General features: G+C 45.2%; 1 protein-coding gene across 1 annotated transcript; it reads left to right on the top strand.

Moving 5' to 3' along the window:
* Window positions 1–549: 549 nt before the first annotated feature.
* Window positions 550–19324, top strand: ENDOU (endonuclease, poly(U) specific). Its single transcript, XM_061621702.1, has 9 exons — window positions 550–677; window positions 6685–6819; window positions 7525–7563; window positions 8852–9017; window positions 10056–10258; window positions 11727–11840; window positions 12542–12648; window positions 16223–16365; window positions 18076–19324. The coding sequence occupies exons 1-9, from the start codon at window positions 620–622 to the stop codon at window positions 18188–18190; spliced, it is 1080 nt and encodes a 359-aa protein (XP_061477686.1). The 5' UTR covers window positions 550–619; the 3' UTR covers window positions 18191–19324.
* The last annotated feature ends 52765 nt before the right edge of the window (window positions 19325–72089 follow it).

Raw genomic sequence — 72089 nt, forward strand, 5'->3', positions numbered from 1 at the left:
TTGGAGCTTGTGTTCTTACAGCAATCCTGTAAGGTAGTCAATATTATTTTCACCCCCATATTGTAGACTGAGAGGGCTGCGGGTGAGAGAGAGAGCGTGACTTGTCAAAAGCCACTTTGTGGCTGAGAAGTGAGAGTTGAACCAAGGGGTTCCTGGATCATAACTCAGTTTCCTAACCACTAAAGTTTCAGAATCTCTGTTCTAAAGCAACTGTTGGAGCCTATGCTTGTAAAGTTTCCCAAAATAAACTCACTACAAATAACTATATCATGAAACATCTCTGCCTTAGAGCCAGATACACATTACCACAGAGGCTACAAACGGGAATTTCCTGCCTGATGCCTGTGTTAATTTGATTGATACTGCAATGCAATGCACAAGACTCATACCAACGGCAGAGGCATCTTTGGCTGACACCTGCACACACGCCTCTTCCCACCCTGTGTCATACCACGCAATTGCTCTCCAACCCCTAGAGCTCCTCCTCATTTGCTTCACAAGAACCACCCATATTTATATATATATATATAAAATCATGTAGTGATGAAAGCCAGCTTCAGTTAGTTGATTCTGTTCCCTGTGCCTCTTTGAGACTCATATCAGCTGTGCCACTGGGATCATGAAGACCTGGGCATTTCTCTTCTTGGCAGGAGTTGTCTGCAGCCTGGCCTCCGGATGTAAGTTTTTACAGATTTAAATGTTTAGAAGATCTGTATCCAGAGAAAGAACTACTTTATAGTTTGATACTGCAAGGCGCTAAGGAAGAACTGCTTATAGCAGGTGTGGGGAATCCTTTGGCCTTCCAGATGTTGCTGTTACACCTCCCCCCCATCAGCCCCAGCAAGCATGAGCAATAGCCTAGGATTATGGGAGCTGTAGTTCAGTAACATCTGGAGGGCAAAAGGGTCTCTGCACCTAGCTTATGGAATTATAATTAGGAACATAGGAAGTCGCCTTTTATTGAGTCAGATCAGTGATCCACCTAGCTCTGCATTGTTGTACTGTCCATCTCCAGATGTTGTTGGAATCCAACTCCCATCAGGTCCAGGGATTTTAGGATTTGTTGCCCAGCAGTTCACATATTCCCCCACCAGTGGTCTGCACTGATTGGCAGTGGTTTCAGACAGGGCTCTTTCCCAGCCCTACCTGGGGATGCTGGGGATTAAACCTGGGACCGTCTACATGCTGCTCTCAGCTCCCTTGGAAGCAAGGGCAGGATATAAATTGTAATAATAATGTTACAAAAGGAGCCAGGCCTGAATGGAGGCCAGACTGATAGGAACTCTATATACCCTGAGATGCCAATAAGGAATAGAGACGAGACCAGAGTACCGCTGTTTCATTTAGCATTGTTTGATATTATTTCAATACAACATTTTAATTTTAACTCATTGCAACAATAATAATACTGAAAAGCATGTGTCCGGCCACTGGTTTATGGTTCTTCCCCTTATGATTCTGCTTAGAAGTCATTTTGGCAAGTAAATGGTATATAAATAAATAAATAATTCTAGGGTACTTCCTAGGAAGTCCTAAATTGAGAGGCTGCAATCCTGAACACATTGGGTTGGATTCAGCTAATTCCTACTTAGAGTAGACCCACTGAAACCAACAAATCTAAATTAGTCACATCTATTAACTTTAATGGGTCTGTTCTGAGAAGGACTAGCAAGGAATACTATCCACTTACTACCAAACAAGCCCCACTGAACACAGTGGGACTTACCGACAAAGAAATATGCCTCAGGTTGCAGTGTTAAGAGCTGGTTCTCACATGCATGGCCATCACTTGATTATTCTGCATTTGATTGTTGTATACTGGATAACTTGCAGCTGGATTGGAGACTGATTATATCGTGAAGCGCTGCACTTCAGATCATGGCAGGTGACAGGAATGTTCTATCTGTAGGGTTCAATGAGTGGTGCATGAATCATAGAATCATAGAACAGTAGAGCTGGAAGGGGCCATCAAGTCCAACTCCCTGCTCAATGCAAGAATCCAAATTCATGCAAGCAACTCATCACTTCATATTGCAGTCATCAAAGGAATGAAGATATAGGTGTGAACTATTTTTCAGGGTTGAGTCACATGTGCTTGTAATACATCAAAGCCTGCTGTTTTGCTGTTCTCCCCCCCCCCCCCCGCTCCAAGGCATTCTGTCTCCACCCACAGACACACTCATACACGAGTGTTTCATTTTTAGTCATTTCCAGCCAGGTTAGATGGATACTGCCGGGGTTTTTTTTTTGCAGGTGGGGAGTGTTGCCGTCTGTGGGCTCCCCTTTCTGAGCGTGTTCACCTCCTTCAATCCCTACAACTGTTTTGCCTTCTCCCTCTTAAGTGCTTTTCCCTGGCTGGAATGTGCTCTTGATCTGTGATAATGTCTCTTGCTTGCCTGGATGTGTGCAGAAAGCTCTGACTTTTGCATTCCTGGACCTAGCCTGCTGTACAAAGACAAAAGTTACATCCATTGCTCTGCCTGCTTTTGCCTCTGGCTCTGCCCATTACACTGGAATTGGCCCCAGAAGGTAAAGCGGCCCTCAGGCCGAGTAAAGTTCCCCACCCCTGCTGTAGATCACAGTTTAACTCATGTCCTCCTTGTGGACAACAAACCATAACTTTGCAAAAGTTATTTCTAATTACAGAGCTGCAAGTTGGTGTCTCAAGGTTTGGGCCACTGAGCTTTCAAGCAGCTGTCTTAAACAGTGCAATGTGAATAGTAGAAAACAATATAAAAAAGAGATGTGCCTGTTACATTATTTGGCAAACACTGCTGTTATTGTGCACAGACCCTGTTGATCTTAGAGAAAGGATGACATAAAAAAATATCCTTTGTCATGCTTTGAATAAGTGCACTTCCACGTGTCTCTAACTGATGGGATCAGAACAGCTATTTTAGTCCCTGCAGTCCAGATCCAAAGGGTGCTTCAGCCTGCATCGTTCCCTGTTATTCCGCATAGTCAAAAAAGACCTGTGCACGTGCAATGCAGGCTGAGCAGGCTTGCAACGTTGCTGCCATAATTAGGGGGAAGATGGATGGATCAAATGTTGAAGTAGAGTCACTTCTAAAACTTCTGCTAGCTGTTCCAAAATCTGGCATGTAATTGCATCACCTTATAGTAAGATACATTTACACAATGCGGACAGGCCTTCCCTTAAGGGAAGGGCCATAGCTCAGCGGTGGAGCATTTGCTTTAGATGCAAAAAAACCACAGGCTCAGGTTTAATCCCTGGCATCTCTGGGTAGGGCTGGAAAACTCTGCCTGAAAGAGCTGCTGCCAGTCAGTACAGAGTAGACAATAATGAGCTAAGTGGACCAATGATCAGACGTGGTGTTAGGCAGCCTCCTGTGTTCCTTATTCTCATAATATCCACAGTTCCAGAATAGTTCCTTCTTTTTGTGGCAAGCTGTCTTGGGCCAAAGAACTCCTTTATGCTCATGAGAAAAACATGCCTGCATGAGAATAGTTTATGCAGCCTTGAGTCTATAAAATCCATGATGCAGGCCTGACACTATCTGAGCCTTTGACTGAAGGGACAGATTTACCAAGAACAGCAGCACAGACAGAACTGCCCTAAATTTGACAACCCAGGTGCATTTTCTGATTTCTCCCTGCCCTCAAATGCTGCTCCAAGCAAGAAAACAGAACTAAAAACAGATTTTTGCATGTCGGTTTCGCGTATGCTTAATGCTTGATTTCATTGATTGCAAGGGTGTCCTAACCTTCCTGCATTCATGTTTCTGGTGGTACACTAGAGAACTCATCCAGCTCTATGGCTATTTGTTGGATGTGTCCATACATTCAGAACCAGGAGAAGGAGGTTTTGCCAAAGATTGCACATTCACAGAAATAATGTGAATCATGAGCTGAGACTATGTGATATCAACAACTTACCTGTTCAGAAAAAAGTCCTCTTAGGTCTGTAACATTTCAGAATGCTGCTGGGAGGGAGGGATTGCTTGTGAATGCTCTTTTTTAAAAGAAACACAGACAATTTTGCTTGTGGAAAGTCAGCATGTCATAGGTTATATATCTTACCCCTCTCCCTTACTTGCTAGGTTTCTACTTTCACTGAGGTTCTTTTCATGTGATGGAGCATTCGAATATGAGATTTTCCCTGTTTGAAATCAGAAGTGGTACGAGACTCAGCAGAGCTTTGCCAAGCTCTGCCAGGACTGTACTACTTTCTCTGAATGCAAAGATCAGGCCTACCATTTACTATGGAACACAGGTCACAGACTTGACCTTATCATTGCTGGGCTGTCGCCTGAGGCATCACTTTTCCTGAAGTCACATTGCACTCTGTGAATGAGAACCACAAGGAGCAAAGGGAAGGAGGAAGCCTGATGTTAGATAAGCAAGGCATTGGTGTGGGTTTGTGGCAGAAATAAGAATGAGTCAGGCATTCAATGGACCTAGAACAAGTTTTGAGTCATAGATGGGTGAGCAGCAGGAGCCTATCAGGACACAGGGATGCTGAAAGATTTGGAGAGGAAGAGCTGAGCTAAAAAAAATGGTAGAAAATGACTGGGGCCATGGGATTCACCAAGTTGCTGCATCATTTGCATTCATATCATGTCTTAAGGTTCTATCCTATTGGTGAGATAGTGTGTTGTCCTCCAGATGTTGTGGACTACAAGTCCCATCATCCATGTGACTATTGCCCATGCTGGCTGGGGCTGATGGGAGTTGTAGTCCAAAACATCTGGAGGACACCAAGTTCACCACCTCTAGTTGTAATATAGCTCCCTGCATAGAAGATTTATAATCTGCCTTAGGTGGACACAGAAATGGAACAAAGGAGGGGGAAAGTGGGAGGAGGGCTGCCAACTTTGGTTTTTTACTTCTTTTTTTCACTCCTCTGCCTTTATATGCTGAAAGAAATGTGCATGCTGTTAAGACAGAGGGCCAGTAACAAAAGGAGCCATCTTTGCTAGAGATTGACTGGCAGAGGATAGGAGCCAGTCATTGTGTTGTAGGAAAACAAGTAATGTAAGGCTGATTCATTTCAAGGAAGATGTTGCTGTGTGTGTGTGTTGTTTTTTTAAGGTGCAAGCTGTTCCAGCTTTGTGTTTCAGGAAATGTACTTGGCACTTTACCATGAATGGAAGCATTGCACTGAATGCATTAGTATCAGAGTCAGGCACCAGACCTTTGCTCTAGTTTTGTATGTTATTAATGGGGGGGATGCTGTTTTTGTTTTTTAAAAAAACTCATATGGTTACTTCTCGGTTTTGACCTTTCCTCCTGTAATTGTGTTCACTTAGCACAGGGAGTTGCCAGCATGGCATCAGTGAGCACAGTGGTTCCCCTGATATCTTCCCCTGGTGTCCATGGAGGTTCGTTCAGAGTCCCCTCTTGCCCGTTTGGTCATAAGGTGTGAGTGTTTACCCTTTTCTCCCTTGGAAAGTACACAGAGCTGAAGGAGGAAGTTGGAAGAGTGATGCTCTTTCCTACTTCCTCTTTCAGCTCTATGGGTTTTTCAAGGCTCAGATTAATCCTACTGGATCCAACTTCTACCCAGATCGCTTGGAAAAGCTGAGTGTGCATGCACGTACATTCTTTTTTTCTATCTCTGTGAACTGGGAGATGATCCCAGGTAGAAGGGAGGGACATGTCCAGAAGGGATGGAGCCCACCGCATTCTCTCAAAAATCCAAACCTGACCACATACCTAAAAAAGTTGGTGACCTTCCTTCTCCCAACTTTGACCACATACCTTCTTGAAAGGAATAGAAATGAAACTGTGTTATTAGGAAAAGTGCCTCTAAGTATGTACAGGGTGCCTTCCCCCCCCCCCCGGCCACTGAGTGACTATAACCAATTCCCACAGAATTAAGGAGCTGAGAAGGGAGGATAGCTCAGTGTTGGAGCTCATGCTTTGTATACAGAAGGTCCTAGGTTCAATCCCTGGCATCTCCAAGTTAAAAAGACGAGGCTGCAGGTGATGGGAAACACCCACACCCACAGATACCTGAGACACTGGAGAGCAGTCACAGCAGGCAATGGATAGATTATCTAACGTGATACAAGGATTGTATGGATTAGGCCAGCCATCAGCACCCCCTGTACTACTACTTCTACTACTACTTATTATTATTATATTACTATTATTTTATTTATTGAATTTATATGTCACCCTTCCTCCCAAAAGAGCCCAAGGTGGCAAAAATTTCAGCAAAACAACGGAACAACAGCAAAGAAGAAAAGCATTTTAAAAACATTCTAAAACACACTCGCAGTTAAAAAAAATTCATTGTTGATCTTCAGGTTGCCAGGAGCAGTTCCCTTCGGCCATCAAATACCTGGGTAAACAGGAATGTTTTCAAATTCCTCCTGATAGTCAATAGTGATAGAGATAGATGCACCTCACTGGGGAGAGCATTCCACAAAATGGTGAGCCACCACTGGAAAGGCCCTGTCACAGGTTAGCGCCAACCAGGCAGCCCCCGGTGGCAGCATTACCAATTCTAAGAGGTTCCATCACCTTTGATAGCATTCTGAGAATGCTAACCACAAAAGTTTCTGAAACATGTTAGGGTTATAGCTTAGGATGATACCCCACTAGCACTCCCAAACTTTATGTTTGTACTGCATACCTCTCTGTACATGCACACATTCACTCCTGATTGTAATCAGCTACTAATCAACAGATTTGCCCCCACTCCATCCTTTATTTCAGCTTTGTATGGCCCTCCTGATTCCTGCAAAGGGCGATGTAATGAGAAATACAACCCAAGAGATGTTTGCCACTGTAATGGTAAATGTGAAAAATACCAGAACTGTTGTGAAGACTATCGCATTCATTGCAGACAAAGTGAGTGAAAACCCTGAACATTAATATGTTCAAAGTGTTATTGTAATCTCCCTGCTTATGTGATCTCTTGCTATAGGCATCTAGTTGGCTACTTGGAGGAACAGAATGCTGACCTAGGCCTTTGGTCTGATCCAGCAGGGCTCCTACATTCTTCATGTGTGTGTGAGTGTGTGGTGTGTGTGTGTGTGTGTGTGTGTGTGTGTGTGAGAGAGAGAGAGAGAGAGAGAGAGAGAATGAAATGCAATAGCCAGATTTGATCTTGAGAACTGGGAAAGATTTGGAATAGTACATCTGATGAGCAACAAGGATGTAAGGAAGTTGAGCATATCTTCTCCCTGTGAAGCACTTGTAATCCAAGTAAGCGCAACAAGGATGCAAAACAAAAATCTGGAAGGTGTGGAAATCTTTCCCGTTGTGAAAACCATCTACCTTCTTTTTCTGAATCAATGCTCCCAATATGTGATGAAAGTGCCCAGTAAGACAGAAAGGTCCATAGCGATAGACGGAAAATGTTTTTGATCTCCTTGAGCCTGGGCAATTCATGCTTGATTAATGGGTTTTGGATCTTGATGCTATCAGACATGCTCCTCTCAGCATCACTATGCTCTCAACAGTGAAGAAACTTCTCAAAAACAGATTTTCATTGTATTAGTCTAAGGGGCCTTGGTATGGTTTATATACAATCATTTCTCATTTCTTTTTCAGCGAATACAGATGGCAAAGAAACAGGCACAGCATCTGATGGTGAGTATTTGCATTGCTTTTTAGATGAAGTCTGTAACATGTGCAATAACTGAAACCAACAGTGGGGGCTGAGTTGATTCAATGGTGGGAGTTGTTGGCTGCTGTTGTGGAATAACTGACCTGAGAGGGGAAATCATGTCTTCACTCAAAATCATTAGACGGTGGCAAAAACGGATGTGCTTTCAGCACTTGGAAGTGCGTAGTTGCTGACTGGCTATTAGCTCCCAATATGTTGCAGGGCAGCAGCCACTATTTTCTGTTTCTGGAGATGGGAGCATCAGACATAGTTATGCTTCTTGTTCCCACCAGGCCATGGTGCTCCTAAAGAGTCTTATTTGATTGTCTGTTACCTCTTCCCACTTTCCATAGCTGTATACACACTCTTGTTTACTCTGCATCCAGTACACTCCCACTGTTTGTTTGGGAACAGTGTACACACAGTATTAGCCACAATCTACATCTATCCTGTAGTTTCTTGAGAAATGCTGTGTTTTGATGGGTGCCCCCCTCCAAAAAACAGCTTCGATCCAATTTGAAAATGTAAGTTATCTGTGCCCCTTCTCTGCCCACTGGTATGGACAGACAGTGGGCAACCTGGAAACACATCCAACTATACTGATGTGTATAACATGCAGATGCGATTTGAAACCTTGCTGCTTTTTAAGCCAGTAACATGTACTCAGTCCATGTGACAAGATGAAGATTCCATGGTATCCTCATCAGCCAACTTCCCCCCTCCCCCGTTAAACATGTAGTCCAGCCTCTTCTCCAACTGGGTGTTCTCCAGATATCTTGGATTACAATTCCCATCAACCCCAGCCAGCATGGCCAATGGTCAGGGGTTACAGGAATTGTAGTCCAACACATCTGGAGGGCACTAGGTTGGGGACAGCTAATCTAACCTGATGAAGAGTTCTGGAGAACTCAAAAACGTGCACACTGTCTTGTAATGTTTTGGTTCGCTTAATGACGGTATTGCCCTAATATGGATTCTGGATTTTTTTTTCTGTTAGAGGGTTACTAGAGGAATTAGCGGGGGGGGGAGAGAACCATGTGTACTATCCTGAGCTCCTTGGAGGAAGGGCCAATAGCCCTTGAAATATTTATTCTCCACATATTTGCTGAGACCTTATGTGTTTTACGTGATCACTTGCAGCCTATTTTCTGTTGTTTGTGAAAAGGGTTCCCATCTTGTGTTCAGGAATGTATGGAATTTAGCCCATTACAGGCATCTTACAGATTTGTTGCATAGTGTCCTTATGCAGAAATAATTGCCTCTCTCACACAGGGGGATTCTCCAGTAGTGATGATGCCATCGCCAATGAAGAACTGCAACAAGCATCTGAGAAGCTTTACCAAAGCGACAGCAACAGAGCCGAGGAGTCTGACATCATCCTTAGCAAGCAACACTTCACTTCGAAGACTAAGGAGGATAAGGACCAATCTCCAGAACCGTGAGTTTCATGCTAACGTGACATATCTTTAGCCTTCCTGTACTACAACGCTGGAACACTACAAAGTCAATGTAGATGGTAGTGAAGCGGCTGCATATCAGCTCCAGGAAATAGAAGTTTTAAAGGAAGCTGGGGGGACTATTTAGCATTCTAGTGTTTTTGAAAAACTGAAGGTGGAAATTCTCATTGAGATTCTCAGCTTTCAAATTTCATGTGAATATTGCAAGGGGATATTTGATTTATAATTTTTACGGGGGAGACTATTTCCTTTGCTAGGCTTCTGTTTCTTACTACCTCTGTATGGATGAGGCCAACCGTCATGATATAGTTCTTTCTGGACTGTACTATTTCAAGCTGAATAGAGTAAAACATATTTGAAGAGCCCTCTCCCCCTATCCTGTTTTGTTATTAATTAAGGAGGGGGGAACCCTGGTCCTCCAGGGATTGTTGGACTCCACCTCCCATCAGCCCCCAGCTGTGGTGGCTGATGGGGGAGAGCCAATCCATCGCTCCTGATGCTGCACCCACTCCAAGCTTCCCACTCCTTTGCTCCTTCCCTCTCTCCCTTTTTGTAACCAGCAGCAACATACAGTGTTTGGAAGCCAGGAGAGCAATGCAGCCTCATCTGTGCAGTGCTGCCGGCCGGTACTGGCCCCCAGCCAGCATGGCCAATGGTCACGGGTATTGTTCAGCAAAATCTTGGGGCCACAGACTCCCCATACTTGTTATGAATAGAAAGGCTGCATGTTATGGAGAAGGTTGGCTAAAATCCTTCCTCCAGTCCCAGACATACTAGATTTTCACACGTGAATAGTTTTTTTACTTGTTTGTTTTTAAAACAGGTGAGCATTCAAATGTGTGTTCCCTCATATGCAGCCAGAAGTAGTACAGTCCAGACAGGTGGTTTTTTTGTTTTTTGTTTTAAATAGGAAACATTCTATTTGTGACTGTTTTAGCACAATCTCAGCAGATTATTTAGCCTGGGACCCCAGGAAAACAAAAAGATCATCTTATAGCAGGAATTGTTTTACTGTGCAGACTCTTCAGCTATGTCAATCAAGAGAAGCTGTTCTCCAAGCCTACTTATGCCAGTTTCATTAAGCTGTTGGATAATTATCATAAAAAAGTAGGGACGGGGGAAGACTTCACTGGCGAGCAACTGAAGGAGCAGGATAACTTCCTCAAGGAGGTCATGAACACAGAAGTCATGAAAGAGCTTTATAGATTCCTTCATAACAAAAGTAAGTCTCTGTTCATATTGACGTCTATGGCAGGGGTAGCCAATGCGGTGTCCTGTAGGTGTTATTGACTACAGCTCCCACAGTACCTGACTATTGCCCACTCTGACTTGTGTTTATGGATATTATAGTCCAAACATATGGAGAATACTTAGTTGGCAACCCCTGGTCTATACAATGGAATGTAATTGTAAGGGCCTTTTCTGTGGTAGCACCTGGGTTCATAGAATAGTAGAGTTGGAAGGGGTCTATGAGGCCATTGGATCTCACCCTCTGCTAAATGCAGGAATCCAACTTAAATGCCCTCTCAGAGAGGCTCTAAAGGTGATCCTTTCAGTGCCAGATGAAAACCTTTTAACTTTCCAGGCCTTTAAAAAAGATATTTTAGAGGTATTTTAAAGATATTTTAAACCTGCTGGTTTATCTTTACTATTTTGTTGCAATTGCTTGTTTGATTTTTTGCTTGTTTTTTTAGTTCCTTTTTATTGGTTGTAAAACAGTGCTTTTGTTATTGGGTGTCAATAATAAATAATAAATCATAAAATTTGTAGAGAAGATGATCAGCAGGCAGTAGCTTTAGAACCGACAAAAGGAATAACTTTTTCATACAACACCTAACTTATGGACTTCTATTAGAAGATGTGGTGGCAGCCACTCATTTAGATTTTTTTTTAAAAAAGCAATTAGATAATTTCATGGATTTGGTCTGTCAACAGCTATAAGTCAAGGCAGCTCAATGGAACTTCTATTTACATAGTCAATGTACTTCTCTGACTATCAGATACTCAGACCCATAGCAGATGGCTGTTGCCTTCATGCTGCTAGTAACTATCCAGAGGCATCTGGCTGGCTCCTGCTGCGAACAGAATGCCAGTCTAGGTGGGCAAGGTACTTATGTTTTTATCAAAAAAGTCTCTGGTCTGGGGGCTGGGGCCAACCAGCCCCAGGGCATTTTCTGTCTCCCGGTCTTTCCTGATGCTCTTGCTGTCCTGAAATGACTATTGAGTGGTATCTGGAACAATTGAGAGATACCCCTAAAGAAGGGCTTCCATTGTGGAGGGGAATCACAATAAACCTTTTAGCAAGAGCTACATGATTGGTGCCCCGCAACTAGGCCCAACTATTGCAAGTCCAGTAATGTGGGGGAACTGATTATGCCTGTTTTGTGGGTGCCTGTTGGATGATGAGTGCAGCATCATTGCACAAAACCTTCCCATACCTATTCTCTCCATTTTGTAGCCCCCTCTTTTGTTGATTTATTTTTGTAAATTTTTAAAATCTTCTCTCTTGTTTCAAAGAACACAGGGTGTCACATCCCTATAAAACACAGTTGGTATCCCTTGCTTCATAACACCCATGCTATGCAGAACACTATGGGGGAGATACAGGAGTTCTTTGGGATACCTGATTCCAGTTCTTTTGGATGAGGAATTAATGGCTTTTTGTCCTCCCTTCCCCATCTCTTTCTCAGACCGTTATGACACAGAAACAGAGTTTGTTGCTGACCTTAAGAAGATGTGGTTTGGCCTTTATTCCAGGGGCAATGATGACGGTGACTCCAGTGGCTTTGAGCATGTGTTTATAGGTATACTCATACAAACAAACTGCTGCCTTCCACTGTTTCATGCATTCCTCTGTTGCGCTTATTCACAGCCATTGTTTGCCCCTTCTACTGTTGCTTTGACTCCATTTTCAAAAACCTGAAAAGGTTTCTTTGTTGAACTATTCCGAACAATCAGGAAGCACACAATATTATTACAGCATTGTGTAGCTAATTGGATCTAGCTCCATGAAGACATCAGTAGCCTGAACCTATTAGTACTTCTCTCCTGTGCACAAGTGGTGTGGTTCTGGCTACACGTATGTATGCATGGGAAGACTCAAATCAGCATTAATATGTACAGTAGTCATAGTGGATGGTGTGGTGGGGCTGCGTTGCTCACCTGCCCTCCCTCTGGCTGCATTGCTGCTGCACACCAGGATGGAGAGGGAGAAAGGGCAGTGAGGTTAGCATGGTGCAAACACATTGGCTCCGCCAGCACATTTGCACAGCACTGTCCTCACTGCAGCTTCACCCTCCCCCACTCCATCCCAGTATGCAGCCACCTCGCAGTCAGAGGGAGGTCAGGTGAGTGGTACAGCTCCACCACACTATCCACCACTGTGGAGATAGATTAATAAATATTTTTCTTTTGTTGGAAGCAGCCTTAAAATGCACACACTTAGTGATGGCATGATTTACTGTATATACAAGAGCCATAACAGTGCCCATTCTTTACTCTTTAGGAGAAGTCAAGAAAGGAAAAGTATCTGGATTCCACAACTGGATTCGTTTTTATCTGCTGGAGAAACAGGAAATAATTAACTATTTCAGCTACAACTATGACGGCCCGGTGAGTACCAAGCTGAACGGCTACAGTCTTCCAGACAGCACTGGGGAATGATTAAAGGCAAAAAATAAAATATTCTAAAAAATAAATATTCCAGAAGTTTTGGATAATAGCTAAAATGAGATCACACAGCCACCCAACCCTCCCCACACATCAGAGGTGCTGCCTATTATTGTACACCTTTCTAGATTGTTTGTATGAAAGGTGGTTTAGAAAGATTTTAAATAAATGATGGATGATAGATCTTGTAAGTTCAGATCTGTGGCCTCCTTTATGGAATCAATCCATCTCTTGTTTGGCCTTCCTCTTTTTCTACTCCCTGCTGTTTTTCTCAGCATTATTGTCTTTTCTAGGGAATCATGTCTTCTCATCATGTGTCCAAAGTATGATGACCTCAGTTTCATCGTTTTAGCTTCTAGTGACAATTCTGGTTTAATTTGTTCTAACACCCAATTATTTGTCTTTTTCGCAGTCCATGGTATGCTTCCAACACCACGTTTCAAATGAGTTGATTTTTTTCTTATCTGTTTTTTCCACTGTCCAACTTACACATCCATACATAGAGATCGGGAATACCATGGTCTGAATGATCCTGACTTTACTGTTCAGTGATACATCTTTGCATTTGGGGACCTTTTGATATGATAAATAGATAGAATTCCAGAATCCTTATAATTTAGTAGCAGTTCCTCCAGTCTGCCATGGCAATTACCTGGGGATATAGGTATAGTGTGGAGGAGGGGAACCTTTTTCACCCCAAGGGCTGCGTTCCCTTCTGGGCAGCCTTCCTTGGGCCACATACCAGGCATGGATGAGGCCAGAGGCAAAAGTGGGTGGGGCTATAAATGTAAATTTTACCTTCCTAGAGGAGGCTACACCCGCACACGCTCACTTGCCCCTCTCTCCCCTCCATCCAGACAAGCATGAAGCATTATTAGAGTTCAAGGACACATTCTAGCCAAGCAAAAGCATTCAAGGAGGGTTTGAAGCAGGGCCAAGGGTGTGTGGCCTGGAGAGTCCCGAGGGCCAGATAGAGAGGCTTGGAGGGCCACATTTGGCCTCCAGGCCTGAGGTTCCCCACCCATGCTATAGTGTAAGAGAGTGTGTGTATGCATGTATCCTTATTAGGGTTGCCAAATTTTCGTGTTCATTTTAAGACAAAGGCAGGGAGCCTTTTTGGTTTGGCAGGTCAGATCGTTATCTGTCCCCACTCCTGAGGGTGAACTTTGATAGGTGGGCAGCTAACCCACTTGCCATTCACTTGGTTTCATTATGTCATCAGATGACTGACAGGCAATTGTTCCACCTACCTGTCAAAGTCTCTTGTGCAGTGTTTCTCAAGTGCCTGACAGCCAAATGATTGTCGGGTACTTGGGAATTACAGTGCAAGAGGCTTTGCCAGCCCTGTGCACGGAGATGGCAAAGCTGCTTTCTGGAGCAATCAGCCAATGGGTACTGACTTCAGCTCTGTTTCCTTCTGGGATTGGTTATGTGATTGAGTTCCTCACGACAAAATCGGTCACACAGCCAGTCCAACCGTGTCCTGATGTCCCGCACCTGATGTCACTTATGATGTCAGATGTAGGGCAGGTGGGTGTAGCTTGGGGAAAATGGTTTGGTGGGGCAAATTGGGACCCACGCCAGGCCAAATTTGGCCCATGGGCCAGAGGTTCCCCACTCTTGCTTGAAGAGCAGCATAACACACCAGCATTAAGCAGGTGAGCCCTCTCCTGACTTGGAGGTAACAATAGGGAAAGTTTAATTTCCCCATGCAAGGCAGGGGAGCAGGGCCAGTAGAAAACATTGGCAACTATATTACTGGCAGAAAGGAAGATTTCATAAAAGAAAGTTTCCAAAACTGATTGAGTTGTAAGAACTTGTGTTAGGAGGGCAGGAGAGATACGTAGATTAGATGAGTACAACCTTTTACTTTTAGCTATTCCTCTTCCTTCAACTTTTAATTACTGCAAGCATTTTTGAAAACCTGTTTAAGTGCTGTGGTTACTTTTCTCAGCTAATTAAGCATCCCGAACTAGATTGGCAGGTTCCTTCTCAGAGTGGGGATGGAGGTACTCTAGGGCAAGAGTAGTCAAGGGGCCCTCCAGATATTGTTGGACCGCAAGTTTCATCATCCAATTGTCAGGGATGATGGGAGTTGTGGTCCAGCAACATCTGGAGTGCCCCATGTTAGCTACCCCTGCTTTAGGGTGGGTTTCTGCCTCTTACTGTCTCAGTGACAGCCAGTATGCGCCATAGTCTGGTTTTGATGTATATATGGTAGCAGATATAACTACAGACACTGGTTTTAGTGTAGTGATGGGGAACCTATGGCCCTCCAGATGTTGTTAGACTACAACTCTCATCATCCCTGCTGACCATTGGCCATGCTGGCTGGTGGGAATTGTAGTCCAATAGCATCTGGAGGGCCACAGATTCCCCTCCATGTTTTTGTGGCAGAGGGGTCACACTTCTTGCTGTTGCTCCTTGCACCATCTCTCAAGCCCTGAGTTCCGCAGACAACATAGCTGTTCATCTATTCATATTATCCTGGACTCCACATTTTCCTAATGGCTGAAATCCCGTAGTATTCCTAGTCTCCCCATTGCATCACCAGGCCTTTTGTTTCATGCCATGTGCCCTGATGCGCAGGAATAACTAAAGACAAATTGCTTCCATCAGAGACTCCTCTCTACAAAATACTACCCTAGCCTGCCACCTAAAGTTGCCCATTGGGAAGGCATGGCTGGGTTACAACATTAGATTATCAGTGGAGCATTTTTCCCCAAGGGGGGTGAAAATGCTAGGCATTAGGATACCAGTCACATGTTATACTCTAGTCTATCTGCTCTTTATGGCAAAGTTCAAACCAGTTTATTAAGCAAACTGCATGCTGCCATTTAAGTGGATTTTCTTAAGTTGCGGTGCCCAGTGTGGCAACTGTGAGCACCATGATGTCCCCAAATTCTAGTGCGAGTCAAGGTCCTACCCTTTTTTGTTAAATTGATTTTTTAAAACAAAAAAAAGTCAGGTGGGGTTGTTTGATGGAGGATTGTCTACTATTTTTATCTGTATTTTACTTTATTTGGGGGCGGGTCTTAGGTGCTTTGCCTGTATTTGGTAGTGGTGGTGTTCTGAGCATTGCCAGTTTTCTCCTGTGAAATGGGTATTTTGTGATGCCCATGATAGTTTCTTAGATTTCCAAATGTGTCCCTGAGCCCCAAAAGGTTGGGGTGGGGACCAAGTATTTTCCAAATGAACTTTAAAGGCAGCCCCCCATGCCTCATGTAGAGCACATTACAATAGTCTAACCCTATTTACCATAAGTTGAAACCCTTCACTTATCACATAACAAGCACACCTGTATTCTTCTGCCAAACATTTGAGATGGGCATACTATGCCACCTGTGTACCACCATCATAGCAAATGCTCATATCTTCAGAACCATGATGTAAATCATTCAATGTTTTCATAGCCTAACATTGGAAGAATCTGCTCTGCTTTGCTATATTTCATTTCTGTAAAGATCCCACACTTAACCTCCTGAATAATTTCTGGAGTTTTCCTTTTCCTTTTCAGTGGACCTCATACCCAGATGTGTTGGGAATGCAGTTCAATTGGGATGGATTTTACAAAGAGGTTGGGACAGCCTTCATTGGAAGCAGCCCTGAATTCGAATTTGGCCTCTATTCACTGTGTTTCATTGCAAGGCCTGGGAAAATGTGAGTATAATACCAGAAGCAAGAGTCTTTCCATGGCATTTACAAGAGAAAGGTGCAGTGTCAGGAACTGGTTGAGGCCCACAGACAATTTAGAATTTCCTGCTGCCTATCAGTAGTCAAAAGTATCACATTATGAATGAAAGAATAATAGCTTGCCTGCTGAGTCAAAGCAAAGGTTCATCTAGTCAAGGACTGTGACTTAGTGGTAGACCATCTGCTTTGCATGCAGAAGGTCCCAGGTTCAATCCCTGGCACCTCCAGGTAGGGCTGAGAGTCTCCCCTGCCTGAAATCCTGGAGAGCCACTGCCAGTCAGTGGAGACAACACTGAGTTAGATGGACCAGTGGTCTGACTCAGTAGAGGGCAGCTTCCTGTGTTCTTAAGTGTATTGTTTCCAACAGCTGCTAGCCAGATACTTCCAGAGAACTCCAAAGTAGGACAGGAAACCAGACATCCATCCATGTGGTTTGCCCCCAGTATCTGATATAGCGCCTCTAAATATGGAGGCTCCATTTACCTTTCATGACTAATAACTGTTAGTAGATCATGAAGGGTTAGCTGGCACAGTTTAGGTCACTTTCGGGGTCCTTTTAGACAGGCCAAGAGACCATGAAGATTTCTTACTTGACCCAAAGAAAGAGAGTCTCAGAATATCTTTTTAGCGCTTTATTAATACACACTTCTAAAATAATACAGTGCCTGCAAGTATAGGGTCATGTGTCACAAAAGCTAGCAATATAACATAGACAGACAATCTAAGCTTGTCTAAAAAGGTAAAGGTGTCCCCGCACTTGTAGTGCAAGTCGTTTCCGACTCTTAGGGTGACGTCTTGCGACGTTTACTAAGCAGACCATATATATGGGGTGGGATTGCCAGTTCCTTCCCCGGCCTTTCTTTACCCCCCAGCGTATGCCGGGTACTCATTTTACCGACCATGGATAGATGGAAGGCTGAGTGGACCTTGACCCCTTTTACCGGAGATTCGACTTCCTCTTTCCGTTGGAATCGAACTCCGGCCGTGAGCAGAGCTTTGGCTGCGTTACCGCCGCTTACCACTCTGCGCCACGGAGGATCTTGTCTAACTGAACCTAAAACACATTAGTGGGGTTCTTTTAGGCAGCCTCAAAGTGTGCTAAATTGATAACTGAATCTTTTTTAAGCCCTTTAAAACATCCATGCAAAGTTGTCACCATTTTGCCACATCTTGAGAGAGTAATGATACCTGTGTATCTAGTTCCTGTTGTTCAAGGTGCAATTCAAGCACTGAGTTTGTCTGCTCCTTTTGGAATGGAGAGCCAAATACCCTTTTTTGTTTGGATGACATATGATCATATGGCGTAAGACTGGTGGCTCAGGAACAGTATGGAATAATAGGTTCACCCAAACACATCTATACAAGTTGATTTTCTGTTTGTACGTGTTGCAAGTATTTTATGAATGGTTCTGCTCATGTTCAAGCCACAGCCCAGGATGATCCACATTATAAAGGCATTTTTAGTTGTGATTTGGATGTTGTTTCTAGGTCTGATGATGCCTCACCAATCTGTCAAAAAAGGAAATAAGTATGTTGATAGCAATGCAAAGGTTGCAGCAGTTGGCTTGATTAAGAACTAATTTTTTCAACTTTTGATTGGAACTGTGCTCTGATTTTAAATAATGGGTAGAAGGTTCATTTAGCAAGGTTATTAAATGTCCATCTTTTGTTCTTCAGATGTCGCCTGAAAATTGGGGGCCACAACCTGGGGATCCAGACATATACTTGGGATAAATCCACCTATGACAATGGCAAAAAGTACTTAGCCACAGCTTATGTGGTGTCCCCGTGAGGTTCCAAGATCTGGAGTGTGAAAACATCCTGAATGGCCAGATGCAATCCACATGAGGCAAACTGTGTTCATCCGGGAGCCACTGTACACTGGACCTATTGTTTCATCTTTCAGTTCTGATTTTTGTTGTTGGTTTGTTTGCCTAAGTCATGTGGAATATGTGACTGGAACTCCATCTGGCAGCTATGGCAGAGAGCGCCATTCATGCACTGAATAATTCCCTGGCAGAGGTGACTCCAAAATTTGCTTAAAACACAATCTAATGTGAATTCAGGAAAAATACCTGGGGAATTACAATGGAAAGTGAAACAATTTTAGTAATAATAATAATTTTTTTAAAAACTGGAAAAAATACAAGGAGCTTCTGAACTTTCCTAGGCTCTCACTAACATAATAACATAAGACAATCTCTGCTGGACCAGACCAAAGGCCCATCTAGTCCAGCATCCTGTTTTCACAGTAGCCAACCAGGTGCCTCGGGGAAGGCCAGAAGCAGGGCCTGAGCCCTCTCCCCATTTGTGATCCCCAGCAATAGGTATTCACAGGCATAGCACCTCCGACACTGTTGGGAGTACACACCCATCCTGCCTAGTAGCCACTGATAACCTTATCCTTCCATCTAAAGCAAAATCTGAGGTAAAATGGAGGTTTCAATGTGGGCAAAGCCTGTAAGAAATTTCACAGGCAGCCAAAATTAGTTTGAGAAGACTAGCATTTCTCAGTAAGGGTGGCTCCAGGGTTGAGAGAGTCCTGGCAAAATGCCCGCTCCCCAATCTCTTTTTGGGTCCTGGCAGGCTTACCTAGCTGTGGTGGCACCCCTTCAAGCAACACTAAGCAGCTTGGGATGGCCATGTGTCCTACTTTAAAAGCAGTCCTCTATTTCTGAAGGGCTTGTCGGAAGATAGTCATCTGTTTGAAAGGGGGCTGTCTGGTCCAAGTGCAGTAGATAAAGAACCCTAAGAATGGAGATCAGGGGCCTTGAAGTTGCCAATCAACAGTTGCTATCTGGACAGCGAACTGAGCAGGCAGGCGCACAGGTCTCCTGGTCACAGTCTTCTTCATTATGATCAGATGAACTGATTTTTCTATTTAAATGTTAGTAATTGTTTCTAAATTTGAACCTCTATGTAAAAATAAGCTTATGCAAATTTTATGCCCGTCTATGTTCTCTTTTTTCCTTTGGTTAAGCATTTCTTCTTTCGTGGTGATGGTAAATGGGTGCCCTAGGGCAGCTGGGTGTAACCAACCACTTAATTTTCCACAATGGTCCAGGGAAAGGTGAGGAACCTCTGGCTCACAGGCCTAATTAGGCGCACCAGGCCTCTGCATTTGGCCCATGAGGCTGTTTTGGCAAATCACGCCCAGCGACCTGACACTGCCACGGATTTCAGAGTGGGGATAATACGCACCCTGATGCAGGCTATGTGGGCTTAAATAGGCGAGCTCTCCCCACGTACCTCCTGCATCAGTGTGCTGCGTGCACATGCCTGCCTGAGGTGGAGATGGAGGCAGCCCAAAGGGGTTGATGCCCTGCTGCCATCTTGGGTGACGACAGACTTGCAGGCACAATGTGCTAGTCCACTAACACAATGCAGAGATGTGGGAAGAGGGGTGGGTGGGTCTATTTATGCCCGTGCCACCTGCATCGGGACGGGTGTTGGGGAACATGATAACCAGGGCAGTCTGTGATGCCACACACAGAGAACTATGCATGCGCTGGCAATCAGCTCCACCCATCCCAACTCAGTGTCTAATTGTTTTCTCCTTTGGCTGCTGCCACCAAAATTGAGTTGGTTTGGGGAGGCATAAACATTGGCTTGGGGATGTCAAACTGGGGGTTAGCCACCATCCTCAGCCTAAGGAGTCAAGTACCTCCTGCTCTATCTTGCCAGCTTTAAAGTATTCACATTTTAAAATTTAAAAATATGAATTCACATTTTTAAAACACATTTTTAAGTCATAATTGACATTCAAAATGTGAGTGCTTTAAAAATGTTGCAATTGCTTGTTTGTTTTGACTTTGGTTTGCATTGAATCTGAGATCTCACTCTCTCAGAATGTATGTCAATACATGTTAACTGTCAAATACTCACATCGTAAATGGAAAAATCCAGTTGCAATGTCAATATCAAACACTCGAATTACATATCCTCAATGCTAAATAGACAGCCAATATTTGCAGTATTCCACATCAACATTGCAGATCACTTTGAATTAGAGCTGTTTTTTGGTAGTCCTAATGACTGCAGGTTGACCTGCAGCCACAAGGGAGTGCTCAAGGCACACTGTCTCCTGCTATGGAACCTGGCTGAATGACTCTACATTCATGGGGTTCTGTTTCTAGGAGCAAAGTGTGTGTCAAGTTTGATGGGTACAGGAGGGCAAAGGTGTGGAAAGTTCCTTTCTCTTAGTTATCACTACCACCCTGGTCCTTTATTTCTGAGCCTTTGCTCTCCACTCTCCTTGCCATCACTGAGGCAATTGCCATAGGCCAGGGATGCGGAACCTGTGGCCCTCCAGATGTTGTTGGTCTGCAACTCCCAACATTCCTGACCATTGGCCAAGCTGGCTGGGGCTGATGGGAGTTGGGGTCTAGCAACATCTGGAGAGCTGCAGGCTGCCCATCCCTGCCTGCTCCACGAGCTAGAGGGAGCCCCAGCTGACGAAGCGTCAAGGCAAGTTAAGCAGCAGAGCGAGTTTGGCAGCAGGGCGAGGAGGCCAGGGCCCCCCACTCTGCCCGTCTGTTCCCTGACCTCAACTAAACCGCAGTCTCCAACCCATTGACGTAATAAACCTTAAACAAAACTATGCAGGTAAGAAGCCAGCAGGGGTGTGGGGGCTTTCCAGTGTTTTGCACCGCCTGCAGCATGTACGACTATCTGCCTGTTGGACAGAAGTCGTGGGTATGCTCTCGGTGCAATGAGCTCCTAGCTCTCCGGGAACGACTTCATTTCCTTGAGGCCAAGGTGGCGGGCCTGGAAAAGCTGAGAGAGGCAGAGAGGTGTGTGGAGGAGGCCTTCAGGGACGTTATAGCTGTGTCCCACTCCAGCGATGATAACTCTCCTGCTATCATGGAGAACGATGGTCTCGGGGAAGGAGAGCATCCAGCTGAGGAAGAGGGAAACGATCCCTTAGAAGGGACCCATTCCTTGGGGGATGAGCAGCTATCCTCTCGTGCCGAGGATATATCTCCAGGGGCTGGAGGGATCCTTGTAGTGGGTGATTCGATCATTAGGAACATAGACAGTGGGGTGTGTGATGGGCGTGTAGACCGCAAGGTGTTTTGCCTGCCTGGTGCGAAGGTTGCGGATATCGCCCGTCGTTTAGATAGTTTGGTAGACAGTGCTGGGAAGGAGTCAGTGGTCATGGTGCACGTTGGCACCAACGACATGGGGAAATGCAGCCGTGAGGTCCTGGAAGCAAAATTTAGGTTGCTAGGTAGGATGCTGAAAGCCAGGACCTCCAAGGTGGCTTTCTCTGAAATGCTACCGGTTCCACGCGCAGGACCAGCCAGACAGGCCCAGCTTCGCAGTCTCAATGCGTGGATGAGACGATGGTGTCGAGTGGAAGGGTTTGGATTTGTTAGGCACTGGGGAACATTTTGGGACAAGCCGGGCCTGTACAAAAGGGACGGGCTCCACTTGAACCAGAATGGAACCAGACTGCTAGCACTTAAAATTAAAAAGGTGGCAGAGCAGCTTTTAAACTGACTGAGGGGGGAAACCCGACAGGAGCTGAGAAAGGTCCGGTTCGGAATAAACCTCCCCCCTGGGATAAAAACCAAAGAAATGATGAAATTTTAAAAGGGGTAGGCCTAGAAGTAGGCATTGTGAGAGCAGGGGCACCGGATATAAATTCAGAAGAGCAAAATTACCACAGGCCTAACCACAAGTGCAAAGACACTTGAAGAGAGACACTGCTTACAAGTGCCTGTACGCTAATGCTAGGAGCCTGCGAACCAAGATGGGAGAACTGGAGTGCTTGGTCTTAGAGGAGAGCATTGATATAGTGAGCATAACGGAGACCTGGTGGAATGGAGAAAACCAGTGGTATACGGTTATCCCTGGATATAAACTATATCGGAAGGACAGGGAAGGACGTATTGGTGGCGGAGTCGCTCTATACGTTAAAGAAGGCATTGAATCCAGCAAGCTCGAAACCCCAAAAGAGGCAGACTCCTCCACAGAATCGTTGTGGGTGGTGATACCATGCCCCAGGAGGGACTTAATACTAGGAACGATCTATCGTCCCCCTGATCAAAATGCTCAGGGAGACCTTGAGATGAGATATGAAATTGAGGAAGCATCCAAACTAGGAAATGTGGTAGTAATGGGTGACTTCAACTACCCGGACATAGACTGGCTGCATATGTGTTCCAGTCATGACAAAGAAGCAAAGTTTCTAGATATTCTAAATGACTATTCCCTAGACCAGTTGGTCATGGAACCGACCAGAGGGATGGCAACCCTGGACTTAATCCTCAGTGGGGACCGGGACCTGGTGCAAGATGTAAGTGTTGTTGAACCGATTGGGAGCAGTGACCACAGTGCTATTAAATTAAACATACATGTAACTGGCCAATTGCCAAGAAAATCCAACACGGTCACATTTGACTTCAAAAGAGGAAACTTCACAAAAATGAGGGGATTGGTAAAAAGAAAGCTGAAAAACAAAGTCCAGAGGGTCACATCACTCGAAAATGCTTGGAAGTTGTTTAAAAACACTATATTAGAAGCTCAACTGGAGTGCATACCGCAGATCAGAAAAGGTACCGCCAGGGCCAAGAAGATGCCAGCATGGTTAACGAGCAAAGTCAAGGAAGCTCTTAGAGGCAAAACGTCTTCCTTCAAAAAATGGAAGTCTTGTCCAAATGAAGAAAATAAAAAAGAACACAAACTCTGGCAAAAGAAATGCAAGAAGACAATAAGGGATGCTAAAAAAGAATTTGAGGAGCACATTGCTAAGAACATAAAAACCAACAACAAAAAATTCTATAAATACATTCAAAGCAGGAGACCATCTAGGGAGACAATTGGACCCTTGGATGATAAGGGAGTCAAAGGTGTACTAAAGAACGATAAGGAGATTGCAGAGAAGCTAAATGAATTCTTTGCATCTGTCTTCACAGTGGAAGATATAGGGCAGATCCCTGAACCTGAACTAACATTTGCAGGAAGGGATTCTGAGGAACTGAGACAAATAGTGGTAACGACACAGGAAGTTCTAAGCTTAATGGACAATATAAAAACTGACAAATCACTGGGCCCGGATGGCATCCACCCGAGAGTTCTCAAAGAACTCAAAGGTGAAATTGCTGATCTGCTAACTAAAATATGTAACTTGTCCCTTGGGTCCTCCTCCGTGCCTGAGAACTGGAAAGTGGCAAATGTAACGCCAATCTTCAAAAAGGGATCCAGAGGGGATCCCGGAAATTACAGGCCAGTTAGCTTAACTTCTGTCCCTGGAAAACTGGTAGAAAGTATTATTAAAGCTAGATTAACTAAGCACATAGAAGAACAAGCCTTGCTGAAGCAGAGCCAGCATGGCTTCTGCAAGGGAAAGTCCTGTCTCAGTAACCTATTAGAATTCTTTGAGAGTGTCAACAAGCATATAGATAGAGGTGATCCAGTGGACATAGTGTACTTAGACTTTCAAAAAGCGTTTGACAAGGTACCTCACCAAAGGCTTCTGAGGAAGCTTAGCAGTCATGGAATAAGAGGAGAGGTCCTCTTGTGGATAAGAAATTGGTTAAGAAGCAGAAAGCAGAGAGTAGGAATAAACGGACAGTTCTCCCAATGGAGGGCTGTAGAAAGTGGAGTCCCTCAAGGATCGGTATTGGGACCTGTACTTTTCAACTTGTTCATTAATGACCTAGAATTAGGAGTGAGCAGTGAAGTGGCCAAGTTTGCTGATGACACTAAATTGTTCAGGGTTGTTAAAACAAAAAGGGATTGCGAAGAGCTCCAAAAAGACCTCTCCAAACTGAGTGAATGGGCAGAAAAATGGCAAATGCAATTCAATATAAACAAGTGTAAAATTATGCATATTGGAGCAAAACATCTGAATTTCACATATACGCTCATGGGGTCTGAACTGGCGGTGACCGACCAGGAGAGAGACCTCGGGGTTGTAGTGGACAGCACGATGAAAATGTCGACCCAGTGTGCGGCAGCTGTGAAAAAGGCAAATTCCATGCTAGCAATAATTAGGAAAGGTATTGAAAATAAAACAGCCAATATCATAATGCCATTGTATAAATCTATGGTGCGGCCGCATTTGGAATACTGTGTACAGTTCTGGTCGCCTCATCTCAAAAAGGATATTATTGAGTTGGAAAAGGTTCAGAAGAGGGCAACCAGAATGATCAAGGGGATGGAGCGACTCCCTTACGAGGAAAGGTTGCAGCATTTGGGGCTTTTTAGTTTAGAGAAAAGGCGGGTCAGAGGAGACATGATAGAAGTGTATAAAATTATGCATGGCATTGAGAAAGTGGATAGAGAAAAGTTCTTCTCCCTCTCTCATAATACTAGAACTCATGGACATTCAAAGAAGCTGAATGTTGGAAGATTCAGGACAGACAAAAGGAAGTACTTCTTTACTCAGCGCATAGTTAAACTATGGAATTTGCTCCCACAAGATGCAGTAATGGCCACCAGCTTGGACGGCTTTAAAAGAAGATTAGACCAATTCATGGAGGACAGGGCTATCAATGGCTACTAGCTCTGCCACCCTAGTCAGAGGCAGTATGTTTCTGAAAACCAGTTGCCGGAAGCCTCAGGAGGGGAGAGTGTTCTTGCACTCGGGTCCTGCTTGCGGGCTTCCCCCAGGCACCTGGTTGGCCACTGTGAGAACAGGATGCTGGACTAGATGGGCCACTGGGCTGATCCAGCAGGCTCTTCTTATGTTCTTATGTCATAAATGGACCAAGTGGCAAGTGACAGGCCTACTTTTCCAAACATGGCCCTGTCTGCTGTCTTCCCAAATTTGAACATAGCCTCCAGGCCCTGAGAGGTAAAGAACTCCCCCAACCTCCCCAAAACAGAAGGTGTGCTCCCTCCCCCTGATCCTGAACTTGACTCCTTTTTTTACCACTCCCCAACCATGGAAGTGGCCATGCATATAACATTACAGAGGACAGCCCTCTGTCGGAAGGCACCCTCTGTTTCAGAGATGGGCAACCTTTGGCCCACCAGAGATTGTTGGACTCCCGCTCCCATCAGCCCCAGCTAGCATCACCAATGGTCAGGGATGATGGGAGCTGGAGTCTAACAACATCAAGGCAGCTGCAGGTTCCCCATCTCTGCTCAACTTGAATTGCTGTCTGGTCCAAGTCAGGTGTAAAGATTTGAAAACAACAACAACAAAGGAACAGGGAGCAGGAAAGGCCTTGAAGATGCATGTCAATATTTGGAATGCAGACAGCAGACTGAGCAGGCACACAAATCACCTGGTGTCTTCCCCACTATGCTGAAATGTGTTATTTTAAAAAAATTATAGTAAATTTCTACATTTGCATAAAAAGAAATATGCATACATTTATATACATATAAATTAGGGCATGCAAAGTTTATGCAACCTAGTGTCCTATTTTTATTCCTTTTTTCTTGTTTAGTAATGCATAACTGACCTCACTACCCACTCCATTGACCAATGGGGGCAATGGAAAACTAAGCTGTCGCCTATGTGCACTGCTGAGTCTTGGGTTCCGCTTCCTGGTCATCCTCTATCAAGGCTAAGCCAGAGGCGGCAGTAGTTGAATCACTTAGAATTGAGGGAACCCACACCAGAGCCAGCAAGACTGGTCTTGCTGAGATGTGGTTTCTCAGCATGAGCAAGGAAGCATTCTATAGCCTTTCCTGCCCAGGAAGGGCCAATGGCCAGCTTGTATGGGTGGAGCCAGTTCAACACCTGTGAGTACTTCTCTGTGAGTAAGATGTCCCAACCAAGTTGCTCATCCAGAGGGCAGCTTCACACAGAGCCAAAGGTTCCTTCCTGATTCCACCCTGGAAGTTCTTGCCATATTAAGGGTATGACAGAACCATGGGGAATGCCTTTTCTATATCTACTTCTATAACAGTACAAACGGGAAGAGGGAGTGTGTGTGTGTGATATGCAAAGACATTATTTTTGAAGGTAGGATCAAGCAGGCAGGAGCCAGAATAAAGCATTCTAGCCCTAATGGCTCTTGGCCAGATAGAACTAAGACCTGAAGTGGGTGAATACCTGCTCCTTCCATCACTCACCAATGTTGTCCAATGACTGGAAACAGATGGTCTCCAAACCTGTGTTGGAGCTATAAGCCAGATGTTTATGATGGATTGATCCTGGAGGATAGATTATCTGCGAGGAAATGGTTTCTAGGAGCTCAACTGAAAGTGTATCCCACCATGCCCATGAACACAGGCTACCAGCCTTCAAATGAAATCAGCTTGATCATAACTTGTTTGAATTAACCACAGTCACATTAAACCACAGTTTCCTTCAGTTCAGATGTAACAGGAAACTGTGGTTTATTCAATGCATTCAGGTTTCTCCCCTCCCATGCAAAGGGAGAGAAAGGGGGAATGTGAAATCCAAGGTTCATCACAGCTCATCCCTATGGTTTAGCATTAGATCTGAACCATATCACTGCATTCAGTGGGACCTTTGCCCAAATAAGCGAGTATATAATTGCAACAATCTCTATGATCCATCAAATGGCAGACCACATTATAGGTGGTGACTTGCCACCCACTCCCCAAACCTTTAGTTGCTGCTAAGTTGTGAAGCTATTTCCTCTGTACTACTTTACCCTAACTGTGCAGGAGGTTGGCTCTGTTCCAGGAAATCTGCAACAGCGTTCTCTGGACCTGTTGCTCGGGATGACAAACCAATCTACCAGCCCAAAGTGTTGCCAGCATCTCTTGTGTCAGCCCTTTTGCCTTCCATCACTCCCCTGGCTAGTGTGAGAAGGAGCAAAAGCAGTAGCTCCAGGTCCCAGGATGGAGACACAGCTTGAATAGAGGCCTAGTGAATGCTGAGCTTAAAGCGGGAGCCAATGGGAGGTGAGACATGAGCGGCTTGACAGATGGCTCAGCTGCAACAGTTTCTGAGCAAAGGGGCGGGCCTCCCTTCACCATCTGCCAGGGGGTCACAGGTGACACCCAAACATTGCAGTGGGTGGGGTGGGGGTGGAACAAAAGTCACAGACAAAAGAGAGAGAGAGAGAGAGAGAGAGATGCCAGGGCTTGATTTATAGAAATGCATTTGCTTATTGAAGCCTATGCCTGGCTCCACAGGGCCTCGGCAGTAGAGAGTTGTTTATTCCAAGTGACTCTGCAGCCGGTTTACAGCTGTGGCCTGCATGGGCTTCCCCAGTGGAGTGTGAAGAGGAGGGTCATGTACCCCCTGGCCAACAACACATAAGCTGGCATGAATGTGCATATGTGTGGTGATTTGATCTGGCCAGAAGGGACACAGCACACCACACATAGCCCAGTTGGCTGTATTATTTATTTTTAATCCTTTCCACTGCTGTTTGCCCTGCGGGATTTGGCCTCTGCTGAACATCTCCCTCTAATAGGCACCTCGATTTATTCCAGGTTGGAATCCTCCCAGTGCAATGGAAGCACCAAGTTGTGGCTTTTGTGTTTGTATGTTTGTGCGTGGGTGTTTACTTAGAAGACCACTGCATGGGCTGCTGAAATTCACTTAAAAAAACAAAAAAAATTGGATTAATTAAAAAATAATAATAATAATAATTCCAGCCCATCAGAGTCCTGTTTCAAAAAAATCTGGTGCTTTTTATCAAAACCTACCATGCTTTCAGCAAATCTATTGAACATTAGTCCCAGACCAGGGAATTTTCAGTGTTGTGTCACATAGCAATGAATTTGATATATTCTTGTAATGGTTGCTTTCTTGTGGTGTTGTAATCCTTTTTGTGCTTATCCATCTCCCATAATCTCATCAGTTCCTGAAATATCACCTTTTTGTGCCAAAGCTAGATATATGTATGTGAAAATTACTCAGTGTTTGCACAGTTTTAAGATTACCATTTATTTCCACGATGCAGGGTGACACTGGGTGAGGAAAGTAGTTTACGTAGCTATATAATCTATGGTGCAATGTACCTATCAGTAAAAATGTATGTGTGTAACATAGGAGCCTGCGAGATCAGGCCAGTGGCCCATCTAGCCCAGCATCCTGATCTCACAGTGACCAAGCAGTTGCCTATGGGAAATCCCCAAGCAGGACTCTCCCTATCAGGGATTCCCAGCAACTGGCATTCAGCCTCTGACAGTGGAGGTAGAATATACCCATCATGGCTAATAGCCACCGACAGACTCATCCCCCATGAATGTACCTCATCCTCTTGGTAAAGTCATATAAGTTAGTGAAAATATCAATATAACATTATCTAGAGGGCTCAGTGAACAACTGTGAGAAGTAAACAAAGATGGGAAAGTGGCCTGATTCAAGCCAACAATGGAATTATTCCTCTGGGTTTTGCAGATGTCTAATTCAGCTAAATTCCTCCCTCTTGTTTTGAGTGTAATTTATTAAGATTGCATATACTTTACATACAAAGGTTTTATACACTCACATGAGGGCCTCATATGGCCTCTCAAAATTGCGAGGAGCAGAATTGGCATGCAGTGTGTGTGTGTGTGTTGCATCTGTGTTTGTGATTTCACCGAATATTATCTAGGGGAGGACTAAAATTCTCCATAAGTTCAAGATGAGTTTGAAAAGAGTCAGAAAATTCTCTTTTGAAGAATTTGGCCTCATTTAATGTTGAATGAAGCTCTGTTGTTAGTTCTGACGGGAGTCTGCCCATCAGAAGGAAGCAATGCTCTAAAAAAGGAGGGCAGGAAGAAGTAGGGGTCAAGCCCATCAATTCCTTCAACAATATTAAAACAACATTCAATGATACTGCAGTAGGAATTCATAGCTGTGGCCAAAATTCACAGATGGCAAAACTGGGGAGATCAGTTATTCTTCAGGAGAGGACTGAAATCCTCCAACCATTCAGGAAGAGGTTTTTTTTTAAAAAAAAAAGCAAGCCAGCAATACATTTGAAATATTTGGCAGTAAATTCTTTTCTGAGAAATTTCAGATCTGCCCTAATATGCAGTCTCGTGTAGGGATGTGCTAGAATTTTGCCCAATCAGGATTTAGTACTGAATTTTCCATTAATTTGTTATTCTCTATCATTGTGAATATGATTTTTATGTAGCAATTTTCCATGAATACCGCTTACCATGAAAACCCTATTCATAGGGTCGCCTATAAATCGGGATTGACTTGAAAGCAGTACAACAAATTTTCCAGAATGGATTCTACAATTTCAATATTAACAATTATATTTTTTTCAGTATTAATATCAGTATTTTTTGTGAGGGAAAAAACCTGGATCGGTAAAAGCCGTGGCTAGTGGACAAACTTGAATCAATACCAGCCTGTTAGGTCAACGGAATGCTTTTGAACCGGCACTGGCCAACAGATCCCATCCATAGTCTTGTATATGTACAGTGTTACCAAGGTTATGAAACCCATACAGTCCAGGGGTGGGGAAACTGTGGCCCTCTGGATGTTGCTGGCTTACAACTCTCATCATCCCTGAGCATTGGCTATGCTGTCTGGGGATGATGGGAGTTGGCATCAGGTTCTCTCCCTGCCATAAAACATGACTTGCAGGTCTCATGGTGTGGAGTGAATGTGATTTCATATCCCCCTCCCCACAACCCCTTGTTATCAGAAGGACGGAGAGCAAAGCGCTTTGAAAGGAGCATGATTAGAGATGGAACATAGGTTTTTGCATGCAGGCCAATCCCCAAACTCCTTCCTATACATCACTATCCAGGCCCAAGGACTCTCACCAGGCCACCTCTCTCACCAGCCCTGCTCCAGTGCATTATCTGAGTGCTTTTGTCTGACTGAAGTGTGTCCTTGAACTGTATCTCTACTCTTGCTTGATTTATGAGAGCGGAAGTGTGCCTAGAAATCTCTTGACATTTGCATGGCTAGAATGCAGCCTATTGTGCAAAGGTAAGAGTCACATCTGCTGCTCCACCCACTTTTGCTTCTGTCCCCTGCTCACCACTGGAATACAGCCCCTGGAAGGCTGCCCATGACGGAAGGTGACCCCCAGGCTGAAAAAACTTCCCCACTCTTGCCACAGATCATGGGAAAGGCTCTCCTAAATAGATAACTTAGTTTACCAGCTGTCTGAAAGTCTCCAAAGAAAAATTGCAGCAGGCCTCCCATGGCAGAGCACTCCAAGGGAAAGGAGCCACAACCATCAAAGCCCTGCTTCTTGTTATCATGTGGTGGCATCACTCAGAGTGCTGTGGGCCGTGGAGCTTCACTGGATCATCTTAACACTCGGGCTGGATAAGAGCCCTTGGTAAGCCACCGTCTCCAGCTGGGCTTGCCATCGGAAGTACCATAGCTCAGTGGGAGAACCTCTGCTTTGTATGCAGGAGGTCCCAGGTTCAATCCCTGGCTTTTTCAGTTAGGGCTGGGAACATCTCCTGCCTGAAACCCAGGACAGCCACAGCCAGTCGGTGTGGACAACATTAAGCTAGGTGGACCAATGGTCTGACTCATTATAAGGCAGTGTCCTGTGTTCCATATGAACAGTTAACCTTGAAAGTGTTGCTCTGAATCCCAGTCCCCTCTCTCATGTGTACGGCAAGTGTCCTTATTTCCCCCCTGACAAATATTGGAGATTTTATTGCTGTTTCAAGGTTTTTGTTGCTTTCTTCAGTTTGGGTCCTCAAGTGATACCCTTGTATAGATCCTTTACAGTTCCCTGACCGTGCAGGAGAAAAAGCACAGAACTGCCTTTACTCTGATTTTCCATTCATCTACGGGGTGTTACATATTTTGGGCAGATGGGGAAAAACCGTGTGTGAGAGAGAAAACCTTGGGGAAATCCAATTCAGCAGGGGCTGTTGGAATACAAAGCAAAACTTGAACATGACAAAGGCCTGTGCAACAGCCTGGGAGGCGATTGTCAGACATCTGTTGCCGAGGGAGGGATGATGACGTGGGGCTCCCCCAGGCTTGCATCTGACAGGGGCAGCTTTACATCTCAGAGGGGCTGCTGGAGCCTCACACCCCACCTGAGCATGGGGAAGTCAGGGAATTTAAGATGGTGACGCCAGCCCCCTCCCACGAGGGCCTTGTGGGCTCCCTTTTAGTTTTGTTCAGTTAATGACTTGGCAAGGGAGCATCTGGGTGACGGTTGGCCAGTGGTCCCCGTAGATTCCTCCCTGTGCTGCTCTAAAACAGCAGAAGGGGGCTGCTAATGGAGGCAATGGGTTGGCGCAAGTGGAGAGCATTCTTCTCAAGTTATTCCATCTGAGAGGCACCTTCACCTCCCTGTTTACTTAAGTGGGCCCCTGCTGCTGGTGTCATGGGGGGAAGGGAACTGTGATCGCTTAAAGGTGCCATAGGGCACAGATTCTCCTAATTTGTTCCAGGGAGTCTCTCTAAATCAATTTTAAAAGAAAAAGAAGGAAAAGAAAAGCAACCCATTCACATCCCTTAAGTGCAGCTTAGGGTTCCACGGGGCTGGCATCCCCATGAGGCAACACTACAAAGCGGCTGCTTGCGGCTGTGGATTCTGCATGCCATTAAAGGATAAAACTGTCAGTGGTCTGTTACTATATTTTTACTGTGAAGAGCAGAGGTAGATGTCATTGGATTACAACTCCCATTATCCCTGATCATTAGCTGTGCCAGCTGGGGCTGATGGGAGATGGAGTCCAGCAACATCTGGAGGGCACCAGGTTGGCTACCCATAAAGGTCCCTGTGTCGATTGTTTTACTCTGGCCACAGGAATAACTCCTTAGTGCTCTCTCTTCTGTAGGGTGATGTCCTGAGGCAGCGGCTCACGGAATCTGGTGTATGAGGCTCTGCACCAAAGTGAAGGCACAGTGCATTCTCTTGTATCAGATTAATCTGAGCTTCAGCAATTCAAGAGATTCCTAACCCCTACATTAGCATGGAGTCCTGTCTGATTTTTGTCTTCTCTCTACATCTGCTAGCATTATCAGGTTGCCAGCATCCCAAAGACTGAGGCCCATGGGCCATAGCATGGGGCCTGGTGGTGTCCAAAGTCAGCCTGCTCTTAAACAATAAAAGTCTGATAACTGAGCAGAACCCAAGGATGTGGCCCAGTGATCCAACAGCACAGCTAGAGATGTGAAGGTCCAGTAAAATGGAAACATTTAAGAAAAATGCCCATGCTTTTCTCTCTCATTTTTTCTAGGGATGATTTCAGTGGGGGAAATGGGAAATCTGGAGAAGAAGAGCATGTTTGCAACATTTTCTCTGTCAAAATAAATGTGTGGTTTTCTTTTTTTAGGAAGTTGTTTTATTCTGTGTCACACTGCTGGTCCATCTAGCTTAGTATTGTCTACACTGACTGGCAGTGTCTCTCCAGGGTTTCAGACATTCCTACCCCTACCTGCGGATGCTGGGAACTGAGCCTGGGACCTTTTGCATGCAAAGCATGTGCTCTGGCACTGAACTAAGCCGTGATTGAAAATCATTTTGTTAGTCAACCAATTAAACTGCTGAAAAATTGGGTACCATGAGAAAGAACTGCTAAACATGAGTCCTCTTGGGGCCAAAGTCTGAGCCACTGAATCTCCAAAGAACAGAACTTTAAAAAGGCAAGAGTTTCAGGCTTGACATGTGATTTGAGTCATCCAAAGAACAAGATATGAAGCAGAAAAACCTGATAGGAACTCTAAGCTCAGGAACTTCAGCTTTCCCAGAATGAATGACCCCTGACAGCTAAGTGTGGGGGACTTGATTTTTCCATGTGCACTGATGCAAAATCCAGATTAGTGAAGAGTTCCAACGACGGTGCTACGAAGAACAAGCCAAACTAACTGGCCTCATTTGAGGCTTTGAGCCAAGAACCTTGTGCTTCCTAATATTAGATGCGAAGAAGAATGTAAACACCAAAGCAGATTGTGTTTGTGGGGATGAGAAGCAGGCATCAAGTATGGGCATGCATGGGCCCCAAGATTCACCTTGTATTTGTATCTGTGCATTAAAAAAAATCCGATCTGTTTCTGAGTAGCTCAGTACTCCCTCCACTTCAATTTGTGTTTTAGGTTTTTGAGCTGCTCTGTAGAAAATGAAGCTGTGTACTCTACCACCCACTATAATGGGGAATCTAAAAATGGCTATAACTTGTTCTTGTTTTGGCCACAGTGCATGGCATTTACTGGCACCCCACCCCCACCCTGTGGATTAATTCTGCCAAATTGCAGACAAATAGGTTCAGGGGATTTTTGTGGAAGAAGTAAAAGATAATCACTTTCTTCCATAATCCCTTATTGGGGGGGGGTGTTTCTTGCTGTAAAACAGTTGAGGTAAACAAGTGACATGTACATGTCACATTTTGGCTTGTACATTCTTGCTTGTTCCCATTTTTTTAAAAAAAAAACTTTGACCTTCGCCTTGACCTTTCTTTCTAGGGTTCTTGTTCTTTGATAGGCTTTACAACATGAGGCTGTCTAGAATGCTGCCTGTGTTCTGAAGAGCTTTGGGTTGTGTTGTTGCTGCAGAGCAATATAGGGTGGTTTTTTTAATGTAAATGTATTTATTTCATTTCATTTATTATCTGATTCCTATGAAACATCCCAAAATGATTAATAATTTAAAATCAGCAATAAAAAGATTTTGTGTCTGTGACACAAAAAACATCTGTCATCCATGATATGATACTGGATGAGTGCGCAGACCTGGTATGTATTATGGAGACCTGGCTGGACGAGGCCTCAGCTCCCACTCTTGAGGCCATGTGTCCGCCAGGTTTCCGCTATGCGCAGCAACCGAGGGTGGGAAGGCGGGGAGGGGGAGTGGCAGTCATCTATCGGGAGTCCTTGATGTTCACCAGGCCTCCGCTCCCAAGGACCAAGTTTGTTGATTGCATGTACTGGAGGTTGGGCCCGAAGGGCAGTCTGGGGATCCTGCTTGTGTACCGCCCGCCCCGCTGCACGGCAGACTCCCTGACCGAGGTGCTGGAGGTGGTCTCGGATGTGCGAACATTGACCCCAGAACTGTTAGTACTGGGGGATTTTAACGTACACGCTGAGACCACTCTCATTGGAGCCCCTCGGGATTTCCTGGAAACCATGGCTTCCTGGGAACTGCACCTTAGTAACACTGAGCCCACCCATGTAGCCGGTCATGCTCTCGACCTTGTATTTGTCCTGGGAATGGTGGGGAGTGTTCTGAAGTTGGGGGCCATTTCTTTTACCCCCGTGTCATGGTCAGATCACTATCTGGTGAATTTTGACTTCTCGATGCCACACACCCTCCGCAGGGGTAAAGGACCTATTAGAATGGTCCGCCCCAGGCGCCTGATGGATCCGGGTGGATTCCTGACTGCACTGGGGGATTTGGAACCTGCTGAAGGTCGTCCGGTCGAAACCCTGGTGACGGAGTGGAATGAGGGAATCACCAGGGCATTAGACCGGGTGGCTCCGAAACGTCCTCTCCCCCTGAACAGAACTCAGACAGCACCGTGGTATACACCTCGGTTGCGAAGTCTGAGACAGGAGGTGAGACGACTAGAACGCCGGTGGCGGAAATCCCGCTCTGAAGATGCTCGAACACAGGTTAGAGCAGCAATAGCTGCCTACCAGGTGGCAATAAAGGCAACAAAGAAAGATTTCTTTGCTGCCTCTATTGCATCCGCAGAGTGCTGTCCCAGGAAGCTGTTCCAAGTGGTCCGAAGCCTGGTCGGTCCAGTCGCTCAGGAACCCTTGGAGCATTCAAAGGCTTCCTGTGACAAATTGGCAAGGCACTTTGCCGATAAAGTTGAACACCTGAAGAACTCAATTCCGTACGCTGTGGATGCAGTAGAGGATCCAGAGTTAACCAGTTGCAATCCGGTTCAGTGGGATCGGTTCTGGCCTCTTCCTTCTGAGGATGTGGACAAGGTACTTTCAATGGTGAAGCCTACCACCTGTCTGACTGATCTTTGCCCATCATGGTTCCTTATGAACTGCAAGGAGAAATTGGGCGAAGGGATCAGGGCGGTGGTAAATGCATCCTTGAAGGAGGGTGTAATGCCACCGGCCCTCAAGGAAGCAATTATAAAACCCATTCTAAAAAAGTCCTCCTTGGATCCCCAAGTTTTGAACAACTTTCGCCCCATTTCGAATTTGCCATTTTTGGGCAAGATCATTGAGCGAGTGGTGGCTAACCAGTTGTCAGCACACTTGGATGAAACGGATTATTTAGATCCATACCAATCGGGTTTCAGGACTGGACATGGTACTGAAACAGCCTTGGTCGCTCTGGTAGATGATATGAGGAGGGCATTAGACAGGGGAGAATTCACCTTTCTTGTCCTCCTGGATCTCTCAGCAGCTTTTGATACCATCGACCACGGTATCCTGTTAGATCACCTGGGGGGATTAGGAATAGGAGGCACTGTTTACAGTGGTTCCGTTCCTTTCTCTCTGACAGGCATCAACAGGTAGCATTGGGAGATGAGGTTTCAGACCCTTGGTCCCTCACTTGTGGAGTACCACAGGGTTCTATCCTCTCTCCCATGCTATTTAACATCTATGTAAAACCGCTGGGAGCTATCATCAGGGGTTTTGGGCTGCGGTGTCACCAATATGCTGATGACACGCAGCTCTATCTCTCCTTTAAATCTTCACCGGAGTTGGCTGTAGAGACCTTGTCCAAGTGCCTGGAATCCGTGAGTGGGTGGATGGGAAGAAACAGGCTGAAGCTCAATCCTGATAAGACCGAGGTGCTACTTGTGGGTGACAGGGGAAGGTTGGGTGTTGCTGACCTGAATCTTAATGGGGTAAAATTGCCCCTGAAGGATCAGGTCCACAGCCTCGGGGTTGTTCTTGATTCCAAGCTGTCCATGGAGGCTCAGATTTCGGCAGTGAGCCGGGCAGCTTGGTATCAACTACACCTCATACGGAGGTTGCAACCCTACCTTCCTATTCATCAGCTCCCACTGGTGGTACATGCCCTGGTCACCTCTCGATTAGACTACTGCAATGCGCTCTACGTGGGGTTACCCTTGAAAACGGTCCGGAAACTACAACTGGTGCAGAATGCGGCGGCACGCCTGCTTACAAACAGCCGCCGCCGTGATCACATCACGCCGGTGTTATTTCATCTACATTGGCTTCCAGTTGTTTTCCGGGCCCAATTCAAGGTGTTGGTCTTAACCTTTAAATCCCTATACGGTCTCGGCCCAGTTTACCTGAAGGAGCACCTCCAGTACCACCAACTAAGCCGTCCGACCAGATCAGCCACACAGGGCCTTCTCTCCGTCCCACCAACGAAAACAGCTAGGTTGGTAGGGACTAGAGAGAGGGCATTCTCAGTGGCGGCCCCCACTCTCTGGAACTCCCTCCCGTTCGATCTTCGCCATGCCCCTTCCCTAGATACATTTCGCCGAGCCTTAAAAACATGGCTCTTTGGACAGGCCTTTGGGGTCCCCGGGGTGGGCTAATTTCTTTATATTGTTTTAAAATTGTCTATTGATGGCCCTGTATTGCCGCTTTTTAAAATGGTTATTGTTGACTGCATTGTATTTTATTCTGTATTGTATTATTATGTATTGTTGAATTTAATGTTGTACGTCGCCTAGAGTGGTTTCGGCCAGATAGGCGACACAAAAATTAAATTTATTATTATTTTATTATTATTATAAATACCATTTCTAGTCCAATGAGGATAAAGACAGGAATAAAAATCTCTGGTTTGTTGGAAGTGGAAGGTCTTCAACAGGGTGCCAAAAAATAATATAGATGGCACTTATCTGACATATAATGAGGGGGAATTCCAAAAGGTAGGTGCTACCAAACTATAGGTTCAAATTCCTACATAGTACAGAACAAACTTCCTCATTAGATGGTATCTCTACAGGAGACCCTCTCCTGTAGAATACAATAATCAGTTGGGTATATAAAGAGCGAGATTGTATTTTAGGTATTCTAGTATTCTGCTGAGAAATCAAGCACGCATAACAGGATTCTTCCTGTCCTTCTCCTGATAAAAGCTATCTATCAAGGCAATCAAGGCAGATTCAGTCATAAAACCAGGCCTGAATGCAGACTGAAATGGGTCAAGAGGTAGGGGGAGGATACCAACCTCACCGCTATCACAAAACTCACACTGTCCCCGAGTTGGCCAGTGGCCATCCCTTACACTGCCTTCATGGGTGAGACTTGTCAAACTGTCAGGGCTTAATTTAGAGATGAACAACCTCTCTTCCCTGGACAGCCTGGTGTGTTCTTCTATTCCAGAGTTTTAAATGGTTCAGTCTCTCTTGGGACTGTGAGAACATCCCTGTGGGACTGTCCAAAAGTTTGGTGTTCACCTCCATGTATCATAGTCTGTCTCCATGGCAACCCCCAAAAGGTTAAAATTGGCTATTAAGATAGTGTATGGAAATCTAGAAGACCTGGCTAGGAAAGAGATGAGTTCAGTGACTGACTGAAGACCAGTTCAACTACTGTATCAGAACCAGCCATCATGTAATGCAGAAGCAGCCAACATGGTGCCCTTCAGATGTTATTAATTAAATAATTTATTAATTAATCACTTGTTAGCATTATTTTTTAATTATTGTGTTGGGGGGGTTGTTTAAAATTTATGTTTTATATACTATGGAAGCTGCCTCAGGAGGGTTTACCCTAAAAAGGAAGCTGGAAGGGGTTGGAGGGTGGTTGGTTCCAGCCTGGCCAGGAGTAAACATGGGTGGGCCAGAAGTGATGTCATACAACTGTATGGTCACTCAGGATGATCTCATCTCCCCATTGGGTTATAAAGGGGGACAGCGACAGGTGGAGGGAGAACACACCAGGAAGTGGGACTTGCCAAGCCTTTTCCCCAGTGCAATCTTCAATAGGGAAGGAACTGGTGACATAAAGGACAGGAGAAGCCATTAGGTAAAGAGAAACGACTGTCAGTTGACACAGTGTTGAACTAGGACAGTGAGACAATTCGGAGAAGAGGAAGCCAGGTAGTGGGGATGACAAAGGGGAAGGCCTTAAAGGGGAATCGAGGTGTGCATGGTGCTTTATTAAAGGTGAAAGATGGCAGAGTCCTGAACAGCAGAGGTGGGGAACCTTTTTCCAGCTGAGGACCACATTCCCTTCTGGGCAAACATCCGGAGGCCACATGCCAGGGGTGAGTGTGGCCAGAGGTAAAAGTGGGTGGAACCATGAATGTAATTTTTACTTTTGTATGGCAAAACACTGACTCCGCTCTATGAGTAAAGGTTGCAGCATTTGGGGCTTTTTGGTTTAGAGAAAAGGTGAGTAAGAAGTGACTTGACATAAGTATATACAGTACAATGACGCATGGCATGGCAAAAGTGGATAGAGGAAAGTTTTTCTCCCTTTCTCATAACACTACAACCCGTGGACATCCAATGAAGCTGAATGTTGGAAGATTCAGACCAGTCTAAAGAAAGTACTTCTTCACACAGTGCAGAGTTAAACTATGGAATTCACTCCCACAGGAGGCAGTGGTGGCCACCAACTTGGATAGCTTTAAAAGAGGCTTAGACAAATACATGGAGGATAAGGCTATCAATGCTACTAGCCATAATGGCTATGCTCTTCTTCCTCCATGGTCAGAGGCAGTATGTTTCTCAATACTACTAGGTGCTGGAAACCACAGGAGGGGAGTGTTCTTGCACTCAGGCCCTGTCTGTGGGCTTCCCATAGGGGCATCTGTTTGGCCACTATGAGAACAGAATATTGGACTAGATGAGCCACTGGCCTGATCCAGCACAGCTCTTGTTATGTTCTCATTGAAGCATGCAAAAATCATAATCAGAGTTCAAGAACACATTCCAGCTAGGCAAAAACACTTCAGGAGGTTGTGAAATGAGGCTGGTGTGTGTGGGAAGGGGATGTGGCCAGAGGAAAATCCAGAGGGCCAGATTTTATGTTGTTTTGTTGTTGTTGTTGTTTTGTTGTTGTTGTTGATAATAATAATAATAATAATAATAGATTTATTAGTCGCTTGATACCTGAAGGTCCCCAAGCAACTTACACAATGTTAAAACAAAAACAAATAAAACACACTATAAAAACATAACAATAAACAACAACAAAATAATAGCAATAGCACCCCCATGCAGCCACAGGAAGGTTTGGCAGCAGGAAACACAGATAATGTTTTCAAGCAGTCTTTACTGTGCTGTGAATCACAAATTTCTCACCCCTTTTCTCATTTAGGCAACAACCCATAACATCTCCTGTTGGGCCCCAAAGCCAGACCAGAGATTCTCTGGCATGCTGGCCAGTGCCTAGTGCCCTCTGACCAAATGACTCCCTGACTGAGTTAGTAATACCTAGAGTAGGCCTTGCACCCAGACTGTAGTAGGCCTTCTGCCATTTACAGAGCCCTCTGGCAGTGAGTGAAGTGACATCACCAATCCTGAATTATGACAGAAACCCAGTGTAGCCTAGAGACATGTGCTAGGCCTTTTGCAAGTGCTGAAGTGACAATGTACAATTCATGTCATCAACCTCAACCTAGATGTATGGAGATCTCCACACTTCTGAAGGTTAGCATGGCTTGCATACATCCCCAGGTGCCTCGCCTTTCATGGGTCCCTAACCCCCCAATTTTAGGACCGCCCAGAATTCATCAAAACATCTGGGGCCAGGCCAGCCATTAGGCTGGGGTGGGGAGCCTTGATTTTTCAGACCGAGAATCACATTTCCTTTTGGGCAACCTTCTGGGGGCCACATTCCAGTGGTGGGTAGGGCCAGAGGCAAAAGTGGGCAGAACAATGAATATAAATGTTACCTGTGTGCCATAGGGTTGTTTCTTCTCTCTCTCACATACACACACAAACACAACACTCTCTTTATCATCCATCCAGGCACGGAAGAGCCACTTTCAAGGACACATTCCAGCCAGGCAGAAGCACTCAAGGAGGGTGTGAAGCAAGGCCAGTAAGAGGGAGTGGCTGGGGAGCTGCTGTGGCCTGGGGAGAGTCCCAAGAGCCAGACAGAGAGGGCTGGAGGGCTGCATGTGGCACCCAGGCCTGAGGTTCTGCACCCCTCCTTTGGGCCTGGCAACCAAGAGGTCTTCTGTATCTTTACAAGTTGTGCAGGGGGAAGGATTTCACCTTGTGGTTTTTCCCATTACAGTATTGCAAGAAAACCTGCACTTGGCTGAATTTTCTCTTCTCTTAAAGACACAGAATCATTCTCAGGCCCTGAGCCTGGCAACCCTAATGTCTACTCAAAAGTAAGTCCTATTGAATGTGGGATTAGCATTGCAGCACTACTCCCAGAAAAGAGAGGTATTCAAAACAGAATTAGACAAATGAACTGCCCTCTTCAATAGCCCAAGAAAATTAAAACTTGTTTAACTCCTCATAATTAGAAAAGCATAACACATTGTAATGGTATTTAGTTCTCCTGAACAAGAGAGAGCGAGCATTTTGCTATTGCTGAAAACTATACACTTACCTAGTTTATGTAGGGTTGCCAGGTTCATGGCCTGAGACTGATCCTGTATCTTTGGGAGAAGAGAAAGTCAGCCAAGTGCAGGTGTTCTTGCAACTCTGTAATGGGAAAAACCACAAGGTGGCATTCTCCCTTCCCCCTGCACAACTTGTAAAGATAAAGAAGACCCCTTGGTTGCCAGGCCCAGCCTCCAAGAGGTTTTCTGTATCTTTAAAAGTTGTGCAGGGGGAAGGGAGAATTCCACCTTGTGGTTTTCCCCATTACTCTGTTGCACTTGGGTGACTTTCTCTTCTCCTAAAGATACAGGATCAGTCTCAGGCCATGGACCTGGCAACCCTAAGTTTATGAGATTTTCAGACAAGCAGGAAAAAACAACAGTTTTCTGGCCTTGCAATGCATTCTAGCTCTTGCCTGGAGGTCAACAAATCCCTTGTCAATCACAACCTTGACTTCACTTATTGGCTACAAACCTGAAAGTGCAGGGTTAGAGCAGCCAGCTACAAGCTCATTTAACATAAGTTGTGGGGAGAGGGGAGCTGACATTTTGGTGTATATCTCTTGAACTAGACCACCTAGAAACTTTTTTTAAAAATGAAAGCTGAGAGTCCGGAGTTTGGGGTGACTCACCTAGAGACCCAGAGAGGACCCCAAAACTCCAGAGTCTCCAGGCAAAAACTGGAGACCTGGCAACCCTAGTCCGGAAACAAACTGGGAGCCAGTAGAGTTGATAAAAGACAGGGGTTGTGTGATCTCCAGGTTTGGCTCTACCTTCAATTCAAAGAGAATCCAAACTATTACATCTTCCCCAAAGTGAGGATGAAGAGGTTTAGAGCCTCCTCTGAGCCTGATTTCAGCAAAGCATACTGCATTAGACACTAATCCCAGAGGCCTTTGGGATGCTCACTAATCCCTTTCAGTAAGTGATATGGCTCTAACTACCCTGATGGGACTCTGGGCACATCTGGTTGCTGAATACAGGGGGAAGCCCAGCTATATTTGTTTTTACCTAACAGGATGAGGCAAATGTGTGCTGGTTGAAATGTTGCACTATGTTGCTGAAGGAGGAGGTGATGGGCAGCTGAAATGGTTGAAAAACAGAGTGATCAGTAGGGATGGGGGGGATTCGATTCAGTTTGCATTTAAAGCTGAATCTATCAAATTTGCCCTTTCTAAAACAATGAGAACCAAAACATAGCTATCCTTCAAAATTTGTGCTTACCTGAATTTTGCAATGCAGTTCTCCAACTAATGTTTACAAAAGTGCATATATTAGGGGAAGGTGTGCATAAAATGAATTTTAATGAGCATAATATATAAAATGCATTGTATTAGGAGAAATTGCTTGCAAATATGTGCACATTAGTCAAAACTGCATACAAAGATGTGTTTATTAGGAGAAATTCACACTAAAATGCTGGAAAATTTTCATGGGGATTAAAAAACACAAATTGCTGCGGCAATGGGGAGAACTGAATTTAAGATTGGAAAAATGAGAAACTGAGAGAATGAAAATTGTCACATCCTTCCATCCCTTGTGATCAGATGCAAAGGGGGAGGGAGCTTCTGAGACTTTGTACAGAGATGTATAAAAGAATGAATTATCAATCTGTGAATGCCAAAATCCCTTTCCTAGGTCAAGGGGCACAGCCCAAACAGATCTGAGGAAGCAGAACCAGAGGGAGCAGACGGGTTGTTTTTGGTAGGTTTAGGGGCACAACCTAGTAGTTTTTGGCAGGCCGGGGGCAGAGGTCCGTGCAAAAACTGCCTATTAACCTAAGACAGGGATGAAGAACCTGTGGCCCTCCAGATGTTGCTGGACTACAACTCCCATCATCCATGACTGGGGTGTGTGTTAGGAGCTGGATGCAACCCTGGTCTAAGCTGTACAGCTGAAAAAAGAGGAAGGTGAATCAGCTTTGGAAGAAATAATAATGGGAGATGCAGTTGCTTTATGCCAAGCTTTGGGCATCCCAGAATGATCTGGCTGACCACTGTTGGAAACAGACCAGTATGCATGGATGCTTGGTCTGATCCAGAAGACGTCTCCTTTTGCTCTTAGGCACAGTTGGGGACCCTTTGGCCCTCCAGAAGTAGTTGGACTTCATATCCCATCATCCCTAACCATTGGCCCTGCTGGCTGGGGCTGATGAGAGCTGGAGTCCAACTAGGGTTGCTGGCCTGAGACTGATCCTGTATCTTTAGGAGAAGAGAAAGTAAGCTAAGTGCAGGTGTTCTTGCAACACTATAATGAGAAAAACCACAAGGTGGAATTCTCCCTTCCCCCTGCAAAACTTTTAAAGATACAGAAGACCTCGTGAAGGTCGGGCCTGGCAACCACAGGGGATAGGAGAGGTAGCTGAGCTCTCCCAGTGTTCAGTTTGGACCATTTGGTGCAGTGCACACACAAGGCATATTTCCCCCTTCCTTCTGTTTATACAGAGAGCAAGGGGTGGGGGCAGGCAGCAGGTCTTCTGAACATGGCTGGCAGCCTGTTGACAGCTGGGCATTAAACAAAGCAACTTGAAGCAAAGGTTAATGAGGAAACCGTGCTCTTTTTGAACAGAAGAATGTGGGGCAGTTATCCCATATGGATACCGGAAGCTCTCTCCAGGAGAAGAAGCTATGTGTGTAGTTTTAAAGCATCAGATTCACAGCCCATTGGGTGAACCAATGAAAATCTCCCCCAGGACACGGCACTATCCAAACACAGCAAAAGATACTTAAACTTAAGATCCTGGAAAAGGGCCTTGCAGAGCACTATGCAAAGCTATAATTCCGTTTAAGAGAAAGCTCCTACAGAGGACCTTTCTATGGGCCTCTCCAGAAACCTTATTTATTGAGCATTCATCCTGATTTACTTGAACAAAGCTTACATGGAGGTTAGATTATACCTGTTCTTTATTGAGCATTCCTTCTGATTGCTTACGGGGAGGTTACATGATGATGAGCATTTGTCCTGCATTCACCCTATTTGCTTACAGCGTGCTTATATGTCTTCATGTTAATCATTCATTCATGCTACATTTTCAGTGCATTTCTCTGTCAATTTCCAAACCACAAAAGTCCATTTTCTTTTTTTTAAAAAAGGAGGATTTGTTGTGTTAAGGTGTCAGAGTGCTTTAATCCTCTTTAAATTCACAAACATAAAGTTCTGATATATGCTTGAATCCCTTCTGCAAAATAATCTGAGGCACCTCCACATCCCATACAATCCTTGTGGCCACTTGGGAGTATGATCCTAACAACCAAGCTGCCCCAGGAAGGAGGGAGGGGGGGAGAGGGGGGGGAGAGAGAAATTGATCCCAATATACACATCTGTGAATGCAATTTTGCTTAGTATACACATTTTTGCAGAGCAATTTTCCTGAATGTAACGCCCTTTTGTATGTTGTTTCCATGAATATATGCATTTTTATGCACACTTTACCGTATGCGTTTGGATGCACATTATTTGGCTGGAGAACTGCATGGCAAAATCCGGAGAAGCACGAATTTCAAAGGATGGCTGCATTTCAGTTCTCTTACTCTTTTGGAAAGTGAGATATAGGTAAAATCTGCTTATAAATGCAAACTGGGCTGAATTTCTCTCCTATCTGTAGTATGGAATCTTACCACTCATCTTTGCTGGAGCTTTTCTTTATGACCAACTGGCTCTTTCCCAGCACTCCTTGCTCTCTCACGCATGGCCTCCTTACAGGACTGAAAGCAGCCAACTGTTCCTCATGGTGGTGGTGGCAGCGGCAGCCTCCATCCTAACCCAATCTATCAGGGAGGTAATGAAGTATAAAAGTGCGGATTCAATTAAAAGGGATTTTGATGTAGGATGGAGCCTGTGGGCAGACAGGGACAGCAGCCTGCTCTGTTTTGAAAGGGGCCATCTGTGCCACCATGTTGTGGCTTTTGTGTTTCCCTGAAAGGGCAACTGCACTTGACAAAGGTGATGACACACGCAGGCCCCCCGACATGTCTCCCCGTCGGCCACTTTAACTTTTGGACCTGGAGGAAAGGAGGGGTGCGCATCCTTCAGACCCTCCAGTCTGGGGCCCTTGACCTCTTCTGGGGGGGCATGTCTTTCATGTGTCAGTGAAATTGCATCCTTGCTATTCAAGGGCGTCCAAGGGCTTTGCAAAGGCATGGATGGACCTGGTGTTAATAAAGTGAACACTGACTGTTGAGTCTAACAGGGGTGAGGGGGGCAAAAATTCCACACAAAATGACCCCCCCCCCCGTATGTGAAATTCAGAGCAGGGCCTCCCCTGTCAATCTTAACTACGGGCAGGCTTCTGAAGGGAAGAAGCAATGCTCTTACTGAAGGTGGGAAGAGGGATTGTGTTCCTCCTCATCCAAGGCTCCTGATATGACAGCCATCATGTACAAGCCAGCAGACATGTCTTGCTTTATTATAATACAGTTCAGGAGACCTCCCAGCTTAATCTCCAACAGATAAAACTTAACAGAGGAAAGATTTGGAATGATTTGCAAAATCTTGCTGCTCCGATGAGATTAGGGCTCTATTTTAATCTTGTACAATGAAGGTTTGGGGGATGGCTTAATGAGAGTTTGAGCAGGAATAATCCTGTCTTTAAACTCATCTTGTGCAGCAATCCTCCCTGAAAAGGTGTAATTGGGAAAGATGTTGTTAAGGCACAGACGCAATTGGGTGGCCAAGGCAGTGGTGGCTGGAGGAAGGGGAGGCGGAGAGGTATTGTGAAGAAGGATGGGCGCCAGAGGTCAGCATTGTCAGGCACCTGCTGAGGCCCATGTCTTAGTAGGGAGCCCACCGCCAATGCCTATAGCTTTCTGTTTCTCCTTCTCCTTGCTCTGTTGAGAGAGAAGCAAGGAGAACACATACCTGTTCTCCACTTGCGTTGTTCTCCTTCTGGGAAGTGGTGTGGATGAGGTCCAGAGAGGAAGATCAGCGCATAGGCAGTGGCAATAGTGGTGGGGAAGTGGATGCAGTCATGGGGGGGGAGGATTGAAAGCATCTTGCCCAAGGGCCCCCCAAAAGCTGGAACCAGTACTGTTCTGAAGGTGAAACTGGGCCTGCCTATGCTGTTGTCATTTCGAACAGCTGAGACTGAAGCTCAGATTATGTTACAGATTCAGCAAACAGCGCTGTTCTCCCCCCCTCCCCCAACAGTATAACTACAGTCTTCTAGGACAAGAGCCTGGTAGGGAACAATGAGATCTGTTACTAAGTACGAAGGTGAATTAGGCAAGATACTTCGCCACAGAGGAGTCTAAAACCCAGGGGTGTTGAGTGTGTTCTGTTACAATGACTTAGTCTGTATTTTTAATAGTAAGACTATGGGGGACATAGGAAGCTGCTATATACAGAGTCAGACCAGCTGGTCCATCTAGCTCAGTAGTGTCTATACTGACTGGCAGGCGCCCTCCAGGGTTTCAGACCGGAGTCTGTTCCCAGCCCACACTGGAGATGCCAGGGATTAAACCTGGAACATTCTGACGCAGATGATTTTACCACTGAGCTATGGTAGAGGAGGGACTTTTGGCAAGTACAGTTTTATCATGTAGGGATAAAAGGGATGACCACATCTGTCAATTTCAGTTTTTCATTTTTCCAGTCTTTAGCTTATCACAATTTCACATAATGTCATGCTTTTGTTTGCTTTTAAAAAAGATCCTCCTGAACAATTCCTCAGCATTTTTGTGCATGGAATTATACACTTTTTGTCTATGATTTTGTCAAATTCATTTTTTACAAGTGTTTCCTCTAACATTATGCTTTTTAAATGTTATTTTCATCAATAAATGCATTTTTCTGCATGCTTTCCCCTAATGCATACACGTATACATGAGTTGATTGGACAACTGCAAAGCAAAGTGTGGAGAAAGGTGAATTCAAAGGATAGTGGTGTTTTGGTTTGTGCATTATTTCAGGAAGGGGAAGGAACATAGCTCAGTGGTAGAGCATCTGCCTTGCATGCAGAAGGTCCTAGGTTCAATCCCCGGCATCTCCAGATAGGGCTGGGAGAGATTCCCTGTCTAAAATCCTGGAGAGCCTCTGCCAGTCAGTGTAGACAATACTGAGCTAGATAGATCAATGGTCTGACTCAGTAGAAGGCAGCTTCCTATGTTCCTATATCGGAAGTGCATATTAGGTACTCGACATTAAAATGTAAACCAAACTCAATTTCTCCCTCTGCTGTTACAATGAATGGTTAGAAACTGGATTCTGCTTGCAGCTGTGTGCTCAACTGGATGGTGTTATGAGTGCAAGATGTGGACTCTCATGTTTAACGTGGTCAGATCCAGCAGATTCCTGTGCCTTAAATAATTATGCAGTAATAATCCCGCAACTGCCGAATAATAACATGAATGTGGCAACAAGGAGTTGTCTTCAGTAAAAAAGCTAGCAGTGTCAGGGCAGTGAGCATCCAAACCCCTCAAAACCTGAAGGGGGTTTAAAACATCATTTTCCCGCATACCTCAGGATTCCCTCCCATCTTTAGGTTTCCTTTTGCCACTTAGCAAGTCCACTGTGAGACACTCTATGTTTCCTAAGTGTGAGTAGCTCAGTAGTAGAGCATCCGCTTTGCATGCAAAAGATCCCAGGTCCAATCTCTGGCATCTCCAGGTATTATTATTTTAATTTATTACCCGCCCTTCACCCTAAGATCCCAGGGTGGTTTACAACAATATAAAATGCAACATTAAAATAAGTTTTAAACAAATCATAAACACAAAAATAGGGAAGGGCTTCGAGAGAGACTCCTGTCTGAAATCCTAGAGAGCTGCTGCCAGTCAGTGTGGACAATACTGAGCTAGATGGACCAGTGGTTTGACTCAGTATAAGGCAGCTTCCTGTTCCCTATGTCCTTATCATCATTTCGGATCTCCTCTTTAGACAACTCTCCATCCCCTCTCTCCTTGTCCTATGGCTTTTGATCCGAAATTAATTAGAGCTCAGAGGATTTAGCTACCAAACCTCCTTTTAATGCCAGGCCTCAGCTATGGATCTTTTAATCTCTGTACGGAGTTTAGAATATTTTAGGTGCTTTAGGAGGAGGAGGAGTGATGATAATGATGAGCAATGAGGGGGAGAGTGCTTTTCTTTTATACTGAGAGAACAATTATTGAGAGGCAGTGTGGTGTAGAGGTTAGAGTACCAAACTAGGAGCAGGGAGATGTGAGTTCTCCCCCTACCAAGCCTACATCACAGGGTTGTTGTGATAATCAAGCCAAGGGAAGACTACTTTGCTACCCTGAGCTTCTTGATGGAATGGTGACATTATGTAGAGAGTAGCCATTACCAGTTCATATTAGAAGGGCAGCAGCTTCCAGGGCAGAGACTGCGATTTCCTAGCAAAAGTCAGTCTCAGGAGCTCTCTGATTACTTACCGATCACTAAATCTGCAAGACCCTTAAGAATTCCTCTTTGCTGAAGCAGATATCGCCTAACATGGGGATCTCCTTCTGGATCCCAAGCGGCGTTCAGCCCCCTGGGATTGAAGGACTCGTGTGGGTTTCGCCATGTGGCCTGAGCGGCTGCTTGCTACGAAGCTGACCTCGGCGCTCGCAGCTCCGCCAGCCCCAGCCGTTCCAAGGAGCACAATAGCTCTCGCTGCGAGGGAAACGCCATCTGCCGTGAAAACTGACACCCGCTGACAAAGAGGCAGAGGCCGCGTGCTGCCACCCCCACAGCTCGGGTGAGCAAGTGAGCGGGGGTTAGGCTGCGGACAGGTCACCCTGTTCCTGGAGAGCCCTCCTCCGTTCCTAGGCCTAGAAAGGAAGAAGCAAATCGGTTTCTCCCTGAAAATTGGAAAGGTGAGAAAGGGAAGCGGAGGAGGAGATCAGACAAGAATCGGGAAAGGGACGGAGTGGGGAGGGGTAGTGTGAACAACAAGGCAAATCAGTCACTCCATCCAGCGCGCTGCACTGCAAGTGCTCTCGTCTTCTTTTCTTTTTTTAAACGACAGGGTTAACACGTGCTGCGTGGCAGGCAGAAATCGAGAAGGTAAAGTTTCCTGTTCTTTGGGAAGAGCAGTGACTTGGCACGCAGCTGTTCTTAGTTTGGTGTAATAATATTTTGAGTGGCATCCCACTTTTTAAACATTTATTTTGGTACTAGCCTATGACCCATGATGGCCTGTGGCTAAGCAATAAAGATTTGGATTTGTCCAGTAAATACACAGGAGCCCTGCCAGGAGGGAAGGAAAGGGTTGCAAGCCCGCTGCCTGCATAGAGTGATTTGGGAGGGAGTCTGACGTTAGAAGCTAAGGGATCTAGGCAACACAGGCGGCCAATGAAAACGGCAGCCTTGCGTTAACGTTCCCCGCCTTCCTCCCCTTCCACAATGACTGGTGTAAGTTTCCCTCGTGGTGAGACATCATTAAACGGTGAATGAGAGAACTAGAAAAGGTCCTCAAATGCAAAGATGTATCACTGAACACTAAAGTAGGGAACATTCAGACCATATTCCTGATTTCTATGTATGGATGTGAAAGTTGGACAGTGAAAAAAGCGGATAAGAGAAAAATCAACTCATTTGAAATGTGGTGTTGGAGGAGAGCTTTGCGCATACCATGGACTGCGAAAAAGACATATAATTGGGTGTTAGAACAAATTAAACCAGAACTGTCACTAGAAGCTAGAACGATGAAACTGAGGTTATCATACTTTGGACACATAATGAGAAGACATGATTCACTAGAGAAGACAATAATGCTGGGGAAAACAGAAGGGAGTAGAAAAAGAGGAAGGCCAAACAAGAGATGGATTGATTCCATAAAGGAGGCCACAAACCTGAACTTACAAGATCTGAGCAGGGTGGTTCATGACAGATGCTCTTGGAGGTCCCTGATTCATAGGGTCGCCATAAGTCGTAATCGACTTGAAGGCACATAACAACAACAAACCCCCATCCCTGTCAATTGGGGCAGCCAGTGGCATGGAGTGGAAGCAAAGGAGATGTAATGACATCAGGGCATGAGTCAGGGAAGGGGAGCCTTTTTCAGCCTGAGGGCCCCATTCCCATCTGGGCAACCTTCCCAGGGCCACGTGCCACTGGTGGGCAGGACTAGAGGCAAAAGCGGGCAGAGCAACAAATGCAAACTTTACCTTGGTACAGTAGGCTAGTTTCAATGCTTTCTCCCATCCCTCTCTGCTCTCCAGCCAGAGGCATTGTCAGAGCTCAAGAACCCATTTCAGCCAGGGACAGACTCTTGGGGGAAGAAGCAGGGCCGGTGAGAGATATGGCCTGGGAGAGGGGGTGTTTGTTGATGAGGAGGTGTCGCCTGGGGAGAGGCCCAAGGACCAAACAGGCTTGGAGGGCCGCATTTTGCCCCCCAGGCCTGAAGTTCCCGACTCCTGACAGAAGGGAAGTGTTCAATATCTTATGGAGAGGCAGAGAGGAATCTGAAGGGATGCCATTCCTCCCCTCCTTGCAACGATCTAATGTTCCTTGCAGCATTTAGTTCTGCCCTAAATCCCAGTGAGTAACACACCTTGTTTCCTGGCCATAGATCTGGAGATCACACTGCTCTTATGTGGGGGTAATCAGGTGAGCCTTCAGCATTTCTGATCTTAGAAGGGATGTTTTAGCCTCTAGGACTAGTGCTAGAACTGCTAGCCCATATTACACATTACTGGAGTTGGGGATGGAAGGATCTGTCAGTTTCGGTTCTCTGTTTCTCATTTTTCTAATAAATTCGGTTCTCCACATTTTTGCAGCAATTTGTGATTTTTTACCCCAAAAAATCCTCATGAAAATTCTTCAGCATTTTAGTGTCAATTTCTCCTGAATTTAGTGTGAATTTGTGCATGCAGTTTTGACTAATACACGTTTTTGCAAGCCACTTATCCTAATATAGTGTATTTTTGTATGTTATTTTAAATAAAATATCCATTTTTGTGCACACTTTCCCCTAATATCTGCATTTTTGTAAGTATTGCTTGGTTGGAGAACTGCATCACAAAATTTGCGAATTTTGAAACATGGCTGTGCTTCGGTTCTCAAATTGTTTAGGAAAGTACAAATTTAGTAAATTTGGTGTTAAATGCAAACTGAGTCGAATTTCTCCCCCATCCCTAACTGGAGTACAGGACTCCCAGATTCATAAGAGTAGTCAATAGAAACTGTCATCTCAGGGCAGTTAGCAGGTAAGCAACCCCCCCGCTTCGGATCAGAACTGTGGCAGGAGTAAAGATATACAATGTGATTAACATCACATCTAGTTTGGCCCTAGATATGAGCAATTTTATCCACCAAATGTAACACAAACTGGGCACAGCAGGCATCACAGCCAGACAAGGCCATAGCTCAGTGGCAGAGCATCTTCCTCGTATGCAGAAGGTCCCAGGTTCAGTCCCTGGCATCTCCAGATAGGGCTAGGAGAGAACCCTGTCTGAAATCCTGGGCAGCTGCTGCCAGTTATTGCAAACACTACTGAGCTGGATGGACCAATGGTCTGACTCGGTATAAGGCAACTTCCCACGTTCCAGGCTTCTGAGGGTTCCTCCAGATCTTCCTGCGGGGCAGGTCCATCATCTGGAACAGCTTCATAGGCCAACGTTGTACAGATGCAATAGTGGCAGAGGGGTGAGTTTTCTTTACCACCATGATGGCACAGAATAGGCCCTGATATGGGCTCTGGCCTGGCCTGTTGTATTTGTCCCAAGTCTTCTGCCATTGTCAGCCCAGGCGTTTCATTGCCCTTACACAGGACTTTGGAATACCAAGCAGCCAAAGTATCTCTATGGTCTGCGGAAGGTTGTTTAGGAGCGATTATTGGGGGCCTGTGTCATCTCTTCATTCCAAGAGGGATCAGGGTTTCAGCAGGACCACCAGCCATACCTATGGAAAAACCTTGCAGTGACATCAGGACACTATTTGGATCCATAAGTATTTAAAGATGAGCCATCCCAGTAGGGTCCCTGCCCCTGCAGGAACTGTTCTGTTCATGACAATAAAATCATACAGGCTCCACCCCAAGGGAAGGGCCATAGCATTGTGGTAAAACTGCTTTGCACGCAGAAGGTCTCGGGTTCAGCTCCTGCCATCTCCAGGTAGGGCTGAGAATGTCCCCGGCATGAAATCCTAAAGAGCCACTGCCAGCCAGTGGAGACAATGCTGAGCTAGATAGACCAATGGTCTGGTTCAGGATAAGGCAGTTTTCTGTGTTGTTCCAAATACCTCCTCCCAAAATAGTACACAAAACCAGATCAAGTGAATATCCTGCCACAAGTGTTGGGCTGAAGGTAATCAATTACAGGTCCGCCCGGTTATCACAGAGGCGCTGAAATCCTGAACTGTCCCAGACAAGGTGGCTGAGCATGAATTTTGAAGTGCCTCAAGACAGTCAGCCTTGGGGTCCTCAATACCACCTCTGAGATGCCAATCAGAATAGACCAGCCTTCCCCAACCTGGTGCCCTCCAGGTGTTTTGGACTCTGACTCCCATCAGCCCCAGTATGCATGGCCAATGGTCAGGAGTGATGGGAGTTGTAGTCCAGCAACATCTGGAGGGTACCAGGCTGGGGAAGGTTGGAGTACAACACCGGACAAGGTGGACAAACAGTACAAGAAAGGCAGCTTCCTATGTCTTTTTTTCTTGTGCTTCCTATTGTGCATCATCACAAGGAGTGTGAGAAGATGGAAACTGGGTGTATGCAATAGGTCTTCATTGCTATTCCAGATCATGGGGAAATGTGCATCTTATGCAAACCCTCTTCTGCATCCAGCAGTGGAGATACAATCCAGGGGGGGGGGATCAGGGCATTAAAAAAACAACCACCACCACCCCAGGTTGAGTGGCAGGCAGTGTTCTGATCAGCAACGAATGCTCCTGTCTGCTGTTAGATTTGCTGGTCGTCTTGTTTGTGGCTTGTCTGAGCAGATGCGGGGAGGGGAGGGAGACACCCACTGATTAATCTCTTGTCCTTTGGCCACCACTAAGCAAACACACTATACCTCTCTCTAAAAATAGATTGAAAATGCTGGCTGATCTGGAGCTTACGGGGGTTTGCTGAGCATAGCTCAGTTTTACCCAAACTACCAGCTTGCTTCCCCCATTCGTTGGGGGAGAATTTGGAGTCATGGCTGTGGAGTGCAAAGGGAGCCTTGCAGTAAACCTAGACCATGTTTCCTTGGAAGCAAAACCTGCTGTGACTTCAGATAGTGAAGGCTGGGGTTGCAGTCTGGATGATTAATGAATGCTTGATAAAATCTCAGAAGCCAGGAGGTGGGATGGTGGTGGTAAAGGGCTTCCTTGGGTCAAGAAGTAGAGATCCACTGCTCTGCAATGTTCCTTGTCCTTCCCCACAACTCAGAAAAGGAGGATTTTTCCTTTCCCCCCCCCCTCTCTCTCTCTCTCCAGCCCCCAGTAATATCACAATTTGGTCTGATTGCACTTAATGACGTAGCAAGGTCAGGATGAGAGCCTGCCAGGTGGGTGGGTGGAGCATTTTGCTCTGAGTTTTCCTACGTGAGTGCTGTGTGGCTGGGATAGAAATATAATAAAGAGAAAGAAGTTCACATAGAATCAAAGAGTTGAAGAGGAGCTTATAAGGCATTTAGTCTGACCCCCTGCATTTTTAATGAGAATATTCAGAGCTGGAGCATCCCCAACAGATAGCTCTCCAGCCTCTTCCGGAAGACTTCCAAAGAGACAGAAAGCCCACTATTCCTCAAGGTAATTGGTTCCACTGTAAAACCACTTCTTACCATCAAGGAGTTTCTTCTGAAGTTCAACTCAAATTTACCCTCCTGTATATTAAGCCCATTAGAACTGGTCATAAGGAAAGCCCTGCTGGATGAGGCCAGTGGCCCATCTGGTCCAGCATCCTGTTCTCACAGTGGCCAACCAGATATGCCTATGGGAAGACCTTAAGCAGGATCTGAGCACAACAGCTGATCTCCCCGCCAGTGATCCCCAGCAACTGGTATAAACACCGCATGCCAAAGCTTCATGAGAAGCAGAAGTCCTGCACCAGCATGGCTTGCCCCACTTTCAGACTACGTTAGTCCTGCCCTCTGGGGCAGCAGAGAACAAGTCCTTTGCTCTCTAAAGGGCTTAGAATAATAGAATATTAGAGTTGGAAGGGGCCTAAGAGGCCATGGAGTCCAACCCCCTGCTCAATGCAGGAATCCAAATCAAAGCATTCCCGACAGATGGCTGTCCAGCTGCCTCTTGAATGCCTCCAGTGTCGGAGAGCCCACTACCTCTCTAGGTAATTGGTTCCATTGTCGTATGGCTCTAACAGTTAGGAAGTGTTTCCTGATGTCCAGTCAAAATCTGGCTTCCTGCAACTTGAGCCTATTATTCCGTGTCCTGCACTTCGGGACTGTCGAGAAGAGATCCCAGCCCTCCTCTATGTGACAACCTTTCATGTACTTGAAGAGTGCTATCATATCTCCCCTCAGTCTTCTCTTCTCCAGGCTAAACATGCCCAGTTCTTTCAGTCTCTCCTCACAGGGCTTTGTTTCCAGTCCCCTGATCATCTTTGTTGCCTCCTCTGAACCCGTTTCAGTTTGTCTGCATCCTTCTTGAAGTGCGCAGACCAGAACTGGATGCAGTATTCAAGATGAGGCCTAACCAGTGCTGAATAGAGGGGAACTAGTACTTCACTCGATTTGGAAACTATACTTCTGTTAATGCAGCCTAATATAGCATTTGCCTTTTTTGCAGCCACATCACACTGTTGGCTCATTTTCATCTTGTGATCAATGACAATTCCAAGATCCTTCTCACATGTCGTACTGCTGAGCCAAGTATCCCCCATCTTTTAACTGTGCATTTGGTTTCTTTTTCCTAAGTATAGAACTTTGCATTTATCCCTGTTGAATTTCATTCTGTTGTTTTCAGCCCAATGCTCCAGCCTATCAAGGTCCCTTTGAATTTTGTTTCTGTCTTCTATGGTATTAGCTATGTCCCCCAACTTTGTATCATCTGCACATTTGATAAGCATGCTTTGTACCTCCTCATCCAAGTCATTAATAAAAATGTTAAAGAGCACTGGGCCCAGGACCGAGCCCTGTGGTACCCCACTCGTTACTTCTCCCAGTTTGAGAAGGAACCATTGATAAGCACTCTTTGAGTACGATTCTGGAGCCAACTGTGGATCCATCTAATAGCTGTTCCATCCAGCCCACATTTAGCTTGGTACAGACATGGCTGGATTGACTGCATGATTGAGTTCCTCATTGGGATTGCAAAGCTGATCCCTGCAGAAAGCAGGGCTGAACTTGCCACTTATCACCTGATGGGCTGTAAATTCAACCTTGCTGGATTGGTTGTTCAGCTGAATGCAATTACACACTCCAGAGACAAGGGGTTGGTCATTTAGGGGTGGGGGCCAATCTGGTTTGCCAAGTCAGGTGTGGTTGAGCTGTGGCAACAGACTTCTTTAAAAGCCAACCCCAAATTGTTTTGTAATGCTAGTGCCTTGCAGTGGTGGGGATTCCATTGGAATGTTAATGCTGTGAGCCCTTCCAGCTTATACTCAGCCTGCATAGATACACATCTGTATACACACGCACAAACAGGGTTGCTGGGCATACTGCAAAATACAATGCCACTGAGACACCCATCTTCATTTGCTCAGAGACCTAAATGGATATCTATACATATAAATTATCATAAGCAAGTTTTATGCAGATGTCTGTTATGGGACAGTTGTTATATGTCTTCTCTGAGTCTTTTATGTGCCTAGCGGCACCCCTGCCCTCCAACACTTTAAATCCATGCCATAATTCCCCCCCTCCAAGTAGGAAAACTGGGAGTTGGGAAACATGGCAGTGCTCAGAGCAAGAGCTATGGCCACTGCATCTTTAAGGGACTGGGAGGGGCACTTACATCACAGGTAAAAAATGATTTGGATCTATCATTTCAGCTGCTGCCACCGCTAAGATAAGGAGCTCCCCCACTCCAATGAACAAGTTGAGCCTCTGCCCCTGGTGAAAACCACGGTGTCTCTCCCCAGTTTGTTCCCTGCAGATTGGGGTACCAGAATGGGGAGTGCATAGGCGGAGGAGAAATTTGATTCAGTTTGCATTTAAAGTCAAAATGATCAAATTTGCACTTTCTGAAACAATGGGAAAACCAAAAACAGCCATCCTTCAAAATTTGCACTTATCCATATTTTGTGATGCAGTCCTCCAACCAATGTCCGCAAAAATACATATATTAGGGGGAAATATGTATAAAAATGAATATATTAGTGAAAAGAACATGCAAAAATGCATTCTATTAGGAGAAATTGCTTGCATAAATGCATACATCAGTCAAAACTGTAAACCGCTTCGGCTATGGGGCGGTATATAAATGTAATAAATAAATAAATAAATAAAACCGCAGACAAAAAGAAATTTATTGGGAGAAATTCACACTAAAACCCTGGAGGATTTTCGTGAGGATTTTAAAAACAAACCACAAATTGCTGCAGAAACCTGGAGAATCGCATTTAAGATTGGGAAAAAGAGAGATGGAGAGAACTGCAAGGGACAGATACCTCCATCCCTAGGAGTGGGCGGTTCGATACAGCCATACACCAGAGTACGCAGACTCCACCATTACAAGCCGGAAGGAAACCCTTGGGAAACATCCACTTTTTAAAAAATGTTTGCCCAGTCGACTCTTAAGTGAGCCAAGAGGAGCTCACTGACCACTATTTTCTTTGTGGTGACCCTCTTTCTGACTTTCATCCAAATGTACCGAAGAAATAATGGGTGGTATTCCATGCTAGTTGTACTCATAGTAGACTCATTGAAGTTAATAAACATGACTATTTTAGGTTCACAAATTTCAATGACTCTTTCCTGTTTAGGACTTAGCTGAGTTGGATACAACCCAATATGTGGGACAGCCTTTTATATCACTTCACTTCCTATTGCAAGTGAGGGCTTTGGGTGAAGTTTGGTGAAAAGTGATCTCTTGGCAGGCTTCTTTATGAAAATGTTCATTTCTTGGAAGCTGATCGCCAAAATCTGACACTGGAGAGATGGGGAGGGCAGTTTTTAAAAAAGGAAAGATGATTTATCTAAGAATCCGCAGTCCAGTATTTGGGCTTAGTGTAGGTGAAATCCTCTGGGTTCACTCAGATGGGAACATTAGAAGCTCACTGGCTCACAGAGTTATCAGATTACAAATGATCAGAATTATAGCCCATAAACCAGGGTTTAAAAAGTCTTAATAATTACATGGCTCTGTGCTCCCCAACCAGCTGGTCACGGTGGGGGAAAGAATGGGGCAGCTGCCTTGGAGTAGAGAGCAATTATTCTGTCTTTGCCACTCCCTTCTTCCCTCTGCTAGATTCAAAGGGTAAGTTGGGGTTGACTTCTTTTCTAGAGACTGCATGTCTCCCTGGGTGGAAGACATCGACCTGGTGAAGTTTTCCTGGATTAGAGAAAGGATGATGGGGAAAACCTTCACTCCTTGACAGTGGTGGCCAGTGCCCATTGGGACTGGTAGGGCAGAAGGCAGGGAGACCAACAGTAGGTGGGGCCACAGCCAATGACAGGCAGAGACACCCTCTAACTGGTTCCAAGTAAGAAAGCAGGGAGGCGGGGATGGCTGAGAGCAGATTGAGGTTGGAGGGGCAGAGCCCCATTTTCCCTAATGAACCAAACTCCATTGCCCCTTGATTTTCACCTGCCATGCAGCTATGAAAGGCACAATGGAGGGTAACCAGGCACTTCCAGGATAAAATCTTTAACATCCGCCAGGACTTAGACTCCAATGTTATAGCAGGTGAATCAAGCGAGGTATCCAGAGCACAGCCTTGTCCTGATTTCTTGGATGAGTTTCAGTTGGTACAGCTTGAGGATGTTGACTCGGTGCTTGGAGAGGTTCGTGCAACCACTTCTGTGCTGGATCCTTGCCCTTCTTGGCTAATAAAAGCTAGCAGAGATGGAACAGCCGGCTGGGCCAGGGAAGTGATTAATGCCTCTCTGCAAGAGGGAGTGGTCCTTGGCTGCCTGAAAGAGGCGGTAGTGAGACCACTCCTGAAGAGACCCTCCCTGGACCCAGAAAATCTTAATAACTATAAGGCGGTGGCAAATGTTCCATTCCTGGGCAAGGTCGTTGAACAAGTGGTGGCAGGCCAGCTCCAGACACTCTTGGATGAGACCGATTATCCGGATCCATTTCAGTCGGGTTTCAGGCCTGGTTTTGGCATGGAAACAGCCTTGGTCGCCCTGTATGATGATCTTTGTCGGGAGAGAGACGTGGGAGTGTCTGTTGATTCTCCTTGATTGCTCAACAGCTTTCAATACCATTGACCATGGTATACTGGGACGACTGGCTAAGTTGTGCGTGGGAGGGACTGCATGGCAGTGGTTCCGCTCCTACTTGGCTGGTCAGCTCCAGAAGGTGGTGCTTGAGGAACATTGCTCGGCTCCGTGGATTCTCCAGTATGGGGTTCTGCAGGGGTCAGTTCTGTCCCCCATGCTGTTCAACATCTACATGAAACTGTTGGGTGTGGTCATCCAGAGTTTTGGAGTGTGTTGCCACCAGTACACGGATGACATGCAGCCCTATTTCTCCTTCTCGTCCTCTTCAGGTGAGGCTGTCAATGTGCTGAACTGGTGCCTGGCTGCAACAATGGACTGGATGAGCTAATAAACTGAGGCTCAGTCCATCAAGACTGAGATGCTGTTAGTGGGTGGTTCTTCTGACCGGATGGTGGATGTCCAACCTGTCCTGGATGGGGTTGCACTCCCCCTGAAGGAGCAGGTTTGTAGCTTGGGGGTTCTCCTAGAACAGCCTTTCCCAACTAGTGGGCCACCAGATGTTGTTGGACCACAATTCCCATCTTTCCTGACCATTGGCAATGCTGGCTGAGGCTGATGGGAGTTGTGGTCCAACAACATCTGGTGGCCCACTAATTGGGAAAGGCTGTCCTAGAACCATCTTTGTCACTTGAGGCTCAGGTAGCCTCGGTGGCATGGAGTGCCTTCTACCAACTCCAGTTGGTGGCCCAGCTATGCCTCTATCTGGACAGGGATAACCTGGCTTCAGTTGTCCATGCTCTGGTAACCTCCAAGCTAGATTACTGCAATGTACTCTACGTGGGGCTGGTTTGAAGACAGTTCGGAACTGCAGCTTTTGCAAAATGCAGTGGGCATGGGTAACAGGGACCAGACGGTTTGAACATATACACTGATTCTGGCCCGCTTGCATTGGCTGCCTGTATGTTTCCGAGCCCGATTCAAGGTGCTGGTTTTAACCTATAAAGCCTTACGTTGCTTGGGACCACAATACTTGATGGAATGCCTCTCCCGACAGGAACCTGTCCTCCTCCGGGTGCCTACTCCAAGGGAAGCTCGGAGGATGGCAACAAGGGAGAGGGCCTTCTCTGTGGTGGCCTCCAAATTATGGAATGATTCTATTGATGAGGTGTGCCTGGCACCAACCCTGTTATCTTTTCAGCACCAGGTCAAGACTTTCCTCTTCTCCCAGGCATTTTAACAGCATTTGAATAACATGTGTTTTTAACTTGCTTATCGGTTTTTATGGGTTTTAATGGTTTTAATTTGTATACTTATTTTTAATGTTCTTAATTGTTGTAAACCACCCAGAGAGCTTTGGCTATAAGGCAGTATATAAATGCAATCAATCAATCAATCAATCAATCAATCATAACCAAAGTGGTGTGCCGCAGATGTTGCTAGACTACAACTTCCACCATCCCTTGCCATTGGCCATGCTGGCTGGGGCTGATGAGACCTGGAATCCAACAACATCTGGAGGGCACCATGCTGACAACTCCTGGGATAGAGTTTCTCCATTAAAAATGATGATGTCTTGAAGGAAACAAGAAGTTGTTGAGGAACCTTCTGGTCAGACAAAGATGCCTATCAGAGCATAAATTTCAAGAGAGGGTCATGCATACATCCAGCCCCTTGGCAAAAATGATCTGGCATCCATTCTGGCATAGATATAGTGAGGCTTTCTGGACATGAAGTGGCAGGGGGAATGAAGAAAAGGTGTTCCACCCCTTCCATACCTGCCTTCTTCTCTATCTGCCCTTGGCAAGCCAGGATGGAAACCGCAACCATGTTGTTCATTGGACCCTCTTCTCCTTTCTCCTTCCTGCATTTACCCCTAGGATATCCAGGCATCACAAGCCCATGGTGACAAACTCTGAGCCACTTGAATTCTACCTAATTTGGCCCAAAACATGGTTGAACACATGAAGCTGTCTTGTACCATGTCAGATTACTGGTCTATCTAGCAAGGTTGTGATTACAGAAGGGATGGGGAACCTATGGCCCTGCAGCTAGTGTTGGGTTACAACTCCCATCATCCCTGGCCATTGGCCATGCTGGTTGGGCTGATGGGAACTGGAGTCCAACAACACGCTGGCCTACATTGATTGGCAATGGCTGTTCAAGGTCACGGACAGGGCTTTCTCTAGCTCTACCTGGAGAGTCTGAGATTTAAATAGTGTAGCCATTCAAATCACTAGATTAAAAAAGGAATCCCTTTAATATTCCCTCTGTCTTCCAGTTCATGTGAAAGAATCCTATAGGATCCAGTGGTGCCAGGCTCTGACTGCATGCTGTCAACAGAAAGAGGACATGTAGAAAAAAACCCTACACTTTGGGATTGAGATCTCTGAATTCAGTCTAAAAAAAAAGTCTCTTGCAGCTGTCTCTTGCAGTTTCTTTTCCTGCTGTTTTCTAGCGATGCCAATCTGGAGTGTTATGTCTAGCAGAGGCACTATCAGGGCAAGACTTTGGGGCAATAGTCCAGAGACCCAACAGACTAAGCAGGAGGAACCTCCAACAGCAGGGCTGGCTTACCATATTTTTTAAAGCAAGTGAAGTAATATGTACTATTAAAGAACCACCCATCGTCCACTTAAGACCATGTGAAGTCATTGAAGTAATACACATTACCATCTGTAAGGTCATTAAGTCTATGATCTAAAATTACCTAAGTGCACCACAGTTGTCTAGTTAAGAGCAGTCAATCTATCTGTATGTGGGAAGTGCACTTCCCCAGAAATTCTTGGTGCTGGGCTGGGGAAAATATGAGTTCCCAGGAGCAGATCTGATATGGAGGAAACATCATTAGAATCTGCATTCTTTGCGCTGAACAGCTTTTTGTCTGGAAAATCACCCATGTTAAAGCTCAAACATCACCACCAATTCCATCAATGAAAACAGGGACACATTTATAACTCTCTCTCTCTCACACACACACACACACACGCACAGAGAGAGAGCATAACAAGGAATAACGCTGGCTGTGCCCCATTTCCCTCCATTCCACATTGCTGAAAGATCTACTCCCAAATTTCTGGATATAGTATTCATTTAATCCAGGGACAGAGAATGTGTGTGGCCCGGCTAATGGCCAGGGATTACTAGAATTGTAGTCCCGCAACATCTGGAGCCACAGGCTCCCCACCCTCATTTAATCTACCCTGACCTGGCCTGCACTGTTTTAACAAGGTGTTTGTTCATCCTTGTGATTAAGTCCAAAACGTTACCAGCCTGCAAAAATGGTTTCTAGCTTCTTGCTGGGGGTTGGCCGAGGAGGGACAGAAAGTACTATCCCTTCTTCAGCACACAGCCTGCTCCATTTCTATTCAGGGCTGCTGATGGCAGGGGGTGGTGTACAATGGGTACAACTATATCAGGCCCAGAGCTAGCAGGGCCCCCAGACTAAGTTTTCTTCTTTTTTAGAAAGTAAATCTCTAGTCCCTTAAAATGAAAGTTATCAAGCAAAATGTGCAGGCACAACTGAATGTAATTGCTTTGTGAGATATGAACCTGTTCCCACTTTTCAGTGTTTTTTAAGGCAAGGAGTAAATCCAAGGCTGTGATCAGAGAAGCTGGGACAGAGTGGGCAGAGCATATGCAAACACATTTGCAAGCTCAGCTCAAGGCCTGTTGAGTGATTTTGCTCCATTGATATCCATGGATGTTTAATTTTGGTCTTTCCAAAATGCTTGTTTATATCCCACTCTCACAGAACTTGTCGCTTGCTATGTCACGGCAGTGTGGCAGAACCACCTGTCCCAGTTTTAATGTGTTGCAGGAGTGAATTTGAACGCCATTCATTCTTTCAGTTCTTTGAAAAAAATTACACATGTGCATGAGTATGCACATGCATGTGCATGCACACACACACAGGCAGCTGATAAACACTTCCTCTTCTGGGAAACAGAAAGCCTTGCACAGCTGCAAGCTGAGTCCCAGCTGGGCCAGCAGATGCTCCAAGCTTCCAGAGCATCAGAGTTCAACCATGATGGGCCTGGCACAGTCTCATAATTGTGAGGAAAGCTGGGAACTTGGCACTTTGTCAGTCACTGCTTCAGATAGGCTAACAGGAGCCAGCCTTTACCCAGAGTCCAGCTGTGCTATGGCTCAGCCAGCTGAGGGAGGTGACACTGCTCCATTCCACTGTAACATACACACATGTAAATAACGCACACCCTCCCTGAGGGGCACTGCTTAGAAATCTTGCATCCTCGGAGTGTACTGAGAAGGCGAGCAAAGAAGATTGCGAAATTAATTTCCACCGAAACAGTGCGAGGGATTTCGGCTTATCCCAGTCAAGGAGGGAGAGGAAATGTTCCCAGTGGATCAATGGAGTTTAGTATCCCTGAATATAAAGGCTGGAGGGAAATGATCAAAGGTATCATCAAATCCCAAGCAGGATTCACGAGAAACAACCAAACAAAAAACAGTGAATAAGTGCTTTTGATAACCTGTTAGAGTAAGGGAGTCAAAGGCCATTGGTTCAAGTCTCACTGGTCAGTGCATTTGGGAGGGGCCATAGCTTAGTACAGCCTTCCCCAACTTGGTGCCCTCTAGAAGTTGCTGTACTACAGTTCCCATCATCCCTGACCACTGGCCATGGTGGCTGGGGCTGAATGAAGTTGGAGACCAGCAACATCCAGAGGGCACCAGGTTGGGGAAGGCTGTCTTAGTGCTAGAGCCAGTGCCTTCACTGTTGATAATCCTAGGCTCAGTCCCAAGCACCTCCACTTTAAAAGGAGACCAGCTAGCAGGGCTAGGAATGACCTCAGCCTAAAGCCCCACAGAGTCACTGCTAGTCAGAGCAGACAATATTGGGCCACTGTTATCCCTACCGTGGTAACTTTTTAATTATCAGATGATTGTAATATGTTGTCATCCAGAAACTTCTGTTAATACAAAATACGGCTGCTGGTTTACTAACATGCACTGGCTACAGGAACCCTATTAAGGCAATTCTTAAACAACTCCAGGGCTGCATAACCATTCTGGTCACAATTCAGTGTGCTGGTGATTGGCTTGAAAGCCTGAAGCTGGCTTAGGATCTGGTCCGGCCACCTTAAGGATCTCCTTCTCCCACACAAACATGCCCCAAATTTACAGTCATCTTAATCTCCAGAACGTCTCCTCCAAGTCCCCCATCTGGCCTTCTGAAGTTGGGTGGGTGATACTCGGTGGCACCCCGGAGTGGGAGAGAGGGATTTCCCTGCGATGTTCCCAGTTGTGGTGCCCTATATGTGTCATCACATACCATCTCTCCTGGAGGCATTTCTGCCCCCATTTTCAAAGCATGCCTTGGCGGCTACATTAGGTCTACCAAGCACACTTTGCTGCCACTGGGCCTTAGCATTTTTAAAAGGCGAAGAAGAAAAATGCAGCCCTTGCTCACCTCGTAAAGTGTAAGGCAGGGATGGGGACTTACAGCCCTCCAGGTGTTTTGAGCTCCAGCCCTCCCTGACCGTTAGCCATGCTGGCTGGGGCTGATGAGAGTTGGAGTCCAAGAACTGTGGTGGAGGACCACAGGTTCCCCATCCCTGCTTTAAGGATTAGTGAGCTAATTATCCCTCCCCTTTTACTTTTCCCCCTTACTGATGTTCAGGAGGCCCTCCCTGCCCCAATGTGGTGAACTCTGGTTTTGCTGGATGTTCAGCCCAGGCCTATCCAGGCTTTTGGGTCTCTTTCTCCTGAACCCTGATGCTTGCCAATGAAATCTCCTTGTGCTGCACACACTGAAATCCGATATGGCATCTCTACTCTAACGAGGCAGTCACATCATTATTTTTTTTGGCTCTTTTCCAGTTCTGGTTCAGCTGCAACTGAAATTGTTCCGGTTTGATTCTGGTTCAGGCCAATCGAGGCTGTATGCACACTAACCTGATGACAGTGAATAAATGTAGTTTTTCTCTGTCTAGAATTGTTCATGCTCATCCTCAACATGCTGCTTTTAATCTAGAGTGATTCTAGCTCCTGTTGTCCACAAGGGCAGGTGTGGTTACTTGGTATGTGTTTGAAAACCCTCCCCGTGATTAGGTTATCCATGACTTTTTCTCCCTGCACATGCCCCAGGGTGAATGAAGTGGTGATAGCGATCTTGGCATACACCCACCCACAACCTCATTGGGCAGGTGTAGATACACTGCCCCCACCCACTGCTGGGACTGCGTACATCAATCTTCATCTGTTTCCACATGGACACACTATGGGCTAAGCAGAAACAATCTGCAATGAACTTTTATTTTTGGAATGAAACCAATTTCTCAAGAAGCACTTTCTGGGGCAAGAAATATGTAATAGATCTTGACAGTGTGTGGACTATGCACAAAAACCAGCACTCCATTGATTCTAAAATCAAATGCTGTGTATATGCAGCCAAAGGTTCAGCAATTGGGTCCATCACACGTGACCAACTGGTTGAGTTCCAGTTCACATGAGATAATGCAAATATAAGGCACTTTATTTTTAATGACTATTTGAGCTGTGACGGGGTATGTGTGTAGCAAACTAATAGGTCTAAAACTCTTGCTGCTAAGTGATGGATAAACTATGAAGCATGCACGAAACAAAAATAAATAAGAACATAAGAAGAGCCTGCTGGATCAGGCCAGTGGCCCATCTAGTCCAGCATCCTGTTCTCACAGTGGCCAACCAGGTGCCTGGGGGAAGCCCGCAAGCAGGACCCGAGTGCAAGAACACTGTCTCCTCCTGAGGCTTCCGGCAACTGGTTTTCAGAAGCATGCTGCCTCTGACTAGGGTGGCAGAGCACAGCCATCCTAACTTCTTAGCAAATAAATGGGGTTTTTTTTGTCTCTGCTGTTTAATCTGCAGGATACAGTCAGAGATATGTGTGATAGGTGAAGAAGCATCCAACGTGATTTTAAAGAGGGAAGAAAAAACTTGATAAATAATTCCAGAACTGTCACTGTGATTACTTAACTTTAAGTTTTCAATTGGTGGTGTTGCCACTGGGCATTGACCCATGACAGAGCCTTTTCAGTGTCAATGCGCCTCTTGTGAAATCCCCTTCCTGGTGAGGTGCATCTGTCTCTTTCATTATTGACTTTCAGGAGGAATTGAAAAAGTTCATGTTTAACCAGCATTTGATAGTTGAAAGAGACTGTTCCTGGCAACCCTGAGATCGCTGGTTGAGAGAATGTTTGTAACTGTTTTTAGAAAGTTTTAAACTGTTTTTAGAATGCTTGTTTAAAAATTGTTTTATTAGTGATGTGTTTACTGCTCTGGGCTCTTTTGGGAGAAAGGGCAGGATATAAATTGAATAAATAAATACATCGATGTATCTAAAACTGGGGGGGGGGGTTAAACAGTTGGGTCTTAAGTTGATGTAGGCCTGTCATTTTTCCAGCATGCTCGATTGCACTGTTGTACTCTACTCAGCATTACAGCTTTCTGAAGTTTCTGTTCAGTCTCACAGAACATCCGCCAAGATTGCCTCCTTCAGATTGGATCTTTGGAGTCACAGCATGCATTGTAGACTCAAACATGCCCATTCAATTTATGATTAATCTCAGAATTGCTTATTTAGTGTTATATAATGCACTAGGGTTGCCAGGTCCATGGCCTGAGACTGATCCTGTATCTTTAGGAGAAGAGAAGGTCAGCCAAGGGCAGGTGTTCTTGCAACTCTGTAATGGGAAAAACCACAAGGCGGAATTCTCCCTCCCCCTGCACAACTTTTAAAGATACAGAAGACCTCTCTTGGATGCCGGGCCTGGCACCCTCATTCAAAAGTAGTAATATGAAACACACACACACTTTCCTGGCTGATTCAATAGAGACTTTCAGATTATGGTTCAGGTCCAACAGAGGGTGCTTCCAGACTGTTGCTATTTATGTGTGGGATTCAGTCACATTCTGGCAAATTCAGACTGCACAATTAGAGTTGATTGGGAAGTCTTTAACATCAAACCAAGTTCCCCCCAGAGACTGGACTTTTTGCAATATAGAAAGTGACAGGAAAATGCACTGGGAAGTGTGGGATAACATTTGCTTCCACGCAACGTCACCTAACCATCCTGCAAGCAAATCAGGATGAATGCTCAAGAAACAACTCATCTGGAAGTGACCACAGACTTTCAGATGATGTTCAGGTTCTATTTTGGTTCAGGAAAAAAGAAAAGAAAAGGGGAAAAAAAGAAGTTTGCTTTGGTTATTCATTCTGGTTCAGATATGGTTTCACTCCCTGGCCTGGCTGACTATGTTTTAGCACACTTCCCTGCCCCATGTACATAGAACATGTAAACACTGTTGGCTTTGCAGTAGCACAGAGGAAAAATGCTGGAATGGAACGGTGGGAAGTGTTGAGGATGGAGCAGCTGGGATTGGCAATGAGATCTTTCTTAGGGTCTGCCCCCATTACACTTGGCCTGCATCCCTTTCCAGCTGCTTGCATCTCTTGCATGTGCACTGGGGGAAGGCAGCCACCCGACTTCACATGCGTGTGTGCATGCGCTCAAGCACACACACACGCCTAGGCACACATCTTGTGGGGATCAAATAGGTGCCGTGGCTGGCTCCTCCTGGGCTCAGCACTTTGGAGGCAGCAGCCACAGCGTCTCTCTCCAATTCTCCATACGGTGGAGCTGGCAGAAGGCACCCTGCTCTGCTGAATGCTTGTGCTGCCAAAGAGACTTGATGTGCCTGAGAGTGCTGGATCCTGCTGTTGCCTGGGGGATGTCAGGCTGCACTTTATAATGGATTAGGCAACAGGGAAAAGGCCAAGGGAGGGGCTGGCGCTAGAGGAGGCAGAAAGGGCTGTTAATAACATTCCAGCTGGAGCTGTAACTCACCAGGGAGAGCTATAGACTGAGGGGCTTTAGAGGATCCCCCTCCCAGAGTTCTCCTATGGGTCAAACAAAGAGGGCTAATCTTTCGTTCTGTCTGCGTGTAAATCTGTCGATGTGACAAATGTCCCTGATTTGGGGAATGTTAATTTTCACCAGTGAACACTGAACATCCCAGATGAACTTTTGGAATGCCTGGAAAGAGATGGATATTTTCCCCATTTTGCAAGTGCACAACTGCAAATGCTGAGGCGAGTTGGGGAAGGGGCCACAATTCAGTGACAGAACGTGTGTTTTGCATGCAGAAGGTCCCAGGTTCAATCCTTGACATGTCTAGTTTTTTTAAAAAAGGATCCCAGGTAGCAGCTGTGGTGTGAAAGACCCTCTCTCTGAACCCTTGCTGAGCTGCTGTGAGTCAAAGCTGAGAACATTGGCCTGAATGGATGAATAGTCCGACCTGGTCTGACCTGCCAGAAGGCAAAACGTTGCCCATATTCATTGGTGTATTTTTGCACGTGGGGTTTTTGAGTGATTAATTGTCAGGCTAACCTGTGAGACCACAATTCTGATGTAAGGGTGTCCAGATGCAAAAGAGGACAGAGCTACTGCACCTTCAATAGTTTTGTAGAAGAGGGAATAGTTTTATAAAAGATATTGTACAATTGGAAAAAGAGCAACCAAAATGATCAGCCTGTGAGGAAAGGTTGCAGAGATGACATGATAAAAGTGTATAAAATTATGTGTGACATGGAGGTGGCAGAGAAAGTTTTTCTCCCTCTCTCATAACTCTAGAACCCGTGGACATCCAATGAAGCTGAATGTTGGAAGATTTAGGGCAATCAAAAGAAAGTACTTCTTCACACAGTGCAGAGTTTCCCTCCCACAGCAGGCTGCCTGTGGTGGAATTCATTCCCATAGGAGGACTAACTTAGATGCAGAACTTGGAAAAGTTACTTTTTTGAACTACAACTCCCATCAGCCCCAGCCTGCATGGCCACTGGATTGGGCTGACGGGAGTTGTAGTTCAAAAAAGTAACTTTTCCAAGCTCTGCTTTGGCTTTAAAAGAGGATAAGACAAATTTATGGAGGATAAGGCGATCAGTGGCTATTAGTCATGAAGTCTGTGCTTTGCTTCTACAGTCAGAGGCAGTATGCTTCTGAATACCAGTTTCAGGAAACCTCAGGAGAGGAGAGTGCTGTTGTGCTCAGGTCCTGCTTCCCATAGCCAATCACCTCTGTGTGAACAGGATGCTGGACTAGATGAACTTTACATGCATTAAGTTCATTTTGAGGACTCCCCTGTCAGATTTTTTTCCTCTGAGAAATTTTGGCTCAGCCTTGATTTTTAATAAAGCTTTTGATGACTGGTACCTGTGCATCTTACTGAGCAAATATGTAGGTAGGGCTCTACTCAGGATGTGAGGCTAGCAGTGGGAAAGAACAAAACATTTTTCATAGACTAGAAGCATATAGCCTCAAAGGTCATCTAGTCCAAGCCCCTGCTGATGCAGGAAGTAGTCCCAAGAAGGAATTAGCTTCCTGAGAAGGTGTGACATTGTACCTCCTTGCTAGGGTCCAGGAAACTCTGTGGATCCTGTTCATTTAACTGGTTATTGGTGGTTAAATCTGTGTTTATTTATTTATTTATTATATTATTATTTCAATTTATATACCGCCCTTAGCAGAATAGCTCTCAGGGCGGTGAACAAACAAGATAAAATACAATATATCATAATAAAAATCATAAAAACATATACAAACAAACAACAAAAAACACTACAAAAACACAATACGACAAAAATTAAAAATACGAATTAAAAGATTAAAATGGTTAAGAAAATTAAAATGCCTGGGAGCATAAAAAGGTCTTTACCTGGCGCCGAAAAGATAGAAGTGTAGGCGCCAGGCGTACCTCTTCGGGGAGGCTGTTGATGTTTTATCCTAGGATATTGATTATACGTATGTGGTACAGTGTCATTTAAAACAATGGGTTGTGTTCAACTGTTCTACTCAAAGCAGACCCATTGAAATGAATGAACCCAAGTTAACCATATTTATTAACTTTTTTTTGCCTGTTTGGATTTATGTGATTTTCTATTTGTTTTTGAAAGGTCTGCATCTCAAAAGCTGTATGGGGAGCTCTGCACAGTCAAAGGGGCTGGGTTATGAGTTTCCTGAACAGCAGCTTCCCACAACACATAACTTTTTATTTTTTTAATGGAAAGGAATTTCAAAGCAGTTTGTGATATAGCCTGGTGTGTGAGCATGCATGGGTTTATTGCTGTTTGAAAGGAGGTGAAAAACATCAAAAGTCCCATTCAGCATATCCAAACCTTTTGGATGCACCAAAAAAAAGTCTTCCGTGGCTGAGAAATTTTTAAATATGTCATAAGCCTCCACAAGGTGAAGGAGAGGCTAAATAAATGTTTGGATGCATTTTAAAAGCAGCAACAATGTGTAATCAATGGGATACATACTGTACTTGGAACTGGGGTGGGGAACCTGCTAGCCCTTCAGATTCTGCTGGCCTCCAACTCCCACCATCCCTGACCATTGGTCATTCTAGCTGGGGCTGATGGGAGCTGAAGTCCAACAACAGCAGGAGGGCCACAGGCTGTCCCCACTCCTGCCCTAGAAGGAAACATTCATTAAGAAGACGAGCCTTTTAGTTGAAACAAGATTCACCACTTTTATTTGGACTGAAGAACCAATTCTATTTTCTTTACAAAAGGATAAAATATATACACTTTGTTACAAAAAGACCCCATGAAATAAACCCAACCAACCGTTATCACCTTCCTTGTCCCAGATGTTGTCTGTTAACAGGTTCCTTTTGAGTAAAATAGTTTCCTGAAATTCTAATCTGTTCATATAATCCCTCTACAAAAATGTGGGGTTCCTACTTTGTCACAGTTGTCTTGTCTCGAGGCTGACAACTATGGGCCTCACTATTGGGGCAGTGCGGTCAGCCAACAGTGAGGGGCAGCAAAGGAGGAATTTGGCCTGAGTGTTGCTAATGGCTGGCTACTGTTAGACTGCTTAAGAGCCCAAAATATTATGCTGGCATTTCTGGAAAAGAAAACAAAAACTGAATTGCATAGTCTTGGCCATTTATGGTTGCCCCTGCAGCCGATGGGGGAAATCTCATATATGTATATATATATATATATATATATATATATATATATATATATATATATATATATATATATATATATATATATATGTAGGCTGGAGCACACACCCCCGCAACAAAAGAGGGAAGGGGGAGAAGAATAAGTTAAATAAATAAGAGCTAATAAATAACCATGGAGCAAAGGCAACACAAAATGAATACACACAGAGAGAGAAATCTCCCAACTTTACACACACATTTATCCCCACAGTGCTAAACCACCAACCAAAAAATACTTTAAAGTCAACTTAATGAAAAAAGAAAAACAAAACCACAGGTCATTTAGCACATTTCACATTTCATGTGAAATGAAAAGAAAATAACTTAGATGAATCCAGATAAATAATAAATAACTTAAGACATTTTTTTTCCCTTGGCCGGCTGCATTCTAAAATATGGATCACGAAGGAGCACAATGGACAGCCTGTCTCTTTTTGTGGGTTGGCAGCTTCCTTTCAATCTGCTTGAGACATCAGTGCCCCAAGCAGGGATGTGAGAAATCCCCATGAGAAATTTTGTTTCCTTTTCAATCCCTCGTATGAGGAGATGTCATGAATTTTTCTTTGAATTGAGCTTTATAGACAAAATTGCTTCAACAAGCTAAGGGTGTGCAGATCTTCTCCAGAGAAATTGAGCTTAAAAACAAAACAAAGAATCAAAACTCTTTGGGCATCTCTCCAAATCCTTCAGGTGTTTTAGCTGAGGAGGAAACACCCCCCCCTTCAAATATTATCTTCACATTTTGTAGGAGGCAACATTGCAGTGGCGACTTTCAGTGTGAGGGACACCATGGTGTTCCAAGGTAGCTATCCAGAACAGCATTCACATATGTCGTGCACAGATAACAGTACTTACTGTAATTGACTCACAGATAACTTTGGTAACACACAAACAAAAAAAGAAAAATACCACTATTCATATTGCTTAGTAACAATTAATAACAGGAAAAAATTGGGGTAATGGTACCATTGAGGGGGGAAAAAGACCTTGGCCAAGACAGGCTTCCTCAAACTGGGGCCCTCCATATGTTGTTGAGTGACAACTCCCATCATTCCGGACCATTGGGCATACCAGACGGGGTTGATGGGAGTTGGGAGTCCAATGACTTCTTGAAGGCACCAGGGTGAGGAAGGGTTGCCAAGGCAGACTGCTTTGACTGGGTAGTCAGGATTCCCCATCCAGTCTCTGGACTAGCCCTTCTTGAGCTCCTTCACCCTGCCTTTCCAACAGGTAGTCAGACATATATTTTTGCTCTGACTTTGAATGCTAAAGCAGGATTCCTCCTGAGTCCCAAGGCAGGCTCCGTCTGATTTGCGACCTCCACTTGGTGTAAGTTAAAATAAATATAAATTCTGCAGTCGCTGATAACGACACATGGAATTTCACTGGAGAAACATTATCAATGGTATTTAAATTGCTAGACTAAAATGAATAGGAATTGTACCTGGGAGGCAGGGAGGAGGAATGTTGGCAACAGTATATCAGCATTCTAAATAATTAAGGGAGGCAACCCTACAAACTGGGTTGAGCCCTGGAACCCAAATTGCCCATGTATCATGCATTAGCTGGGACATGTAACAAAATATATGATAATTTGTTGGCTAGCTGGAGGGAAGAAATCCCTCAAATATGTATTGAGTTCCCACAGCCAGCGTTTAGATTTTGTGCACAAGCACCTGTGAGTGTTCACATTAAAGATGGCCGTCACTGGTAATGGGTTTTGTTTTTTTGTTTTGCTTTTGTGAAGTCTGTCAGTTTTTGATATTCCCATATTTGCCCTCGGATTCTTACGGATGTGTATGTCTTGATTGGTTATTGCAGGAAGAAAGGGTGGGACAAGGGAGCCAAGAACCAACTCCTTTCTGGGGCACAAGTGGAGCAGATTTAAAAAAAGGGGGGCGGTTCTTGCTTGACTGGAAAGATCCATCCATTGAGGTTTAGTTTGATTTTGTGAGAGAATGGCTACCTTGGATCTTGCAAAGGAGGATGAGGTGATGCAGCTGGTCTGGAGTGGAGAACTCTGGCATTCCATTTATTGCTACTATACAGATGTCCTGAGTTGAGGGCTAGCAATGCCACCTTATGCACACAGGGCAGGCATTGGGGGAGCTGGAGAAAAATCAGCACTGCATTCCCCTTGAAAGTGTATCAGCAATTTCTGGTCTACAGCATGTGGGACAATGGTTGCTCACTGTGTACCTGAGAAGACATTGTG

This window comes from Rhineura floridana, chromosome 3 (genome assembly GCF_030035675.1).
Source record: "Rhineura floridana isolate rRhiFlo1 chromosome 3, rRhiFlo1.hap2, whole genome shotgun sequence".
NCBI classification, from domain to species: Eukaryota; Metazoa; Chordata; class Lepidosauria; order Squamata; family Rhineuridae; genus Rhineura; species Rhineura floridana.

Coding starts and splice junctions, on each gene's coding strand:
- ENDOU (XM_061621702.1), top strand. CDS start 620: ATGAAGACCTGGGCATTTCTCTTCTTGGCAGGAGTTGTCTGCAGCCTG. Junction 678..6,684: donor CTGCAGCCTGGCCTCCGGAT/GTAAGTTTTTAC, acceptor CCTTTATTTCAG/CTTTGTATGGCCCTCCTGAT. Junction 12,649..16,222: donor GCTACAACTATGACGGCCCG/GTGAGTACCAAG, acceptor TTTCCTTTTCAG/TGGACCTCATACCCAGATGT.